The sequence below is a fragment of the Antechinus flavipes genome, chromosome 2, assembly GCF_016432865.1.
Source record: "Antechinus flavipes isolate AdamAnt ecotype Samford, QLD, Australia chromosome 2, AdamAnt_v2, whole genome shotgun sequence".
NCBI lineage: Eukaryota > Metazoa > Chordata > Mammalia > Dasyuromorphia > Dasyuridae > Antechinus > Antechinus flavipes.
In genome coordinates this window covers 285,862,839-285,928,955 of record NC_067399.1, presented here as the reverse complement: position 1 = coordinate 285,928,955, position 66,117 = coordinate 285,862,839, and the positions used below count along the sequence as shown (strand labels likewise).

The 66,117-nt window shown below is 35.0% G+C and overlaps 1 protein-coding gene and 1 long non-coding RNA gene across 2 annotated transcripts; both read left to right on the top strand.

The window, feature by feature from the left end:
- The first annotated feature begins 1,008 nt into the window (after positions 1-1,008).
- On the top strand, positions 1,009-3,806 carry FOXG1 (forkhead box G1). Its single transcript, XM_051977318.1, has one exon. The coding sequence runs from the start codon at positions 1,349-1,351 to the stop codon at positions 2,858-2,860; it is 1,512 nt and encodes a 503-aa protein (XP_051833278.1). The 5' UTR covers positions 1,009-1,348; the 3' UTR covers positions 2,861-3,806.
- A 2,653-nt stretch (positions 3,807-6,459) lies between these two features.
- LOC127549365 (uncharacterized) lies at positions 6,460-33,720 on the top strand. Its single transcript, XR_007950565.1, has 4 exons — positions 6,460-7,395; positions 7,872-7,948; positions 27,521-27,690; positions 28,730-33,720. It is a non-coding gene; the product is annotated as an uncharacterized LOC127549365 (long non-coding RNA).
- The last annotated feature ends 32,397 nt before the right edge of the window (positions 33,721-66,117 follow it).

Genomic DNA, 66,117 nt, shown 5'->3' with positions numbered 1-66,117 from the left:
AGGAGCTAAGGAAGTAACCTTTCCCTTGCCCCTGTCTGTCCTTCTTCACTTCCTCCTCCCCCTCTCCTTCTTCAAAACTTCACTCAGACCCCCAGTCACACACAGGCTACAGGTCTACCCCTCTCCTAAATCACCATGGTCTCTTTATAGTGTTACCTACAGCAGGGGAGGGGGGTGTTAGGAGGGAGAATGCTAGGGTCTCAGAAATATATGACACCGTCAGGCAGGGCTGTCTTTGGAAAGTAGTGCCTCGCCTCTTCCTCCATTTCCTGCCTTCCTCTAGTATCCACTCGCTCCACTTTCACTCTCCACTCCCCTCCCTTTTTTAAAATGTTGGGGGAAAAAAGGTACAAACTTTAATCAAGACGAGAAAATATTGACGTGCAAAATGAACATGATCCAATACAGTGCGAAGGGAACCGGAAACGTGATATATTTACTTTAAGAGGGGAATTTGGGATAAAAAGAGCTGGTGGGTTGGGAGGGGGCGTGAGAGGTGGTAGGAAGAATAAGGTGCCGCGGTGATGCGTCCTCCTGTTTGTATCCCTGCGCAGGCAATAGCACTGGGTGGAGTGGGGGAGGAGAAGGGAGCAAGAAGGGGGAGGAAAGGAGGAAAGAAGGGAGGGTGAGAGGTGTGGGTGAAGAGAGAGGGGAAGGAATCTCGGGATTGGACGACCGAGAGAGAGACGCTCCCGCACGCCGCCGGCTCTGATTGGCCGACCGGTAGGAAAGGTTAAACCAAAAATTTTTTTACAGCCCTAGTGTGCGCCTGTAGCTCGGAAAATTAATTGTGACTATAGCCGCCTCGATCGCTGTCTCCCCAGCCTCACCGCCGCCGTTCCGGGACGCGCCCGCCTGGTCTCCCCCCCTTTGGGCTGCTGCTGCTGCTGTTACTGCTGCTGCTGCTGCAGCAGGAGGAGGAGGAGAAGGAGGAGGAGGAAGAGGAGGAGGAAGAAGCAAAGGGGGGGGCGGGGTGGGGGGAAGACCATGAAGTAGAGTTGGGAGCGAGAGAGCTTCACCCCCGGGGCGGTGGTTGTTTCTCTTTTCTTTCTTTCTTTCCTTTTTTTTTTTTTTTTTTTTTTTTTTTTTAAATTTCCTGAGGGGTGGTTGCTGCTTTTGCTACATGACTTGCCAGCGCCCGAGATTGCGGTCCAACTGCGCTGCTGCCGGTGCGCTCAGTGCTACTGCCGCTGCCGCCGCAAGTGCCACCCGCGCCCCACTCGGCACCTTTCCGTCGCTGCTGCCGCCGTCGCCCGTCCTCTCCAGCGCCCCCGCCGCTACTGCTACCACCGCTACTGGTCCCGCGGGCGCAGCCGCCGCCGCCGCTTCCCCCCCAGAGTAGTGGGTGATGTTGGACATGGGAGATAGGAAAGAGGTGAAAATGATCCCAAAGTCCTCCTTCAGCATTAACAGCTTGGTGCCTGAGGCAGTGCAGAGCGACAACCACCATGCGGGCCACGGCCACCACAACAGCCACCACCCTCCGCCCCACCATCACCACCACCACGGCCACCACCACCATCATCACCCGCCGCCTCCACCTCCTCCCCAGCAGCAACAGCCTCCTCAGCAACAGCAACAGCAGCAGCACCCCCCGCCACCCCAACCCCCTCAAGCCCCCCAACCGCGCAGCACCCCAGCCGATGACGATGAGGATAAGGGACCCCAACAGCTCCTACTTCCTCCACCCCCTCAGGGGGCCACCTCGGCTGCTACCGCTTCGGCAGCCCTAGACGGGGCCAAAGCTGATGGCCTTGGGGGCAAGGGTGAGCCAGGCGGCGGAGGTGGAGGTGGGACCGGAGACCTAGCCCCCGTTGGGCAAGAAGAGAAAGAAAAAGGGTCCGGGGGGGAGGAGAAGAAGGGGGCGGGCGAGGGCGGCAAGGACGGGGAGGGGGGCAAGGAAGGGGAGAAGAAGAACGGCAAGTATGAAAAGCCGCCCTTCAGTTATAATGCCCTCATCATGATGGCCATCCGCCAGAGCCCAGAGAAGCGCCTAACCCTCAATGGCATCTACGAGTTTATCATGAAGAACTTTCCTTACTACCGGGAGAACAAGCAGGGCTGGCAAAACTCCATCCGCCACAATCTGTCCCTGAACAAGTGCTTCGTCAAGGTACCCCGCCACTACGACGACCCGGGCAAAGGGAACTATTGGATGCTGGACCCCTCAAGCGACGACGTGTTCATCGGGGGCACGACTGGCAAATTGCGCCGGAGATCTACGACGTCCCGGGCTAAGCTGGCCTTCAAACGTGGCGCTAGGCTTACGTCCACCGGACTGACCTTCATGGATCGGGCGGGCTCTTTGTATTGGCCCATGTCTCCCTTCCTGTCCCTGCACCACCCCCGAGCTAGCAGCACTTTGAGTTACAATGGAACCACGTCCGCTTACCCCAGCCATCCCATGCCCTACAGCTCGGTGTTGACTCAGAACTCGCTGGGCAACAACCACTCCTTTTCCACTTCCAATGGGTTAAGTGTTGATAGACTCGTCAACGGAGAGATCCCTTATGCCACGCATCACCTTACGGCCGCTGCCTTGGCAGCCTCTGTACCCTGCGGGCTGTCTGTCCCCTGCTCCGGGACCTATTCCCTAAACCCTTGCTCCGTCAATCTGCTGGCGGGACAGACAAGTTACTTTTTCCCCCATGTCCCTCACCCTTCAATGACTTCTCAAAGCAGCACTTCAATGACCGCCCGGGCCGCTTCCTCCTCCACGTCTCCGCAGGCGCCCTCCACCCTCCCCTGTGAGTCTTTAAGACCCTCTTTGCCAAGTTTTACCACGGGACTGTCTGGAGGACTTTCTGATTATTTCACACATCAAAATCAGGGGTCTTCTTCCAACCCTTTAATACATTAACATCCCTGGGACCAGACTGTAAGTGAACATTTTACACACATTTGCATTGTAAATGATAATTAAAAAATAAGTCCAGGTATTTTTTATTAAGTCCCCCATTTTCTGTACGTTTGTTCAGTCTTTAGGGTTGTTTATTATTCTAACAAGGTGTGGAGTGTCAGCGAGGTGCAATGTGGGGAGAATACATTGTAGACTATGAAGTTTGGAAGTCAAAATTATAGTAGAATGTGTATCTAAATAGTGACTGCTTTGCAATTTTTATTCAGACATGACAAGTCTATCACTAATTACCACCAAGATTTCCATGTTTGCAGTATTATAAGTTATCATGGATATACATGGTGGATGGAGACCTGGGGGAAAAAAAACACTAAATTATGGGAAAAGTGGGGGAAAAAGTTTAAACTGTAATTTGTATTTTAAAAGAATTAATAGTAAAGATACCCAAGAAACGACATTTGGGCCATTTATTGTTTTGTCCTTTTCCTTAAGAAACTGGTTTTTGTTTACTTTTAGACCAAAGATTGGGTTTTAGAAAATGCACTCGGTGAACTAAGTATTTCAAAGAGAAGCAAAAACAAAACGTAACAAAACAAACAAAAAAGCACGTTTCAGTTCGCAGCACTGCCCGTTCAAATGAGTCAGAAGGGGACAAAATTAATGATTGCCTTCAGTTTGTGTTGTGTATATTTTGATGTATGTGGTCACTAACAGGTCACTTTTATTTTTCCTAAATGTAGTGAAATGTTAATACCTATTGTACTTATAGGTAAACCTTGCAAATATGTAACCTGTGTTGCGCCAATGCCGCATAAATTTGAGTGATTGTTAATGTCGTCTTAAAATTTCTTGATTGTGATACTGTGGTCATATGCCCGTGTTTGTCACTTACAAAAATGTTTACTATGAACACACAGAAATAAAAAATAGGCTAAATTCATATATACCTTGATAGTTTTGTCTCTTTTATTATGTAGAGCTAATCTACAAAAGATTAAAATTATAAATAAATCAAAAGGATGGCTCTAAAGGCCAACCTTGGATTTAAATAGCTCCTTAGATTTAAATGGAAATTTTTTATACAAAAAAATAAAAAAATAAAAAAAAGTATTTTCTCCAAATGGAATTAAGCTTTTAAAAAAAAAAAGGAGCAGCAGGTTATTTGATTAATGCTAGTTATTTTTACTATAGACTTTTTCAGCGGATCTCTTTAAATTTCTATGTATACACAACAGTTAATTTATCTAGTGATAATGTGTGCATAGATATTTACTGTTTATTTTCCATTCAATTGACAGAATGCTTACTTTTCTATTCACCTTGTTTCAGGCTTCAAAAAATATTTATGGCCTCTGGCTGACTATATATATATATATATATATGTATATGGCTAGATAGCAATGACTATAATACACATACATTATACATATGCATATGTAGGTATATGTATATGTGTGTGTGTGTGTGTGTGTGTGTGTGTGTGTGTGTGTACACAAAGAGATCCCTACAGTTCAGGGAGTATTTGCGCTTTTGATGCTGCAAACATTTTGTTTAATAATATTTGTATTTATAGTTTCTAAGTCAGCATTTATTTTTGTGGTTGTTTACCCACAGTGAGAGTTCTAATAAAGATGTGCTAAAGTTGAAATACAATTTTGCTGGAAGTGATCGCCTGATGTAATGACTTTACAGATCAATGCTTATATTTTCTTTCCAAATTCTAAGTTTTAATTTCTACTTGTTCAGGTGCAGAAAGATGCCTCTCTTTTTATACCCTTAAAACAAATATTTATTAGTTGACTCTCTATAAATATATTGGCAATTTTCAGCTGGAAGTTTGTCCTACTTGCTTACATGGAGCCATATTTCTGTTTTAATTTGTTATGGAACCAAAAACAAACAAACAAAAAAGTTTCTTGATGAATGTCACACCTCCCAAAAACAATTAGAAAACTTGAGCAAGAGGTTTACTATAACTAATTGGATCCCATGTTGATTCTGTGGAGGACAAGTTGTTCATTTGTTACAATTGTATAGTTTGAAATGAATTCTACAGTAATGCAATAAGCCAGCTATTTCTTACAATAGGCCCAATGAAAAATAATCTGTTCTAGAGATCTTATCTGGAAACACTTAAAAGAGTTGAACTAACACAAAAAGGGGGGGGGGGAGGCCTTTGAAAAATTCAAATTTGAAATGCAGACTACTTGAATATTTAATATTGTTTGTGGAATGGAGAGAAACAGAGGGGGAGAGAGAGAGAGAGAGAGAGAGAGAGAGAGAGAGAGAGAGAGAGAGAGAGAGAGAGAGAGAGAGAGAGAGAGAGAGAGAGAGAATTTTTTTTCTATTGAAAATAACGCCTCTTCCCCAGAAGATCTGAGAAATATTTTGTTTTGTTTTATTTTGAATTTAACGAAGGCTTGAAATAGTGACGTAGAAATTCAAATCAAATAGTTTAGGGGGGGAAAGTGTTTTATTTTAAATCTAGATAAATCTAAATTCCTGTTTTTAGGGATTCTGTTTTTTAATGAGTTGATCATTGGTAAATACTATTCTATTCTATAAATACCCCAGAAAATAATGTGATAGGAGTACATGTAAATATGTAATAAAACAATAGTTTTATTGATATATCAACAATAAAACATTAAATATATTAAAATTTGCGATTTTACTTTAAAGTACTAACAAAACCCCAAATTCTAGAGATAGGCAATAAGGGAGTCTCATTTACATGTTTGTGACCTAAACAAACTTAAAGAATTGCTTCTGCTTTTTTATAGGATTGGCATAATGGGTTATTTAGCACTTTGCAATGGGTTTTATTGTTGAGAACCCTAGATGCATAAAGAAAATGTGTTCGGGCTGGGAAACATTTCAACAATGAAACTGAGGTCTTGTACTTAAGTAAAGGGATCTTAATATGATGAGAAAGGTTTTATCATCACTGATGGCATTTTTTTGTTTTGTTTTGATAAATACTTCCTTATTTAAGAAAAAAAATGATATCGCTGGGGTTTTGTATTGTTTTATGTTCCTTTTCAAATGCAATTAGTGAATGAGATTTCAATGCCAAACACTGTGCTTTGAGATCGGTAGTAAACTGCTATCTAAGAAATTCAGGTGTTATTGACTTCTTTATACTAATGGGAATTGAGGGCTGGGTGAGTGTTGATCCATACATATATCCTAGGCATCTCTATGGATATTTCATTCGAAACAATTTGTGATTTTCAAATAGAAATTGAGGAAAATAAACACACATATATGTAAATACATATATGTATTTATATACATATAAACAATATAAATAGAAGGTTTTATAGGAGGCTTATTAAGGCCTTAATGCAAATTTCACTTACCTCAGTCTTTCCCTCTATTTCTTAGAGCTTTTGTTCTTTAGATATCTTTTCACACATAGGCAAGACAGTCTGGTGGGGAATTTAAGACGCTTTTTACTTCAAACAATTCACAATATAATAATGCTGATCTTTATTTCCATCAACTTTTGTTGAGTAAAAGCTTCAAGAAAAATTTTGGGAATTGTTATTTAGCTATTTTTAAATTAATGTGTTAGAGAAAAAAATTAAAATGTTTCTTAGTTTTAATCCTGTTTTGTATTTATTTAGAATTTTAAAAGAAATGAGATGCATTCAAAATATGGACTCAATAAATTCATTCAGATACTAGTTTCATAAATTTTAATATGGAAATATAAAATGCAAAATTGTATTTTTGAGTTAAAATATTTAATTGGTCTTAACTTAAGATTGATAGGTTAAAATAGCACAATTGTTAACTAAATATTAGTTTAATCAAGCCCAATTTTTACATTTAAAAATAGTTTAGAGACTCTGAGGTGGATTCTCCCAAATAATCTTTCATGTATCATGATGGGAATGATATAAAAATGAATATAAAAGCCTTTATTCTTCACTGCATTCAATTGCTTTATGGAGAATTGTTTTTTTTTTTACAGTTATGAGCATCTTATAGAAAACCAAGAGGAAGATAAAAATGATTGTTTTGGGCAATTCTTTGTTGTTAATTCTACATTTTAAAATTATTTTTTGCTGATTGATATTACTTCCCTGAGCTGGTTGTCTAATCTTTAATAAATAAAATTCTAGAGATATATATGCATATATATGTGTGTGTGAACATATATACATGCATATATATGTATAGAACTATGCAAAAATGGTGTTTTCCCCAGCATAATTAGAGAAAAATGTATAAATCGAAATGCTTCAGAAGAAAACTATTGCATGGAAGCTGCATGGTCTAAGTACTAGGTTCTTGGGACTCAAGAACGGTTGATGATGAACTGGAAGAGCAAAGGGTGAAGGTGAAGATCATTAGAGGTTCCAGCGCTGGCGGAGACTGTTGGGGTTGTATAACTGTGCCTGGAGGGCGGGGTTCCTGTGCATTCCTACCCAGCTGAATAACCTGCGCTCAACTGTACTCCACCTTACTTCCAGACAGACTGGACCGTTCAACAAGAAAACGAACCCAGCATCTCACCTGGCAGCAGGGTAGGTGAAATATAAAAGAAAACCATCTCTTTTTCGTACCCTATTTTTGACGTGGAAAGAAAATAAGACAGCCACGTCGCACTCACACACAACACTTTTATTCCCCTTCTCTCATAATTCTCTATATAGCAAGGTGTGAATGTCTTCACCGCCCTAGCTTTCTATTATTTTCGCGTATGATAAATGATTTCCCTTTTTCCAGAGCCCCACTCCTTGTTCCACAGTCCTCGTAGCCTTCAATCCCTGGTATATTAATGTAGCCCTTTCTTATTCTTCCATAAAATCTACTTTTCACTACATTGACGATCATTTCTAGCTTTTGATATAGTGGGTGAACTTTGTGGGCTCCCGGGAAAGAAGGGAGTGTAACTCGAATTGAGTGTGTGTGTGTGTGTGTGTGTGTGTGTGTGTGTGTGTACGCGCGCGGGCGCGTCTGTTATTTTCCCACCCTTCCCATTTCTATTTATCTTTCCAAGACGCTGAGAAATATGGACCGTAAATCACTGGCGTAAAAGTTCCTGGCGCAGATTGTGTCCCCCATCCACCAGAATTGGTAAGTGGAAGGGCTTTTTTAGAAGGGGAGGGCTACTTTAAAATTTGAGTATGATATTTGCGTTATAAGCTAATATTTTGTGACCTGGGGTGGATCTGTTGAATACCAGGACAAATTCAGGATAGCAGCAACGAGCAGAAAGATACCTGCAATCCACCATCCCCTTTATTTTCTTCTCCTTTGTGAAAAAAATCATTGCGCGTTTTTAAAAGAATATATTTCTAACCTAATAAGGAGGGGAAATCGAGACCGAAGTAGGTGACTTTTGATCAAATGGTGCTTGAATCATTACTTTATCTATGTAAAGAAGTGTGCTTAGTGTGAAAAATTTAGTTGTCTCGGATCTCAGGTCTCCAATTATCCTTCCATTACCCTGGAGTAATTGCTGTTAGCCCCAAGAATTACCCCACTCCTCAACACACCATTAAAAAACAACAACAACAACAATAAAATGCGTACAAGTTTTCTATTCCACCCTCTTATCCACTTATATACACTAATTAGCAGCAGCTGACCCACAACTATTTCTAACCTTCCCAATCCCGCCGCTTCTTCATCTGCTACATCAGAAAAGTGAACTTTTCATTTGAAGCCGAGATAGATTTTATTGGCTATTGTATACATTATGTGTGTGTCTTGGAGGGGAGGCGGGGAAGGATATGGTTTGCGGATAGTCTCTACGTAGAAACATTTATTCTTTGCCTTCGAAGTACTAGGAAAATGAGCACCAGGAGATTTGAGTTTGACTTTGTCCCTGTTGGGAATATTCCTGGTCTCGGCTTTGGGAATCTCAAGCAAATAATTGATTCTTAATACATTCTTAGGAAGCAGCTGCGCATACTCGAGGCCTTGGAGTTAAAGAGAGAGACTGGGATGTAAAGAAATAGAGCCGAAAAAGGTATAAAAAGAAGAGAGTTGGGGGAGCGATTAATGTATTGGAAACTTAGACCAAAATTTGATTTTTGCTTCAGATCCAGGTATTGAATAAAATCACAGATAGATTTAGAGAGAGGCAGGTTGGGGTCATCTCGATTAAGGACCCCGCCGTATCTCCTTTGCGTAAGAGAGTGGAAAAGATTGGTCGAGTAAACTGAGACTGTTTCTTTAGCTTCCGAGTCTGGTGTTAGACTGCGCTCTTCCTCGAATCTAAATTATCAGGGGGCAGGATTGCACAGGACCGCTGCGCTGGGAGCAGCAAGGTGAGGGCGCTCTTGCCCAGGAGAAGCCAAGTTCTGTGGTTTGGTCATTCGCACAGGCTCGATTTTCAGGTGGCAAAAAAAAAAAAAAAAAAAAAAATGACTATAGAGAGCTGTGTAGGTTGGTTTTTTTTTTTTTTTTTTTTTAAATCTATCTTCATTGTTTACACGGTGCCTATTTCAGATCTCTGCACTTATCTGCCAGTTGATAAAACTGTTTTCTCTGTGATAGACATCTACTTCTCTCCTCCCCACTCCCCACCTTTTCTGCCTTTTCGATTTCCACCCCATTTCCCTTTTCTAAGCTAACCTCTAGCAGTTCCAGCCTGGGACCTTATGGAAAAGAGAAGTTTCCCGGGGTTGCCCTGGGGTGTAGATTTCGTTCGTGACGGGGATGGGGGATGGGTGTGGATTGGATTCGGGGGGGTGCTGGAGTTGGGGGGGTGGGGTTGCATTAAGAAGCTCCGCATCAGAAAATACTGAGATAAGCAAAAAGCACTCCACTCGTTGCGTCTCCTGTTCGTCCCCCACCCTCTCAGTTTTTAAGATTTGCTTTCACAGATTCGGCATCAATCAATAACCCATATGAGCTAGGGAAAGGAAACTAGAGCACCCTTAGTAAATTTCAAAAACTCGTTTTGTAGACAAGTCCCCAGATTATAATGCGGGAGAAATCAGAAACTAGGGATGGTAGCAATGGACGGGTTTTTAGAAGAGAAGCATAACAATGATTATTATTAAAAACAACAATAAAGCACTGATAATATTTCGAAGGGTGCAGTTTTTTGGGGGAAAGAGGAGTTCTTTGTTTTGGTTTGTTACTACTTTTATTTTTAAATCCTTTCCGCTGCCTTTTGCTGAATGCGGGTCAGTGATATCCTTTTTGTCTTGCCTGTGGCCTTACTCAGTGATCCTTCCAGGTTGGAGGAAAAGTCACGACGTGTAGAAAGTATGCGGTGAGAACTGGTTTTTTGCTATATCTGATTGCTCCGAAGCTCAGTTACAGGACCAAATAAAATTTTGATTTTGGCTTAGGTTTGATTTTCAGTTTTACCTGGCATGAACTTGCAGTGTTTATAAGAAGTAAATTTCCTTGGGTCTGTGCGGTTGATGCTTCCAATGCCTTTAATTCTATTTCTTACATCTTTGAAATTGAGAGTACTTTTCCGATGCCCGCGTACCTTTCTGGGATCTAGTGTCTGGGCGGAGCATATTTTCCATCCTTTTGACCGATCTGGATACTGGGAAGCTTAGTAACATTAGGGAGAGATTTCTTGGGGTTGTTTGATTTCACTCACTCTGGGGTGAACTTTAATGATGTGATAGTTTGCATTGGAAGTTAAATTAGCTGTTACATTAACGGCAGACAATGACTAATCATATTCTCCTTTGGGCCTCGCTCCTCCCTCCTCCTCAAATCCTTCACTGTTTGGAAAATAGAGGAACCATGGGAGCTTGACTCTTCGGTTCCCCAATATGAGTGGGATTATCCCAATAAATATATAGGTGAGGCATTCAGAAAAATTCTGTTTATTTAAATAGCAACTATACTTTTAGTAACTTTAGGTCTGGGTTCCTAAGGGATAATGGTGTAAAATAGTATTGTTATGAACCAACATCTTCATTTGGAGTCGCTCAAATTGATACAAAATGTTATTTTGCAGTGATCTGAGTTAAACAAGATTCATGCCTTTTCTCTCTTGTGCATACACACACGTTATTTATGTTGAAGAACCGGAAAGAATTTTGCACAGAAACATCTAATGTTCAATTCAAAAAAAAAAAAAAAAAAAAAAAAAGGCCTGTAAATTCAACTTGAATTTTACTTCCTCGAGCCTGACACTTATGTTGCGTCCAGAAAAGGAATGATTTGCAGTATATTTAAAATGCTTTGGAGTGGGGGGGAGAGAGACCTTTTCTAAATGTAGATTGTCTATTCGTTACATGTCTAGAAGCAAAACGTTCTTTAGTAAGGAGGAAATTATATTTCTCTCATTTGTGTGAACAAAAGCCCCAAAGAAGCTTTAAATCTGATGATACTACAGTAGTTGCAAATCGTATAAAATACTGAGCACTATTTTTAGAAGGTCAATTATGTGTTTTATTTTTTTCTACGTAAAGCACACTGAATGAATAATTATGGGCTTCAGTGAAGGCTGAAAATTTTCTAGGCAAAGAAAAAGGTGCTAATTTTATTATTTGATAATTTTATTATTTTTATCATTAGTAATGTAGCTTGGCAAGCCTTTCTTGAGGAAAAAAGTAGAATACCCAATTTTACTCTTTGGAAATGCTGGAGAATGAATACTTTATAATCAACTAGAAGTGACATCAAGGGTATTTTTAAGGGAATAATATTTAGTGGAGTTGAAAATATCTTAAAATTATGTAGAGACAGCTTTGATTGTAGACTGGAGTGCTAGTATCGATCATTTCCTCATCAATAGTGTTGTCTATCTCTTCATTGATTTGTGTCTTTATTTATGCAGCGCTTTGAGTATTTACTTACATATTTTGGTATTTTTATCTTGATGATTATACCAGGTGGAATTTTGCGGAAAATATACACTAGGAAACATCTTTGACAGATGCATTTTGCCTAAACCTGAGAGCAAATTAATGACAATACAATGCGTTTGTCACTATAATTAAACTGGAGATCTAAAAGATCAATTAATAGACTTTCTAATTAGGAGCTCATATCACAAATATCTTCTAAATGCATTTTAACCAGTTTATTTGTGATCTTCTCTAGGAATTAAAAAGTGATATAATTTTACGAATAGCTATGTTCTTGTTGGAGGGGCATAGATTTGTAGGATAAGCTATGCATTTTTCCCATTTCCTTTCCTAACAATACAGGAGTCTCTGAAATGTATTAGTATTGGAAGTGGAAAGGATCCAAAATGACAGGAATATAGGGGGGGGGGGAAGACATCGAAATGCCTTTATACAATTCATAAAGATATTCCTGCACTACTTATTTCAAGCAAGAAGTTTCAATGTCTTAGTTGAAGTGAATGGGTACATATATGATGCTTAAAAAGGAAGAATATATAACTAATTTTAAAAGTGTAAATATAAATTTCCTGTTGCTCTATTTTTAAAAACCCAGTTGGACTATCAAATGCTTCTATCTATGAGTGTTAGAGAGTAATGGTAACACCATATCCGTGTAAAGCCCTTTACAGCTTACAGAGCACTTTCACACGCATAATCTCATTTGGTCTTCACAACAACCCTGTGAAGCAGGCAAAAAGAGATGTGTTTGTGTTGTTTTGTTTTTGTAAGATGACTTGAAAATTAAATAGCAGCCTTTTAATTTATTAGTGGTTTTTCTTTTTTAATATATCAGAATATTTCACTCCCCGGGATAGATTCTTCCCTTTCTAATATTTTGGAAGAAATTTGCTAAATAAGGTAACATATTCATAGCCTCTCCTCTTCTATGCAAGTAATTTTTATTAGAGTAGTCCTCCCTGCACTGAATTCTTAGGAATGAAAGAATCAAGGGGAGAAGAAAGTGACTTTAAGTCTCTTTCCACCAACACCTAGGAGCTAAGAAGCTTTGCTTAAGCCTCCCAGTGGTTGTTGGTGAAAGGGAGGAGAGCCGGAGAGCACAAAGTCAAGCTGTTAATAAGGTTGAGAGAATGTGCTAACGGACAAGGTTTATTTATAAGTCCGGAGCGATTTCGAGGTCCGGAGAAAGTTCAAATCGGAAGTCTTGCGTGGGCCAAGCGTTTCTTTGCAACCTGTAGATGTTGAGATTCCAGAGCATCGAATGAGCAGCTAGAGAAGTCTTCTTTAACCTCTCTCTCTTCCTTACACACACACACACACACACACACACACCCTTCACCCTCTGCCTTATGTCTTATGTTCTGTGGTAGTGGACCGTCTGAGGTTGATTCACTTTCCCTCCAAGTCTTTCCTGTGAATGAACCCGAAAACACTCGACAGATCGTAAATAATCGTTTTAATGAGTGTGCAAAGCGTGCGACGGGGTGTACCGAGCTGTCGGGTTAAACAAACAACTTGTACCCTGACAAAATCCGATTGTTAAAGTGCAAAGTGGTGTCAGTACAATTTTTATCACCGTTTGGGAAACCACAGATCTGACACCCTGGAGTCCAATTTTTCCCATTAAAGAAAAATAACAATATTTTCTGAGCGTGAATGTGATCTTCTTTAATGTTAGCCATGGCTCGACTGAAACCGGTATTTTCTAACTAGGAAGGTACTAGTGTTAGGTTCCTCCCCCTCTCTTTCCCCCTCCCCCCATATATTCCCTTGAGGGGAAAAAAAGTAAAGACTCTTGTAGGAACAATTTTTTTTTTAAATATATCTTGATATTTTCAAAAGTATTTTACCCTTATGTATTTGTTCATAAATCACCGGAAATCAGTCTTGATTTAACTGCATGTGATAAAAGGTTGGTAATGTCTCCTAGATCGAATGCATGAATCTTTACAGTGTTTTGCAATTTAGAAATTATTTCCTAGCTAAGCTCTTCCCATTAAAATATTCAGCTACGGAGAGAAAAGATTGAAATGTAGGATTGGTGTGACATTGAACATTCATTAATCTAGGTGGTTTGTAAGAAATCATTTTAGCCTCTATACTATCAAGGAAAATAATGTTAAGAAACTGATGAAGAAAAAAATCTGAGGAGAAAAAAAAATCTTGATTTCTCTAAGAAAACATGGTTTAATTCTTCAGTTCTTTAAAAAAAAATCACTACCCAATTTATTTTCAGATACATTGGAGAAATTGTTTTGCTCTTTTTTCTTTTCTTTTCATCCAGTGACACAATTTGCTTGAAATAAGAAATAGGGACTCTAGAACTCTGTCTCAATCGCCCACCCCAAACTCTAAAACAGGAAGAAGAAATGAGCAAAAATTATATTTTAAAGTCCATTTACATATCTTCATTTAACACTTTGAAATAGAAATATGCAAAATGATGTGCAGGAATACATAGAGCCCATATATAAACCACTCAAAAGTTTATGTGTATATAGTAACAGTTTGGTGAGGACCCTAGTAAATAAGTTATTCTCTTGTTAATATCATCAGCAAAATAGAATCAGAAGTTCTGAGTGCAAAGTATGTTTTCTCTCCCTAAAATAAATAACACAGATTTCACTTTTCTGAAGTAGGGTGGAAAAAAACTTTACAAATCATTGCTCCTATCTTGGAGACTCCAGTTCCTGTTTTCTATCTAGTTGGGTAAGAGAAAAGAAATGTTAGGTATCTGATAGTCCATGTTATGGAATAAAATCACTATTACACTCTACTAGGCTATACCATGATTTCCTTCTTTCCTTCCTTCTTCCCTCTCTACCTCTTTCTCTCCTTCCCTGTCTCCCTCCTTTCTTTTTTTTCTTCCATCATTCTAGCCTCTCTCCCTTTCCTCCTTTTTTTCCTTCTTCCTCCTTTTCTGCCCTCCTACATTCCTCCTTCATTTCCTCCTTTCTTTTCTTCATTCTTTTTCTTTGTGTCTTTTTCTTTCTGTCTTTTTTTCTTTCCCATTGACCTTTCCTGCCTATATACCTACAAAAAAAAAAAAAAAAACAAAAAAAAAAAACACCTGTAGACATCTTCCTAGTCTCAGAAGAAACAAATTTTCAAATATTAATATTCAAACCTTCAACCCCAGAAGGGATTCAGGAGAGATGCTCTAGAATCTGGAATCTACTTTTCTTGATTTAGGGTATAAACTGATGTAAATGTAGCCAAATGGAGATAGAAAGAGGCATAAGTTTTTATTAAATGTAACTCCTGTATGCAATGTATGCAATAAGAAAAAACAATATTCCTTTCTTACTGACTTAAAATATCCTTCTGCATACTGCAAGCTACATTGTTAGGACTTAAATAGATTTGACTCTTTTGCCCTAATTTAGTTGTAAAGTTGTTAAAATCGTTGAAAATCTTCATCCCCTTTCCTTTTAGATGCACAAACATCAATGCTAAGAGGGTGCATCTGTTTTTATGTGTATATGTACTTAAATAAATTCACTATCAAAACATTAATTATATTTGAAAGTGAGCAGAACGCTTGTTGCTGAAAGAACTGCATTATTGAATTTATATTCCACAGAAATCTGTCGGTAGAAAGGGTTGAAATTGTAGACCTGTCTCCACTGATATATCCTATGCAATGAGGTATGCAACATTTTAGAGGAAGAGAGATAGGGGAGTTAAATTTGCCTGGAAGTGATCTCAAATGTTTGAATGTTCATCCGTGGATGGAATACACATAAAAATGTGAAGAACATACATGGCATCTTTGTTCTCTGACAACAGAAACAAACAGCAACCCCCCCCATCCCCACCCAACCCCCAGAAAATAAATCATAGAATGAATTATCTTAGCTGAATGTTTGGCCTTGTGATTGACTCACTAAGAACATTTCAATTATGATTTCTTCCTCTTTGCTCCTAAGTCCTGTTTATTACACAGCTGCCACATTTTGAATCCAAAATTTAATGTTTTTCCCTCACTGGTGCTCAGACTCCCGATGCTTGTATGAATCATCACTGATCATTTTTAGTTTTTAGTGTAATTACTGGGTTTGCCTTTAAATTACCAATAAACTAATTAAACCGACTTACTAATCTTCTCAAACTTTTGTTGATGGCGATAATAGCTATAGCTGCAATACCAACAATAATAAAATAGAAGTAGCAATAACAACACCATCACCAATAATAATATAAAATCTTCCAAAAGAGTTTCTCGGGGAGGTAGGATTCCCTTAAAATCTCTTTCCCCTCTTAAATCTCTTTTGAGGCAGTCTGCCATTTTTCATCTGATTCCTCTCCCCACTTTCCAGGAGCTTAGGCCGAAGGTCTTCAGTATGTCCCCGACACGTTGTAATTTAGAACTTCCAGAAATATAGGACGCTGTACATAAACTGCAGTATATGGTACAAGAATGAAAAGACATCCCCGTTTTGAGAAGTTTCTTTTGTCTGAATATTGCAAATCTCAGACTACCTCTCTCCTCCCCACCCCCCACATAAAAATCAAAGCTTAGCTTTTTCTCTTGTTCATTTAAACATGCATACACACACACACACACACACACACACACACACACACACACACACACTTAACCTCCTTCCCTCTCCCTCTCCCCCTGCTCCCCGGCTTCCTTTTGCCCAAATTAATTGATGGGATGTTAACAGATTTGAACTACGAACAGAAGAGAAGTTAAGGAAGTGGGTAGGAGAGATCTCCAGGTGGGAGGTGCTGGTGCTAAGGTAGATGGAGATACTGGTGGTATTGAATACGTGGAGAATTATTATGGCTACAATTTGTGTGGGATTGGGTGTCCTAGAAGGAAGTGAAAGATCCAGGGGTTCCTTGCAGCCAAAGTAGGTGAGTGGAGAAGAGGGGGTGGGGAGAAGAACGCGCGCGCGCGCACGCACGCGAGCGGAGGACCGGTTGGATAAATGAACAGGAGTCCTTCCTTACCTCTTTTCCGTCATTGGTCAAGGCAGAGAGGGTTGGGACAAGAGGACCCAAGAGTTTGGGATTCTAAGGGAAGATGGACTAGAAAGGAGGTATTAAAAGAAAGGAGGGGATAGTTTTCTGGGGGTGGGTGGTAAGGCGCATGTTCTGGGAGAAAATAGTTGGTGGTAGTCTACATAATAAAGAGGAGTCTATCTCCCCGGGAGAAAGGAGAGATGCTTTTTGTCAACTGTCAAACCTACAGGGCGTATTGTTCTAAGTGATAGAAAAGCAACCAGTTCCCTAGACTAGTCCGCAATGAATTTGCTTGTTTTTGGAACTGAAGGGATTCAAAGGGCTTCTCTTCCACAAGCCCTCCCCCCTTCCAGGGGGAAAAAAAAAAGGTGGAGGATAGAGAATGGGAATTAGACCTAACGTCTTCCAGGCAGATGTCCGGGGTTAAAACAGGTTGTTTGATAATTGCCTTCCTTTTGTGGGAGAAAACCTGTTGTTGGGGGAGTGTGTGGAGGAAAAAAGAACACGACAGAACAGAAGAAGAAGAAGAGGAGGATGAAAAAAGAAGGGAGAGAGGAAGAGGAGGGGGAGGAGGAAAAGAAAGAGGAGAAAGAGAAGAAAAAGAGGAGGAAAAAAAAATTCCTTTGCTGTTCAGTTGCTATGGGGCAACCTCTCAGTGTGGAAAAGACAGGAGTGAGATAGCGAAAGAGAAAGGAGGTGAAGTGAAAACAGTGAAAACAACTATCTTTTCCCCTTACATATTTCTGGTGGACACGGGCTCACTGTGAGTGAATAAATGTCTTGCTTCATGCAAGTTCCAAAAGGAAATCTAGACAGGTGGTTTGTTTAATATAAAACTTGATTACAAATAATTTTTGCTTTCTGAAAACATTGGCTCTAAATAATGGTTTCTAACTCCTCTTATTTTTATTAGTATTGTTGTTATTATTGACAACAACAAATCGACTGATAAAAAGTGGTACCCACCAAGTAAACAAACAAACAAACAAACAAAAAAACCTCTCCTCTGTAGTCACTACAGACTCCTAGCATTTTGGTACCCCACCGACTGATGAATGTGTAACGATTATTATTGTTTTTGTATAAAAATTGTGTTCTTTCATCAAAGGCAAGCAAGGAGAGAACTCTGCAACCTATTGTAGTAAATACAAGGAGTTTGTACAGTAAGAATCTTATCTCTCTCCCTATCGCTACTGTTCAGCAGCTCCAGAAAATCGCAGCTCAGGCTCCAATTGTATCATTCAGCTATTCAAATTCCCTTCTCCTCCTCCCCCCAAGTTTCTCTTGCACAGATATCTGCTAGTAGTTTTTTCTTTCTTTCTTTCTTTCTTTCTTTTTTTTTTTTTTTTTTTTTGGTGGAAAAATCTTTAGCTCCTTGTCATCATACAGTGACCTCCCCCCCTTCTGATTTTCTTCTTTTGAATGGAAAAATCATTTCCCCATAATTCTCTGGCCTTTTCCCATTTGTCTAAATTAAGCAGAGATTTTTAAAAGGTTGCGGGAGAAAAACATTTCTGCTTATTGGTCTTTTCTCATATGCACATACTTGTTACTTTAAATCCTATTTCCAAACAGCGTAGAACTCAAGCAGAAAACTCCAGAGTTAAACAGGAAAGTAATATTTCTTAAATATCTAACTAGAAAAATGTAATTATGATGACAAAGCATAAATAAGACAACAGTCACATATTCTAAACCTCTAAATACCTGAATATTTGTAAAAGTTTCATTCCTTTCTCATTTTCAATTCAGTAGACTTCCCGAGAGGCAGGGATAATGAAGTATAACATGAAATATTTTGCCAAGGAAAATATACTCATACACATACATATACATATGTATGTCAATGTGGCCAAAAGATTCGCATGAGGCTATAGACACTTTTATATTTATACATAACTTTATGCAGCATCAGAATACATGTAGGTTTATAATATGGTCATAATATAAGTAAAAAGAAAGAAAAATGCTTAAAACCTATATAAATTCCCTTAAATTTTCAAAAAAAAGTTTGCATATACTTGTAATCTAAGTAGAAATTAAGAAAAAGAATTAAAAACCCAAATTGACATACTTTTCAAAATTGCTTGAAACCTTCTTCCGTCTCTTTTCTATGAATAATGGGAGTGAGGAGCCACATTTTTTTTTTAATTGTAGATCTTATCGTATGTTTAGGGTCTTTTTCCAAGCCCCCAATATATTGAGATTTGATAAATTCATCCCTTCAAATTCATCTCCAAGTTACAATAAAAAATGAAATATAATTATAAATAGAAAGAGCACAGTGGATTTTTATGTTCCCGTTTCTCAAGAAAAAAACTTAGAGAACTTTTCAAAGTAACACTGACGGTTTCTCCATGCAAATATGGCAAAGACGAAAAAAAAGTTGCACTAATCCTATCTTATGATGCTAGTGGTAATGTGAAGAGTCTTAGAAGACAAATACCCCAAAGAGGAGACGGGAAAACGCCACGTAAAGTTAGAATTGTATTTACTATGTTCAACAACTAAGCCTCCTTTAAAAGGGATTAGTGTTCCTCCACCCACCCACCCACCCAATTTGTTTTAGAATAGGAGAGTTTGAGGAAAGTATAACCAAAAGAGTGACAGAGGAGGAGAGGAGGAGATGGGGGAGTGAGAGAGTGGCATTTCTTGTATATCTGTAAGAGCCTATGATTAACTTGTACCCTAGAGTATTACTACCTAAGTTTACTTATGAAATGTCTATTTCAAAAGCAAATGGGAATCTTACTGTTGTAGTTCCCATACAATTAAACATAACCTTAAACCACAGCTCCAAGAATTAATTCAGGTTTACAAACAAAATGTGAACGGGAGGGGGGGGAGGGGAGAGGGAGGAGTTAGAAGGCGGGAAGAGGAGTCCTGGTGAGGTTGAATGATATTTCTACTGGAGTCTTCCTCCTGGAGGTTTGTGCAGAGCAGAGCTCTGAAAATAGGAAAGAAAAAAAAGCCATAATCTTTGTTGAGTCATGGGAAATTCGATTCAAATTTAACAAACTTCTATTGAGTGCTTACTATGTGCTATGCATGGTCATGGGGAGAGAGGGTTAGATAAAATTATGCTCAGGGGTTGGGACTAAAGGATTAGTTTCAAAACAAATCTGCCGGAAATCGAGCTTCCTACGAATGAAAATGAAGGAATTTATGCATATTCTAATCTCTCCTCTTCTACTGCTATTTTGGAGGAAGAGACTTCTTTTGCTGATGGTGGCACTTTTTTGTTCCACACAGGAAACATGTACATGAACACAACTGAGTTTTATTTATTTGTTTCTTTTCCTACCCTCACCCCCAACCTGGTTCCCTAAATCTAGTCTAAATTCAGATTTGATTCTTAATGTTTTCAGGTTGCTTTGGTGTTTATTTTGTGAATGTGGGTGTTTAGGGGGGAGGACTAGGATTTGCGTGGGTGAAGCTATCCTAGATTAAACCCTAGAAAATTGCACTGGAGTCTTTATTCCATCATTAGTTCCTTATAGGGGAATCTGTATCTGTGAGTGCTGTGCTGGGAGAGGGTGGGGAGAACGGGAATAAACTCACGAATTCCTTTCCTTGATACATAGAGGCTCATTTCTTCTTGGTGCCACAGCCCAATCTCCATCCCTCCCCAGCCCCAGCAACGATCAACGATCTGGTGGAGGAGAAGGGAGATTAAAATGATCATACAAAATATGTTGTCAAGATCTATTTACTGTCAGCGCCAAACCCAAACACTTTTCCTCCCACGCCTTTCGGAGCAAATCTGAGCAAGAGGGATGTTTTAAAATTTTATTTTAAAATCAGCAAGAAATTCTGTTTCTTTCACCCCTTAAATTAAACCTTTTTCCTCTTAACATTCCTCCTCCTTCCCTCCTCTTCCCCTCCCCTTCTCTCCCCCAACTCCTTCCCCTCCCCCTCCCCCCAATATAACCTAAAGGGGAAGATGGCTTTGATGCTGGGATTCTTAATCAGTTTACTTCAGGAATTTGGGAAGGAGAGGGAAAGGAAGGAAAGAGTAGGCCAGAAGTGTGAATGTGTGTGTGTGGGTGGGGGCGAGTTACTGGAGGAAGAGAGACAGAGAAAGATAGAGACACAGAATCAGACTTTTCTTTAAACTTACTAGTCCTGCCCCACCTAAGATTTGTATCTCCTTTTCACAGAAGTGAAAATTGTGGACACTTTCCCTTCTCCAGTCGCCTTCTGAATGCAGGATTCCCGCTGCAACCACCCTTCAGCCCCATGCTCCTCCCCACCCTCCCCGGCCCTCCCGGCTCCCATATATTCTGGATTCTCTGTGACTGATAACATGCATGCTGAACCCTGGGTGTCTCTGAAAGAACCAGATCCAAACAAGAATTTTTAATTCAAGTCCAAAGGCTTGGCGCTCCGGACTGTCAGGACAAATGTCTTTAATGATCTCCTAGGGAATAAGAAGGATACTAGGGTAGTCCTGGCATAAAGAGCTGTACCCACAGAAACACGTCTAACAAGAAACAGGCTGCTATTAAAGAGTGGCTCCCTATTCGCATAGCTGATCCCCACCCAAAAAAAACAAAAACAAAAACAAAAAAACACCCAAAACATAACAAAAGCAAAAACCTTCAAATAAGCAATAACAAGAAAGGATACATTTTAGACCTCCTTAGTTCTCAAACTTTTTGATGTCCAGCTTGCACTACATCTTCTTACGATCCCCTCTCGGCTTTATGTCAACGGTATGTGTCAGTGTGTGTATGTATCCGGGCACTCTGTAAGTATGTTTGAGGAAGGGTTGGGGCCAGTGGAGAGATACAGGTAAAATAAAACTAATCAACATAAGAATATACCTTCTAGGTCCCATCAGGGAATGGCTGGCCTTGATTTTCTCTCCAGGCAAAAAGCCTGAGACAGATCTGGAAGGCTAAAGTGGAGGGAAAGGAAACCCAAAAGTTAAAGCTAGGAGTTGATCTATCAACTGATCAGTTCATTAGGGTCACTCCAAAGTCTGTAGGCAATCTTTTTATCTTGGGCTGGCAGCCCCTCCTTTCATATATCCACTAAAGGAATGTGTTTTTATAAATTTTGTAAAAAGTAGTTTGCTTGAGCAGCTCTCAAACCTGGGAGAATTTGGACTTCATTACCCAATTTCTCAGCATCCTTGGTGCTTCTTTTCCTGAAGAATTAAACTTCTTATTTAATGGATATCTTTATGTATAAAAATGCCAGTGTGTTATGGGGTAAAGAATGTAAGCCCCAGAATTTTAAATTTGGAGCTTGCCATTTGTATAATCATGGAAAACCCTGAATTCTCTAAACATGAATTTCCTCATTTTAAAAAATGGAAATAATAATAGCACTGGTACCTATCTCAGGATAGCTATAAGGGTCAAATGAGATAAGGTATAAATACTTTTTATAGCACTTCATAAATCTTAAAAATGCTATAGGTGTATTGGTTGTTATTTTTGTCTTTATGTTGCCTATTCCATCTTGGCTGTGCCTTCCTATGAATGAGTACTTTGAATGGAGAGATCACTAGCTAGAGAATGTTTTAATATGGTGTTTTTACAAACAAACAAAAATGTCCTGGGCCTCCAATCTTGCTATTTGTCCATCAAAGGGGAGGAGGAGTGGAAGAATACTATTTTGGAACTGTTCATTTTCTGAGGTTCAGGATACAATTTGAAAGAACGACTTCAACAAAAATGGCCTCCTTGTAATCAATCAGCTGGGCCATTGCAGAAGTCACTACAGACCAACATCACATAGTCTTTTGGTGCAAGGTACTAGAGATAGGTATTAGCCAGAGGCAAATCTGTACTTTTTTGTTTATGAGAGGATTTTTTCAGTTGATACTTTAATTATTTTCTTGTTCTAGGGAATTCAGAGGGGGAAAAATGAAGACATTTGACATTTTGATGATTTAATCATAGGATTGAGAATTTAGAAACCTTAGAGACCATCTTAGACCAACTCCCTCTTTTTTTTCTACTGATAAGGAAAATGAAACCTAGTTGAAGATCACACAGTAGAACAACTGAAATTCCAACCCACATACCCTAATTCCAAATGCCCAAATCTTCCATTATATCTTTTAGTAAAATGTTCATAGATTGGAACCTGGGAAGTTATCATCAAGTTGTAGTCCCTGGGATGCCTTTTTATGCTTCGTTCTATTTAAATACCCTGATTTATTATACCGCTAGTTTGGTATATTTGTTCTGAAATGTCCTTATCCAGAGGCCAATTAGTCCAAGAAAGAGCTGACCAGTTCTCACTTTCCTCTCTCTTTTTTTCACCTTCCTTATTCTAAATTCATCTACACAACTCATTCATTATAATTAAACATTTATATTTTCATTGGAACTTTCTAACAGCTAGGAAATTTCTGACAAATGCATATACATATACATATTTACATATACACACATATATGTGAATATGTATATGTGCTAGATTTAGTGAGTCAGCATTACAGCATACTGAGTAAGTATAGCACATGTTAACTGTAGTAAATTAAACTTGGTCTTTTCTTTTTCTCATAGTAAAGTGACAATAATAAAGCAGTCTATATGCCTCCTAGGATTGTTGTATGAAGACAAAATGAGGTACTAGATTGATTAATTGACCAACAAGTGTAAAAACAGTTTGAATTTCATAAAAGATGTTGAAATGGAAAGTATATTATTATTGTTGTTATTCTTTTTCTTCTTCATAGTAGTAATAGGTAGTATTAGGGAGAGAAAACAAATTTACACAGCCTCTTATCTTCTTAAAGCTAGCTGTGATCTAGCAGGCATATATAAAAGACAAATACTTTTTGGAAATGGATGGGAAAGTGACTAAAAATTAAAATATCGAGTGAATATAATAGTTCTGAGGTAATTTCAAGTATATAATTGATCAAGGAAGAGGATGAACTTAATTATCGTGGGCTTATGTTTTTGTTGTGGGTTTTGAAGGAAGAGACATATGGGCAGGACGTGAGGAATTGTGAGAATGGTTATTGGTAACTTTGGGTCATGAGAACCTTGAATATCAGCTAGAGAATAACTTATTAAGTAGAATGTTGAATTAGAACCATAGATTTAGAACCCAAAGGGACCTTAGAGATTATTTAACCCCTTCATTTTGCAGATAAAGAAACTTTAATATGAAAGGTTAAAGAATTTTTTCAGTGTCATAAGCCCTACTAAATAGAAGAACCCTGAGCCCTTCTCTTTAAACTCAAATTCCTCAATCTTTCTGTTACATGATAATATTTATAACGATTCTAAAAGTTTTGATGGTGGCTCTAATAATGGCAAAGGAGATGAATTGGAACAGAGACTGGATCCTGACTGGAATCTCTGACTGGAAAATAGAAGATTATATGGTCTAAAGATGAGACAGTGAGACTCTGTATTAGAGAATTAGCTGCTGTTTGAGCCATCCCTAGGAAGTATAGAATTCTGAGTTAAATCATACTTTTTTTTTCTTTTCCCCATATATTTTTATATGGATGAACTTAAACATAAAATAAAAATAAATGACATCTTTAAATGGGAAAAGATATTACAAAAAGGTAGACTGAAACATGTGTTTTAGAAATAGGATAGGAAGTATCAAAAGAATAATGGTGACTGTGGTTATGGGGATGAATAGCGGACTTATGGATTGGTTGTATGACTATGAACCTTAGTACATTTTTTCCCTCATCATTTGACACTGATACCTCATTTTCCCTTGTCTGTTACTTTTGTGAACAACTATTGTGTAAGAATTGCAAAGCTGTCCAAATAGGGTTTATAAGAATTTCCTTGATTTACTTCATCATAGAGAATACTATGACTACAGAAATGCAAAAAGAAAGGGTAAAATTTAAAGATATTTCAGAGAAATAATGGGATGTTAAATTTTGGACTGGAGATGAGAGACATAATAAGAGAAAAATGGGAAAAAAAAGATTCCAAAAAATTTAGCCTAGGGAATTGGGATATATTAGTAGTATTTATAATACTGGGAAATGATGAAGGTGTTTTGGATAGATATTTCCCTCAATTTTTGGACATATTAAATTTCATATGATGTCTTATTGGTGAGAAATATGCCACCAGAAGCATAGGGGGAAAGGTGCTTTGGCTGAGCAAATCATTTTGTTAAATGAAAATATGTATTTCAGGGAAACATTTTCTTATTGTAGGCATCTTTGGGAAGTTTTCTGTGGGTAGTTCCATAGAAAATTTCCCTAAGATTGTGGAAGACTGTTCAGTAGAACTCTGGTGTGGCATGTTAATGGTTGCCTGTTTTCCATGAGAATTATGGATATATATATCAAAAAGAGAAAGGTGAAAAGTAGTATGAGTGACTGCAAATTATTATAAACAATACCATAGCATTATTTTTGAAATGACAACATTTTTCTGTTAGTATTATGACCATGAAGTTTAGAAATAGAAGAGACTTTTGAAAAAATCTAATTTAACACCCTAATTTCAGAGATGAAGAAACTGAGAACTAGAAAGTTTAACTTTTCCAAAGCCACACAGGTAGTAACAGATACATCATTAAAATATGGACTCTCTGGATGCAAAACCAACATTCTTCCAATGTACCATGCTATCTTATACTTGAACAGAGATGATCCAAGGTAGTTCTGATCTTTATATGGTACAGGAGTTAATTCTCTAAATAAAAAAAGAGAGGGACAAGTAAAATTTTTGATTATATTGAAGTTTTCTTAATTTAATCTTTACTTTTATCTTTATCTCTAGGATGCCAAGTAGTGAAATGAAAAAAAAAATCCTCATGTTAAGTTATTTTATTTCTAACTGTACTATTTTCCAAATCTTTTGGGATTGTAGAATCATGTCTTATTTTGTTTTCTGCCTGGCACTGTATTCTGTGCTTGCCAGCTGTATCAAACCAGAAAGCTGATGACCAAACACAACTTAAAAATTTCTTCCTTCCACAACTGCCCACCTCAACCCCCATGAATATTTAGAGATAACATATAGAATTCTTAGGTTCCATGGAACAGATGAAGAAACACTGATTTAGAGTGCTAGGAATTCAGAAAATAGAATTTTTAGATAACGAGAACATGAACATTTTTATTGTTAACAAAACACAAGGATTTGGGCAAAATGGGTTAGAGGAAAATTATACATAGATAATGTAGTAATAACTTTTCAAGTAGTTTAAGAACCAATCACAATTTTCACCATTATCATCTATGCCTAAGGGCATCCTATATAAACTCCATTGGTTATTGTAATTGAAGAATATTTGAACAAATAATTGTATATTACAGTAATGGAATGCAATTATGCCATAAGAAATTGAGTATAATTCAGTGAACTAAAGGAAGAATGATATGAACTGATCCAGAGAAAAGTAAGAAGAATCAAAAGAACAATATCCACAATGATTACAATAATGTAAAGTAAAACAATGGTAAAGGGAAGTCAAACTTTGATTAATCAAAATAATGATTTTTGGTGGCTGGATGAAACATTGCCTATGATGTTAATGAAATTATTGCTTTAGCTGATTTTGAATTTTTTTTCATTACAAGAAAAGGTTCAATGGTGAGATACTAAGGGAGAGAATATGTTTAAAAATCACTATAATTATTTTTTAAAAGACAGCTATAAAATTTTGAATCGAGGTATATATAAATATGTGTGGTTTTTTGTGAGAAAATGTGGCTATGTGGCTACTGTTCACATTTAAAGTTTTCCGATTTTATATATTGAATTTACCTGTCAGATGGTTATGTGACTAAGGGTTTAAGAATAGCCTAAGCTCAATGATAATAACTGTATAATCTGAAACCGTGAATGGAACATGTTAAAGTTAAAGTTAAGAGAACTGGAGTCTACAATGGCAAATTCATTCATTCATCCTCCAAGAGGTCTGGAATAATAAATCATTGGCTCAGTAGGATCAATATATAATTGAAAGTGGTAGTAACTCTTTTTGGCTTTTAAAACCTCATAAAAAGTGAAATTTCATATGAGAGTAATACTACTGATAATTCTTTTCATTTGATAGGTCTGTTTCCATTAGGCATTTTCTAGAGAACTCCTTATCATCTAAGCACTATTTCTTAATGTAATAAATTGTGCCTTCAGAGTTGCTAAGCAACTTATGGAAGGCTTGCTTTGTAAAGTTCATTTGTTTGTTTAAAATCAGGGTAGGTTGCATATTATTAGCTGTATTACATAAATCAACAAAGAAATGTACACTGAAGATGGAATAAGATGTTTCAACACATTTTCTGCTCTCTGTGTTTGGCAATTAAAACACTCTAATTGTCTGGTGGAATTTCATCAAGTATTCGACAAACGTTATTTATGTATAAAACTTCAACATATTATTGAGAATGTAAGAGAACGAAAGGCGAAAAATTAAGCAGGTTTGTCATATGGTATGTGTTTATCTTAACCTCTCTTCTTCAAAAATCTTATCTACTAAGTACTTTTATCAGACACTAATTATACTCTTTCTGAAAAGAATTTCTCCAACACCCTTCAGTGCCTGCACCCTTTAATCATATCTCATTACATCTACCTAATCCATCTCTTTTTCACATTGCCAGGGCTCATTAACAGTTTTAAAAGCCAGTCCTGGACGTTATCATCCCTAGCAATGGAAATGAAAATAATGCCAATAATATTTTATCTCTGAAATGTAATGGATTATTGAAACTTGTTCTGAAAGTATTTCTTTAAATATTAATGAGAAATTAACTTTCAAACATGCATTAAGCCAGCAGGAATGGTGAGATATATTTGAAAACTGTGTAGCACCTTTTCTAAAGAGAAGTTATTTTTATAAGCTGTTTTAGCAGTGGATCATCAATCACTTTGAAGGGAAATGATCCTTGACTAACAGTTGGCTGATACTGTGTGCTTCACAGATGTTTTGCAGGAAATACAGGTGCTACCTGGCACACTGGATGGGGAGTCCACAAGAGTTCCTTGATTGGAAGCACCAAAGGCAAGACATGGAAAAGCTTTTAATTTTTTGCTTTAATTCATACCATTGCTCCTGAAAAGACAAACCAGTGCGCTATTGCAGCAATGAAAAGTAGGTATCATATTTTTACATCTTCTTTAAGGTCAGTGGATAATGACTATGTACCTTATTTCCCTGAGTTTCTAACTATTAAAAATGAAAAGTCTTCCAAATTTTAAATTTGTTCAAACTTAAATTTTTTTCTCCCTACAAATTAATAAAAACTACAAACATGATAGAAACCATGTTTTTCCCTCTGATGCAGAACTTCTTTAAAAAAATTTTAAGAATTGTTGTGCAGTCATTTTTCAGTCATGTCTGAATCTTCATGATCAAAAATTCCTCTTATTAGCCAAAGTTATCAACAGAAAGGAGCTCCAAAATCACATCAGTTCCTTTTCCTGAAATATAAATCATGGGCCAATCTTTGATCATACAAAATTTACCTTTGCACTGTGTTCAGTTTTATTTTTGCTTCATTATTTTAATCTTATCCACTCTTTTGTTTTCTTTCTTGATCTGAGCTGCTCTTTTGCTGTGACAGTAGGGAAGAGGCAACTAAACCAAGATATGACAGAACTAACCACTTGGGTTTTCTATGGCCTATCCATTTTAAGTGACCCAGATGATTCATTAAGAAACCCAAGTGGAAGAGAATTATTTTTTCAGCTTTAAGAAATTTCCCCCATAACATTTGCTTTTCTCCTTCCCTTTAATTCTTACTATTTCTAACATATTGGTTTTTATGACTTTAAGTATTTTCATAGGACAATTTAGAAATAATTTCATATATGTTTACTTCTTTAAAATACTGCAGATTTTGAGATAGTATTGCTTTCCAATAGTCACTAATTCAGTTCTTATTGTAGTGATCTTTTCATTTACATTATTTATTCTTATTTCATGTAATTATAGTTATGACAATAAAACAAAAGTTATTATTTTAATTAATATCATTTATTGACAATATGACTACATATTATGCATCCTTTTATTCTAGTTTTTCTTTTTGCCTAATTTTAACAAATTATTTCCATTTTAATGATGTTTTAGTAAATCTCCTTTGTATTGATTTGCACATTCTTTTTTTTTTTTTCTTTGTTATTCTCAGAGATTCTCCATTGGTCAGAACTGTAATGGTTGATGGTATGATCATTCACTTCCATCAAAGGATACGTCTTCTTCACATTGGTTCTTTTCATGAGTCAAAGGTATCAACAGATAGGAATTTCAACACAGAAGAAATTACTTGGATGGAGACAGAAAGTTCAATCAGGGAATAAAAAACAACTTCCTCCATTCCTGTTGCACATGCACCTAAGAAAACCTATTCAACATTATTTTACTAGGTGGCCTGAATGTTTTTCTCTGAATAATTTTCTGCCTTGATCATTTTTCAGAGTCATGATTCTCTTCATTAAACTGTGTGGTCCACTACTATCATTGTTTGAATTTGTTGTATGTCATAAATTCATTGTACTTTCCTTACTGTTTTCAAAGATAAGGAGATAATTAAAAAAAAAAAAAAGCAAAAGGTGCTTGTTTCTGTCTCTCTGAACTTGGGTTTTGGAACATCTTTCAAAGTTATTATAGTTATGGAATCTTTCCTCTATAGCTTTACTTTACACTCATTATTGCATTTGGTAACTCCCATGCTGCATGCAGTTGGTCTTCTTGATTTTGTCTAGAAGAAAGAAATTACTTTTGGGCTCTTGTCCCAGACCCTATTCTGTCTTTAGAATAGTATATGAATGATGAAAAATCTTGAGAGAGCCCATATTGATCTTGAAGTGAGCTTAAATAGTTTATTTGGTGGTAGCCTCTTCCTTAATGATCTTACTATAGTTATATCTTGGGGCCCATGTGTTTTGATGAACTATGTGTTAATACTAAGCATCATGTCTAATAATTTTATACAGAGATTGGCCTTTGGGAGTATTAAGACCATCACTCTCTGTTGAAGGATAGGGTAAGATATATTACTCAGAAATGTGGCTATCCTATTCCCATTTCATATTTAATTCAAAGAAATTTTGATTTCACTTGTATGGTTACTCCCTTCAATGATATAGGTCATGGCTCTATCGTACATGAGTATACAATTCTTTACTTATGCATGTCAGAAAAGATCAGAAAAGAGAATCACTTAGTAGTCTATTTTCTGAAAATGAACCCTTTCTGAATTGAACTAATCTGGATAACAGATACATAGTCCAACTCTATCTGAGTCCAAAGTTAACACCTTTCCAGCTTGCTAGAATATGTACTCTAATTGTATAATCTTTAAAATTCAGAATCACCCAATTTCAAGTCAGGCATTAGAGTAGAACTTAATCTTCTCCACATTTGCTTCCCTCCTTCCCTCTCATATGAGGAAAGAATAATAAACATAATTTTATTTGTCAGCAGCCATTTCTAGGAAGTAATATTGGGGCAACAACATGTAAATAGAATGATCAGGTAAAATATTACAATAGTCAATAATAGAGTCTGTTATAGAATTCAGTTTCTTGAAATCATTCTGGTATTTCACTTTAATAACTGGGATACTGGATGTAAATGGGGAGTACTGCTTGCCTTCCATAACAGCAGGAATTCTGTATTCAGCCATTATATTGTTTTCTATTCATTAGGACTAAATTGCCTAACCTATATTTCACTTCTCTTCAATTCCCCTTTAAAAAACAAAACAAAACAAAAAATAAAAACTTAACATTTTGTTTTTTTCAAAAAGAGTTTTTAAAAAATAAAATTTAAGAGAATAGTTGACTGGGTTAAATGAACCATGAATCCCTCTAATTCTTATAGAGCTGTGGATTGAGTCAAATAACATTTAAAACATAGTTGTTTTTATGTTTTCTTCAATTAGACTTATAGTAATAAAGGGACAACTCATTAAACCTACATGAGCCTCAGTTTTCTTATATATTACATAGGTGCTATTGCAGTTTTGAGGAACATATTTTCTAAACCATATAAATATAAAACCATCAGGAGAAAATCACATGAAACCACAAAATACATATGTATAGGAGAGAGAACATTTGCAAATTGGAGATATACAGATATTTGGCATAGAATTCTCTTCAGGGAATCATATCTAGGAAAGAACATGCATACACACACACACACACACACACACATTCTTTTTTATGACACTTCCTTGATTGTTTCTTTCTGTAAGCCAAAAGATGGAGTTGTGTTGATTTGCCTTAAAAATCCTACTTCATTTCTCCTCAAATTTAGTTTCTGTGTCAACAATTTGACACAGGAAAGGAAAAAATATGATCCATATCATTATCTACTCTCTTCTAAGATAAGTCTGAACTGTTTCTGCACTATTTAGATAGATGCTAACATTTTAATAATATCTCATAATTAAATCACTTATGTAAAATTAGCATCGTTGGTTTTTGTATCTTTTATTAAAATAAAAATATTGCATTTAAAATAAATTTATGTTGAAAGAATTCTATTTGGTATATGATACTCATTAAAATGCGTTTTAAGTGACCATTTTAATGCACAGATGAAATTAAATGCTGGCATTCTGGGAATAATATATTCAAATACGTTCTCATTTTAGCTGTTATAAAACTAATTAATAATCTTTGAAAAATCTCATGTTTTCAAACTACTTCTTTGTTCAGTATATGGCTGCACCTTTTGTTTATATGATGGTCTTCCTGAAAATTAGAAGATATTAAAAAGTTCAAAATAATGCATATTTGAATAATTTTGTTTTCTATGATTAGACAAATCAAGTTTTCTACTTAATAAGGAAACAAGTAAGGCACAAAAGAAAGATTAAAGATAAATGATTGTAAATATTGTCTTTTCTTTAAAAAAACAAGTTTAGCTGATATTTTCTGTTACATCTCCATGCTATTCCATGTATTCCTTCATCTCTTCCTCCCTGAGGGTTATTCCATATGATAAATAGTATATTTTTGAAGAAGGGAAAAATCGGCACAACTGAGCAAAATATTGAGAGAGTCTGAAAAATATGCAATGTATAATGTCTGTGAACTTCCCACCATCACAAAGAGGTAAGTTAGGATAGTCTTCCCTTATCTCTTCATTTGAATCCCACATGGCCTTTATAACATTTGATTTTTTTTGGGGGGGGGGAGGGGTGTCATTGATTGCAAATATTTTTGCAAATAATTATTCTATAGCACAATATAAAATTGCATATAAAGAAAAAAGTGCATAGGAAATCACTTTTCTTATATACTTTTTTAAATTGCAATGAACAGGTAATTATTATCTAAAATATAATGAAATGTCTTAATGATGATAGATGGAAACGGTATTATTTTGTTGCTGTGTAAATATTTATGTATCTTCATATAGCTATTGTCATTGTCTTTTTCTGTCATCACCTTTATTTATAACATTTTGGTCAGTGCCATGTTTGCCATGAGAACTTGCTAAATATTTATATATGTTGATTCTTTTTGATGCAATTGTATTTTTTTTATTTACTCTCAAGAATTAAATAATAGAATTATTATACTTGCTGATTAAAAAAAAATAGCCTTTTTGAAATGCAATTTCAGTGAAGTTGATTATTAAGTAACAATTCTAAAATATCCATTTTACAGCTACTCCTCTAAAAATAAACCTCTATAAGAATTTCTAAGTTTTTATTTATTTAGTCATATAGGTTATTAATTAGTATATCAGTATTACTAAAATGTGATTTCATTTATATATGAATTTAAAATAGTGGGTTAGTTATTCAAAGTTCTAAGTGCTTGTGATATTCTTGAATGACCATTTTTGTTTCTGCTGTTCATTCATTTTAATAGGTATGTAAATCCCATATTTTTCTTCTTAAATTTTCCCCCCACATAAAGTAGACAGTATATCTACATTTTGGAATAAGATTTTGTGTCAATGCCGAAATAACTTGTTTTTAACCATTGGTAATATACTAGTCAAAACAGAAAACTTTTCCCTAAGCATTTGAAATCAGGTGATAGTACAACTTACATACTAATTAAGATTCATTGGCAAGTCATTGAAGATTTTGTGTAGGTTGACATTAAGACATTTGCTTCCAAAACAGTTGTTGCATTTTCCCATGTTTGCTGCATGGTGGATTTTGTGCTTCACATCTGACATGTTTTCTCAACTACTGGTTTATAATGAAAACATGAAAGTACTCAGGGGAATGTGATAAAAGCAAAAATCCTATGATCCTTGCAAGGTAAATGACAGCACTGAAATTGTCACATCTGGATCAGAAGTATTTCATCTGTTTACCTAAATAAACAAATATAAACACAGGTAATTGGGATCATAACAATTCAGGTTTCTTAAAATAACTCCCTGTTCTGCCTAGGTCAGAAACTCATTTTAAAATATACATTGTTCTTACAAGTTATTAAAAGTGAGTTGAGATAAAATGCAGATTCTTTGTGGTAAATAGCAAAATGATGTCTTCATATATGAAACTTTGCAAAATAAAATTTGTTTTTTATTTCTTAATTGACTAATGAGTTTTAAAGGATAACAGAACTTTGTTTTCATTTAATTTTAACAGTAATTCTACCATGCAAGAATAACATAGTAATTCTACTTTGTTCAATATTTTATCTGCTGAATTTGTCTCAGAATATTGTCTTATTTCAGAAAATAGGACTAATAAAGCATTTCAAGTCTGTTAACCTGTAGCTATGAAAAGCAGTCAATGAAATATGCAAAATGGATGGTTTGACAAGATTACAATTGTTTATCTGAAATAAATTTCCAACATTATAGTAAACTCCTAATGACTTTTTAATGTTGCTTTGCTTGTCAATTAGTAATTTGGAGAAGATATTTTAATGTGAAGTAATATTCTGTATATCATATTAATTTTAAACTTATAAAAATTTATTTTTATATTTGTGAAGATAGAGACTTAAAATATTTTGTTTAAATTCTGATCACATGTCTTGCTTTTAAATTAATATAATCATACCTTCTTGTTGAGTTGAAAATGTTTTCTTTAAAACCTGGTCACATGTCTTGCTATTAAATTAATATAATCATACCCTCTTGTTCAGTTGGGAATAAAGTAGTTGTTTAATTAAACATGCCAGTTGTTTATAATATAGTGTTTCAGAAATACTTGTTTGAAACAAAGGATAAAGATTTATATCAAACATTTCAATCTGACAAGTAAATTACATTTCCTCTATCATAAAAAGGGAAGCAGAGGGAAAAATGGTTACAATATAAGTTTAACTTCAGAAGGAACAGTGAAGAAAACACTCTTGTTCTTATTACTCAGAGATATGATATGCATCAGTCTACAAAAGGTGACCTTTTCCACTTTGGAGATAAAGCAGAATATTTTACCGCCTTTAAAATAAAGATTTGGAGAAATTTTCAATTGTGAATGTTAAACTATAATTGCCACTGGGTTTTTTAAGTGGTTTTGTTTAATTTTTTATTTTTTTTACTAATCAGTTTAGAATTGGAAACAATAGGAATTTTTTTTTAAAGAAAGTATGACTAGAATGAAATATACATGAAATAAGGACTTACAATGAAGATTATATTAGTTTCAGTAAAACAAAGCTAGAAGAAACTCCTACTAAAGCTTACAAACCAGAATTAGCAATATAGCCTACATCTTTTTTTCTTGGGTAATCTCAGCTGAATTAACATTTGGTGTAATTGTGCCCTTAAATCAATTTATTTGGTAAAATAATACTGCTGCTTCAATAAGTGTTGGGTACCCAATATTACCCTTAAAACTAGGAAGTGGAATAAATGATTTTATAAAATTGACATTTTTTAAATGGAGCTCCCTACCCATGAAATTGTCTATAAGAAAGTTTCTGCAGTCTCTGCTGTTCATTTTTGATTAACAGTTTAATGCATTTAAAGATTTTACTGAAATTTAAAACAAAACATACACAATTTTTTTTTTCTGAGTTAAAATATTTTTATTTCTCTCTTTAGAATTAAAACTTTTTTTTCAAGGAAAAAAGGTAATTTAAAGTAAGGTATAAGATTGCAGTTTATAAGAACATGACAACTTGATCACACAAACTTCAACTTCCAGTTTTTATGTCATCTGTTAAATCTATAGCTTAATTTAAAGGATAATCTGGCATTATGTTAGCTCTACATTTGTAAATCTCATAAATGCCATTTTTCAATCTTCTGGTACATGATGGATCTACATGTATTAAATATTATGTGTGCATATGTATATATTTACACACACATACATATATATGTACTCTCAATCCATTTTCTTCTCTATCCTTTCATAGATGCACACATGTAAGTGTGGTAGATATAATTTTACACATCTGTGTGTGTATACATATATATATGTATATATATATGTATATAATGAGAGAGAGAGAGAGAATATGTGGAAATACACAAACATGTGTACCCTTGTGCACATACATACCATCCCTCTAGCCCATTGAATGGATTGAAAACCAGATTTGGTGGCTGCTCTACCATAATTAATATACTAAATCAAGGAGGTTGAAGCCTGATGCCATTTTCCTTGCATAATCAGATGTTATTTTATGTTGGCATTTATACATTTTCTCCCCCAGTGAGCCACAAAGAATGAAGATGGGTATGATTTTTGCAGGGGTGAAATAGGTTGTCTGTCAGTTGGATTTAGGCGACAGTCTGTCTGCACGTCGTAAGATGATCTGCATAGTGCCAGAGGAAAGCAGGCAGGATTTCTGGCTTGCAAGAATAGATATTGATCTACCTTAGCCACCTAGACAATGCCTCACCTGTTTGCCTTGTCCATACCTTATTTTACGCAGTCTAATGCTTGTTTTGTTTGACTTTTCTTTTATTTCTGGGGATCTGAGCTTTGATACACTTTGGGGAGTACATAAACACAGTGTTGTACTTGAACATCACCATACCTCAGAATACTCTGGTGGCTTAAGACCACCCCTCCCTCTGCATGAATAGCACTGTTATTGAAAATTATGAGTAAGAGCTAAATTACATACAAAAGTGGTTGATCCATCAAACTCGTGTCTAATAACACCAAATGTGAGATGGTGTTAATTACTACACTATGTACTTCAGTTAAAATTTCTTCTCTTAGAACTACTAAAAGACTTTATTATTACTATTTTTTTGTCTTCATTTCATAGTTGAAAAATAAGTTACTGTAGTGTTTAGAATTCTATCCACTCATTTTGGAGCACAAATATGTTACTATGTACTGCCTCAAGCAGTAATGAAATAGAAAACTGCATTCAGCTCCCTAGTAAACTATAATATAAATATTTTACCACCACTTATTATTAGTTTGCCATTTCCTGCTGACAGCTATTCCAACTTTGCCAGCAGGCACTGGTCTCACAATTGTATTATGTTTTGAACAAATAGAGACAAACAAAATTTGTAGCAAAAAATAAATGAACAAGACTTCCCGAGAGGAAAAAAAAAACCTCTTCTAATGTTAAATGAATATTTCTTTCAAATATTGACATGTAGTATTTAATTTGCATGGTGCGCATTTCATTTTTTTCTGGAAAAATGAAGAATTAAATTATGTATAGTCAGAGATAATTTCATATTCCTGGTTGCTGGATTTTTAGCTCCTCAAACTTTCTGCTGTTTTGGAAGTCTACATCATAATATACCTATCTATAATGAGAAACTTTAGATCTCAAGCAACCAAGTATAACTAACAATAACTTTTCTGGAATTAATATAGTGGAAAGGTTCACATAAAGCTCTTTTCATTCTTGTTTGTTTTTTAGGAATTTGTAGTGAATAAAAATGATTTCACAGAAGTCTTAAAAAGTGACTTGAGCTTAGAGTTTCATATCTTTGCCAATTTTATAGATTTGAAATACATTTTCCCCCATCTTTAAGAATGCTCTAGGATTCTTAAATTAAAGAAACAATAAGGAACCACATGAATGAAAGAATGAAGGATTCCTTAGGGATTAGTAAAACATAACAATTATAGGAATTTCAAATTTTATAGTTGATATATAGACTGTATAATCTTTCATTTATTAGAGAAACATTATATTCCAAAAATTATTTTCCTTCCTTCCTTCCTTCTTTCCTTTCTTCCTCCTCCTTTCCTTTCTTTTTTTTTCCTTTCTTTTTTCCTCCTCCTCTTTTTCTCTGCATCTCTCCCTTCCTTCCACTCAATCACTTTATTGGTCACAAATGGGTAAGTTTAGAGAATACCATATAGGAAATCACTGCATAGTAGTATCTCTGCAACTTAATCTTCCTAATCTTATGTATCTTTTTTATATCTCAATAGAACTAAATTAAATGAATGGCAATTGATGTATTTGATTCTGAAAAATGATTGTAAGTTTTAATTATGTCAACACAATTACACACACACACACACACACACACACACAGAGAGACTGTACTTCAGGACTTAATTGTGCTCATTGACTTTGAGTCCCTTGAAGGATGAGAGTTCTTATGCCCAAAGGACTATAAAACTGTCCATTTCCTTTGATCTAGCACTCTCACTACTGGGTCTGTATTCCAAAGAGATAATAAAAAGGCAGAAAGGACCCATATGTGCAAAAAAAATGCTGCTCTTTTTGTAGTGGCAAGGAACTGGAAATTGAGTGGATGCCTAGCAATTGGGGAATGGCTGAATAAATTATGGTATATGAAGGTAATGGAATATTATTATTCTATAAGAAATGATGAGCAGAATTCCTTCAGAAAAGTCTGGAAAGACCAACATGAACTAATGCTGAGTGAAGTAAGCAGAACTAGTACATAGTAACAAGAAGATTATTTGATAATTACCTGTAATGTACTTGACTCTTCGCAACAATGTGGTGATACAAAGCAATACCTTTGGTAATAGAAAATTCCAATCACATCGAGAGAAAGAATTATGGGACTGAATGTGGATTGAAGCATAGTATTTTCACCTTTTTGTTTGTGTTTGTGTTTTTTTGCTCATGTTTTTTCCCCATTGATCTGTTCTTGTACAATATGATAAATGTGGACATTTAAGGTTTAAATTTAAAAAGCTACTATTGAGAAAAATACTCATAGCAATTAAAATCAAACTTTTAATTAAAAAAAGATGATAGTTCTCCATGTTATTGTACATTTGAGTATTGAGATGACCTGGTACATTGGCTGCTGTTGAACTTGAAGTCAGCAAACCTTGGTTTCAAACTCTGCCTTAGATACTCTCTAGCTGTGTGACTGGGAAATTCACTTAATTTTTTGAGGCCTCATATTATTTAATCTACAAATGCAAGGACTGGATTCTAATTTACCTTTCAGGTCCAGCTCTGATCTATGCTCTGTAATTCTCTATGTGTGTGTGTGTGTGTGTGTGTGTGTGTGTGTGTATACATATACATATATATATACACAAAATGTGAATAATTATGTTTACTGTCTGCTTGGGGGTAACCAGATAGCTCAGTAGATGGAGCATCAAATCTGCAGCCATGAATACTTGAGTTTAAAGCTAGCCTCACACACTAATTGTATGATCTTAGATAAGTCACTTAATCCACTAAAGAAAGAAACAGCAAATCATTTTAAGTATCTTTGTCAAAAAAATTTTATGAACAGAATTGGTGTGCTATAGTCTACAAGGTCGCAAAGAGACAGTCACAACTGAATAACAACCTCCTATCAGAAATGCCCACTTCATACAGATCATTAAAAATACCCTGAAAAGTTCATTTTGTTTAACTTTATCAAGCCTGACATCAGGCCTATCTATTCCCATTGTCTTTCTCAACTAAGTATCTGAGTGCCATTCTTAGTATTTTCTTTCCTTTCCAAATACTACTGCTATTCCTTATAGCAGATAGTCTGGACTGGACATGACTCAAGCCAGTTCTCTTGTATTTTATGATCAATGTTGAAATGAGATGAGATACCTATAGGTCTCAGTTAACAAAAGGAGATTTACTGAGTTATGTAGGAAAAGAAAGATATTCATCAGATATGGATAGTGGAACCCTGAGTTGATTCATCTGAGTGAAGCTTCCCTACACCTGAGTTGCCTATCCTGGAGCCAAGTACTGGAGAGTTCTTGGAACTATTTGTGGCTGTTTTTAACTCAGAGAATTATTCTGTCATTGTTATTCAGTAGCCTGAATCATTAGTTCCTTAGTCAATCAAGTCTTGAGGTTAGTTTCAATATCTTTAAAGGATTAATCGGCCTAATTTGCATTGTATAAGAGGTTAGGGTATCACTCCCACCATAGCAGGGTCATAGACTTTGCCCTTTAGTTTAAACTCAATAATTGGCTTTGCCTTCTTCATTGACAAAGGTGTCACTGAAAGGAAGAATCTATATTTGCCTTTTTTTTTTTTTTTTTTTGCTTCCAATGTTCTGCAACATTCGTATGAAAATTCATTTTTGTAAGATAGATAGAAACAAGCTATTTGGTTGATTACAATTCACCTAGTGGGTGATTAGTGATTTTTTCCCCTGTCTCTTTGGATCCTATTTAATTGTACTGGACACATATAAGCAAATAACTTGTCAGTATCTCAGTTGTTGAAGACAACCAGAGAGCACTTGTCACTTGACATAGTATTTGCCCAAAAGTTGGATTTCAATTCTTTTAACTCTCAAGTACTTCCCTCATTAGGAAAATACCACTGGGCTGCTATCATAATAACTGGATTTCAGCAGAAAAGATTTGAGGAACCAAGATGAGAATAAATACTATAATAATAAACACTATAGTCATGTGCTATAATGATTAAAAGAAATATAAATCAATCTCTGTCCTCTAGGTGTTGACAATATAGTTGGAGAGATAATAAAATGTGGAGATAGGGATTAAGATTGGATCTATGTTTTTTATTGGTACAGGAAATTCTTGGATGGGAAATTTCCCCTTTTAAAGCGAGTCAGAACCTTTTCTACAAATTCTAATTTTAGTGATTTGGTTAGAGCACTGAAAGGTTATTTGCCTAGAGTCAGACAGCAGTATGCATCACAGACAACATTTTGAATGCAAGATTTCCTAACCTTTATGTAAGGAACTTTAAGAATAAGATAAATATAAAGGATAAGAGGCAGAACCAAGACGGAGGAGTAAAGACAGAAATTTGTCCAACCTCTTCCTTTAACTACTCCAAATTCCTTTAAATAAAGACTCTAAACAAATTTTAGAGCATCAAAATACCCCCAAATTTGGCATACAACATTTTGTAGCTGAAAGCAACTTAGAAGGTCAGCAGAAAAGATCTGTGACAACAGGGTGAGAGTCCAGCATACAGTCCTGCAAGCCATGTCAGCACTGTCCTGACACTGTCCCCACACTAGTAAAGCAGGAATGGGACTAGCAACCTTTGAATCAGCATTAGTATTGGTGGCTTTTAGACCTCTCAGCCCAGAGATATCAAAGAGGACTTGAAAGATCAGCAGAAAAGGTTTGAGGAACCAAGATGAGAATCCAGTGCATAATCTCAGTGCAGGTTCTGTCAGTACTGCCCTAACCTCAGCCCCATTCCCAGAGACAGCAAAGCAGGACTCTTGCTTTAGCACAATAGATCTTATAGCTACAGTGGGGTGGGGGCGCTCCTAACAGCATCAGGTCAGACAAAAGTGCTTGTGGTTAAGTCACTAGAAGGATCTCTGAAAACAGCTGCACAAACCTCCTGAAGTTTGAGACAGTGCACCCTTACTCTGGAACAGAGCCCTATTTTAAACAAAAAAGCCAAATAATAGGCTAGGGAAATGAGCAAACAACAAAGTTTCTGACCATAAAATATTATTATGGTGAACAAGGAAGAAGAAGATACACACTCAGAAGAAGATAACAAAGTCAAAGCTTCTTCATCCAAAGCCTCCAAAAAACGTAAGACTTGGGTTCAGACCAAGGAAGAGCTCAAAAGGGATTTTGAGAATAAAATGAGAGAAAAGGAAAAGAATTGAGAGTGGTGCAAAAGGAAATACAAAAAGGTAATGAGGAGAAAAATGCCTTAAAAAGCAAAATTGACAAATTGGGGAAAAAATGTATAAAACTCACTGACAAAAATAATCCCTTAAAAAATAAAACTAAGCAAATGGAAGCTAATGACTTTATGAGAAATCAAGATACAACAAAGTAAAAAAAAAAAAGTGAAATGTCTCATTGAAAAAAAAAACAACTGACCTAGAAAGTAGATTCAAGAAAGATAATTTAAAATTCTTGATCTACCTGAAAGTCATGATTAAAAAGAGACTCTGGACATCAAGAAATTATTAAGGAAATCTGTCTTGATATTCTAGAACCAGAAGGTAAAATAGAAATTGAAAAAATCCATCCAAAATTTCCTAAAAGAGATCCCAAAATGAAAACTCCCAGGAATATTATTACCAAATTTCAGAACTCCAGAGTCAAGGAAAAAATATTACAAGGATCCAGAAAGAAACAAGTCAAGTGTAGTGAAGCCACAGTCAGTATAACACAAGATTTAGCAGCTTTTACATTAAAAAGGGCTTGGAATATGATATTTAGGAGAGCAATGGAGCTAGAATTACAACCAAAAGTCACTTACCCAGCAACACTGAGTATAATCCTTCAGAAGAAAAGGTGGATATTCAATGAAATAAAGGATTTTCAGACATTTGTGAGGAAAAGATCAGACAATTTGGTTTTCAAATAAAGGCTGCAGGAGAAGCATAAGATGATAATTAGTGATATCATAAGGAAATTGAGCAGATTTATCTGTTTACATTTCTACATGGGAGGATGATATTTGTAACTTATTAGAACTTTCTCATTATTATGGCAGTTTGAGGGAATATACATACATACACACACATACATACATACATACACACAGAGGCCACAGGTGCGAGTTGAATATGAAGGGATAATATCTTTTAAAATGATGAAATTAAGGGGAGAGAGACGAATGTACTAGGAGAAAGGAAAAGGGAGAAGAGGAATAGGGTAAATTATCTGCCACAAAAAAGAGGCAAGAAAAAGATTTTACAAAGCAGGAGGAAAAAAGGGAGGTAATGAATGAGTGAACCTTAGTCCCATCAGAATTGGCACAAAGAAGAAATAATACATACACTCAATATAGACATAGACACCTAACTTACCCTGCAGGAATAGGAGGGGAATGTGGGGAGAGGATGAGGGCATATTGGAGGAAGGAGTGATCAGTAGCAAAACACTTTTGAGGAAGGACAAGGTGACAGGAAACAGAGAATAGAATACATGAGGAGAGGAGAAATAGAGTTAACAAAAGTAATTGTAAAAAAAGAATTTTAAAGCACATTTCTTTGATAATCAAGCCTTATTTCTCAAATATAGAGAGAACTGAGTCAAATTTATAAAAAAATTAAGAATCATGCCCCAATTGATAAATCATCAAAAGACATGATTTACCTCCAAAGAACTATAAATTCATCCATATTCTTTGGATGCAACCCCACCACTAGGCATGAACATTACAAGAGGTTTTTTAAAAAAGAAAAGAACCTATATGTACAAAAATATTTGTAGCAATTATTATCTCAGAGCAAAAAAAAAATGGAAATTGAGGGGATGCCCAATTGGGGAATGGCTGAATAAATTGTGACCTGTGATTGTCATGTAATGCTTAATTTTATGGGAAATGATAAGCAGGATGCTCTCAGAAAAAAACCAAAACAAAGCAAAAAAAAAAAAAAAAAAAAAAAAAAAAAAAACCCTGAACTCAAGTAAAGTGGAATGTACTATACAAAGTAATAGCAATGTTCTGGGATGACCAGCTGTAAGTGACTTTGCTATCCCTAGCAGTACAACAATCCACAACTATTCTGAAGGATTTATGATGACAAATTCTATATTTACCTAGAGAAGAAACTGTGTCTGAATATACTCTTTCTCTCTCAATCTCTCTCTCTCTTTCTCTCTTTCTCTCTCTCTTTCTCTCTCTCTCTCTCTCTCTCTCTCTCTCTCTCTCTCTCTCTCTCAACTTTATTTTTCTTAAGGGTTTTTTTATAATGGGGGAGATTTATGTTTTCTTTCACAACATGAATTTTATGGAATTTTTTTGCATAACTTCACATGTTGTTTCTTAATAAGAGCTGGGGGTGGGGATAAGGGAGAGAACCTGGAACTCAAAAGTTTCAAAAGTAAATGTTAAAAAATTGTTTTAAATGTAGCTGGGGGAAATATTAAATAAATACATTTTTAAAAATACATTGTTCTTTGCTTTAAAGAAAAAAGGATAAATGGACATACTGAAAGTGCAATAGGGATTTAAAAGAGAGATATTCTGGCTGAGAGTACTTCTGAAGGCTCAGTAGAAGAGATGGACACATGAGCTGGGTTTTGCAGGAAGAGTAAATTTTTGATAAGTGGAGAGAGGGGACATTTTAATTGGAGCACATGGTATGTGCAAAGACACAAAAAAGAATAGTCATATACTATCCTCAAATCAGTCTGACTATAATAGAAATTTTGTGTTTGGCAGCAATGGCAAATAATTTTGCAGAGTTAGATTGGGACCAAATTGGGTAGTCCTGAGTGAATGCAATAGCACTCTGTGGCTTATTAGAGAATGAGTAGCTACAGAATATAGTGAATAGGCTGCCAGGCATTGATTCAGGAAGTGTCATCTTGAGTTCAAACCTCACCACACACACACACACACACACACACACACACTTAGTAGCTGTGTGACCCTGGGCAAGTCATTTTATTCTATTTGCCTTTGTTTCTTCATCAAAATGAGTTGGAAAAGTAAATGGTAAACTATTCCAGTATCTTTGTCAAGAAAACCTTAAAGGGGGTCACAAAGAGTTGACCATGACTAATGATAATGAAAACAATAATTAGAGAATTCCTGAAAGTCATAGAAATAAGGCATACCACTTTTTTTTCAAATATAAAGTCTAATTTTTTTTCTATTTAAGAACAAGCATTATCTGAAAATATCAGCTATCATTGATCATTGTAAATGATTTCCTATACTAAAATTCCTGTGGATGGAAGAAAAAAAGAAAGGTAGCTGAGTTGCTTTTGGGAAATCATATAGTGTTAGAGTTCAAATGTTGGAGTTTGTTCTTCTCAAAGCACAGCCGGTTTAGAGGCTTGGAGCCCTTCGGATGTCTCCAAATCCAAAGGTTCTGTCCTTCAGCCTCTGACTCTGCTTTCTTCTGCCTCCAACCAAGACAGAGATGGAAGGTCTCTCTTATCTCCTCCTGGGGAGCCCAGCCACCAACTTGCCGCGGAGAGAGGGCTTCTGGCGTAGCTCCACTGAAATCCGTCAAAGTATTCTCTGCACCAGAGTCGTTCCTCTCGAGTCCAGCGCGATCAGCCAGCCAAGAGGAAAAAATGTATTCTGCCATAGATCCCTCATCGCTGGCCTTTTATCTGCCTCTTCTGAGAGAATGGGATTATGGGTTTTCTCCCATAGTGCTCTCTGGCCCAGTGACTTTAAGGGAGGTGTGAACTCTCTTGAAGTTAGAAAGTGTACTTTGTGAAGCTAGCATACTTGTGGACTCCAATGAGTAAAGGTGTGAACACAAGCCTTGTCTTAATTAGTTCTACTTAGTACCTTGTTTCAGGTTCTGGCCAAAACATCTTCTTGTAAGATTAGATCAACTCTAATTACTTAGCAGTTAGTAAGGATTCCAACAATATAGTATTTTTAATTTCTCTAAACTTTTCCCCTAAAACAAATCTCATTTTTAAAAAAAGTTATTCTTTCATTGATAAAACAAGACTGAATTTTATATGTCTATCTTTCTCTCTGTCTCTCTTTTTTGGCAAGGGGTTTAAGTGAGTTGCCCAGGATCACACAGCTAATAAATCTGAGGCCAAATTTGAATACATATCCTTCTGATTCCAGGGCTGGTGCTGTATCCACTGTACCATCTCACTGCCCCATACCACACTGCATTTCATGAAGAAAATAGTATCCAAAGAATTAAAATTTAATGCCATCCAAGTGCCAATGGTAGGCAGGAATAAGCAGCATTGGAGGAAGACCTACATCAATGAGATCAAAAATCATCAAAAGGACTGAAGAGACTATACATGTATTTTTATTGCCTATTTTTCAAAACTCCCCTGAACAACGGTTTTAAAACGTTTTCTGTAATATAAAACCATTATGAAGTTTAGGAAAGTAAGACAATTAATCATTAGGCTCAAGTTTTTATTCCACTATTTACTTTATGAGGCCATTCAGGGCTGACTGGTAATCAGAAGGCATGAACTCATTCTTAGATCACTTTATCCTTGCTTATTTTTAAATACCTCAAGTTACTTATCTACTTCTGGTGAGGCAACATCTCAGGTGATTTTTGGCTTCCAGGAAAGGTTTTATACATACATATAAAAATATACATACACACACACACACACACACACACACACACACACACATATATATATATTCAGGTAAAAAGTAGGGGGAATGTGCCTCAATTATTTATATGTTATATATATATATATATATATTATTTATAAATATTTATAAAGTTCCCAGTTTCATTTTATCTATGGTACTGTGTCCTACTTAGATGTAGAATAATGACATTTTAGATCTAGAACTGACTTAAGAGCCTTTTATTTTACAAAATAGTCCCAGAAAGTGATGGATCTTGTCAAAGTATCTTACCCAAGGTACTGAGTATCAGGGCCAACATTCAAACCCAGGTCCTCTGACTCCAATACTTTCTACATTATACCATGTATCAGTTAAGTGACTTGTCCAAAGTTGTGAACATTGCCAACATCAAAAGACTAAGCATAGCCAGATCCCCTCAACTTTAAACTAATGTGCTCTCTATGACATAATACTATCTTATTTCTTGACACCAAATTATATTAATAAAGTAAATAAATAGTTGTATGATGCTGTTTTCATTCACAATTGATTAATATTTGATGGATTTACATTTCTGATTAAGGATTTTAGGGTTTCTGAATTAGTAGACATGGACAAATGGACCAAAATAATCAGATACAAGAGATGGAAAATTTTGGAATCTTTAAGCTAAGGGTCTTTTATGTATTTATTGAAGAAGATTCTTAGAATGGAAGGGAGATATTACTGACAATAAGTGAGTTAGCAGATATTAGCTGGTAAGGGAAGTAAATTTCTAAAACAGCATTGTTCCTCAAAGCTGCCTGAAAAGAGACAAAGAAAATGACAGTTTGCCATGGCAGTTTATAGGGGGAATTTTGAAAGGTAGTCACAAAGGATGATAGTTCATGCTGAGATCCAGGAGACACAGACAATATGGGAACCAATATAGTAAAGTTCAAGATATGTCCTGTATTTGTTGTGTCTTATTTGAGGCAATCACCAATTATATTGCTGTAATGTTAATTATTTTTCTACTAAAAAGAAAAGATAGAAGTGTTTTCAAGATTGCTCTTTTATGTTCATGTTTGTTGCTGAAGATAAGGGCAAAAACTTTCTATGCAGGATGGCAGAAACAACCCATAAAGGAAGTGGGAAAAATATATTTCAAGAAAGAAGGTATTTAAAACCAATGTTAAAAGGTTGGTGATTAGGTGGTACAGTGGATAGAATACTCAACCTGGACTTAAGAAGACCTGAATTCAAATCCTGTCTCAGATACTTACTAGCAGCTGTGACTTTAGGAAAGTTACTTGATCTCTGTCTCAATTTGTTCATTTGTAAAATGCCATATACCTTTGCGATGGAATCAGGAAGACTCATATTTCTGAGTTCAAATCTGGCCTCAGACATAGTGTGACACTGGAAAAGTCACTTTAATCTTTTTTTGCCTGAATTTCCTCATTTGTAAAATGAATTGGAAAAGGAATGGTAAACCACTTTAGTATCTTTGCCAAGAAAACCCCAAAAGAAGTTACAAAGAGTCAGATGTGATTGAAAAATGACTAAGCAAAAGCAAATGTGTTATGTAAATACTTGCTATTATTATAATAATAATTATAACACAGGAAATTAAAAAAAATAAGGAAGTCTGTGTTATCAGATCTACTACATGTAATAAACATGCATGCCTTAGGGAATACTGATGACTATTTAGGTAGGGGGTTGCTATCTTTCTAATACATGTAACTTTGACATAATGAAAGTTAATGATTGATTTCAAATCCTTCTATTTTCTGTAGAAATGAGTGAAACCAGGAGAAATCCAGAATGTATCTTTAGTGACTTCTAATTTCTAGGTACTTAAAACTATGGACACAAAGACATTATTTTTATTTTTATGGAGTAAGTCACCAAAATCCAGCATAAATGATATCCAATTCTGCCTCTACCTATATGACACTGTTCAAATTCTTTAAGTGTCTATAAATTTCTTTTTTTTATATTATAAGGAAAATTGGACTCAATAATTCATATGCTCTTCTAGTTCTAAAATTATTGGATCCCAAGATAAATATTTCTTGTCAAAGGCTATATTTTTATGTGACAAAGAGAATATAGAGAATAAGCATCTAGCTACATAGATGATATTGAAAAGGATTTTATTTTTGTACTATGGATTTTGATTCCAGCACAACAATAATAATTTATATTCATATATCACTCAAAGAATCACAAAACAGTTTCTTCACAACTTAGGGAGGTATTTAATGATGATATTACCACAATCACCTCCCATTTTACAAATGATCAAATTGAAGTCAGGTGAAGTTGTGACTGAATTAACAAGTGCATTACATTGCCAGAATTGAAACCTGTATTTTTTAAGTCCAAGAAGAATTATCTTTCTAGTATTACATTCTGTTCTTGGTGAGGAATACAGAACATCCCATAAGGACTGGGAAGAATGGGTATAAGAGACTGACCAATCTCATCAAACGATCATTGTGCTGAAGTCTGTTGTAGAAAGATAACTTCTTTGGAAATGTTAAATCCAGATATGATGGGGGATAACAAGAGTGTCAGGAAAAGAACTATGTAGAAAATGCTCATTATTTGTCAAGATAAAATAATAAGGAAGAGTATGACAATTAATATTGAGGGTCATTGTGATCTGGTGGAAAGAATAATAGCCTGACTGTTAGGCAAACTGGGTTAGCATCCGGACTTTGCTCTTACTTTGTACATAATTATGAGTAATTCACAAAGTCTAAAGTTTCTTACCAACAAAAAACACATTATAAAATGTGCAGCAACATAGTGAATATACAGTTCTATAAATTTAAAAGACCTAGGCTCAAGTTCCTGCTTTGACACATATACTGACCGTGTGATCTTGTACAAGTCAATTAATCTTTTAGTGCTCCAGACACAAAGACTAAGTCAATTACAGAACATTTGCTAAACTTCATTGGTAGAGATAGTTTCTTTACTTGAATTTCTATATGCTAAAATCATAGCTCTAACTCAAAAAAAAAAAGGAATATCTATGTTATATGTACATATATAATATGTATGAAAATGTGCGAATGCATACACATAACATTTATATTAAAAGCATATGTTATATGCACATATGTAAATATATACATATATATTCATATTACCTGCCAGTAATTACCAGTAATAATTAAAATTATTACCATAATTTTAACAAAATAAGGATTTTTATGAATTTGATAGATCCAATTAGATATGTCCAATGATAAAGTGGTTTACCTTGTCACGTGGCATATTTCCTGTCACTGGAAGTTTTTAAGTACTAGCCTGACTATCAATAGCAGAGATCATTTATAAATAGGATAAATAATTAAAACGCTGTAATGGAAAGAAAGGCAATAGGATACAGTTGAAAGGGTTCTGAAAATGGAATTAAGAAGAATGGGTTCATATACTAGATGGGATGCTTATTAATATGTAAAGTGGGAATAATAATACTTGCAACTTACTGTGGTTGTAGTGAGGAAACTGTTGTGCAAACTAAAAGCAACATATAAAATGAATTATTGTTGTTGTGGTTATTATTATTATTATTAACCAGAGTAGATCAATTCTTTGTTTTCTTTGGTTGTAATATTTTACAATTCTAATTCTTCACCCTCTCTAGTTGTCTATTTTAAATTTTTCTTATCACTTCAAACCCTTAAATAATGGAAAAGAGCTCAGAGCATGAGCTGATTTACTGAGTAATAAATAGCAACGCATTTTGTTAGAATGTGCATCAGAAATCCTGGGTTCAAGTATTTTGCCTGACGCTTTCTTAATGTGTGACCTTAAGCAAGTCACATTTAACTGAAGCTGTCTGCCTGACTCCCATTCATTTTTCTTTCCACTTCAGCACACTGATTTGAATATTACTTACTCTTTGTCATTTCATTTTGGCAAACATGGAGCAATTCTATTCTTTCTTTATTATCCCATGTTGTTCTCCATCCAATCTGGATCTAATTTTGCTAGTGTAATTATCTTCCTCCATCTCATGATTCAGTGTAAAACACTTCTGCTGGGATTGATCAACCTCTTGCTTACACCTATTTTTTGAGTTTTTGAATGATAACTTGTATTTCTTGCTACAAGCAGCTTGGTATAGTGGGAAGATTCCTCTTAAGCATAGAAAACCCAGGTTTATGTTCTGACTACTTACTTGCACTACTTATTCAACTAATTGAGTCTCGGTTTCCTTAGCATCCATTGAGGGGATTGGATTACATGACTTTTGAACTCCCATCTATTCCTAAAATTGTGATCCTCTAATTCTGGAAAAATCACACCAGAACAAATGAGACATAAGTAATTCCTGTTGCCTTGTATACTATTGGAATTGTACCAAGTTTGCTTTCAGTGAGCCTACAGAGAATAAGATTACATAGTAATACTTTTATGCAATCTTTAAAAAAATAGTCCTTTTATTCACTTGTATAATAGTCTACAGACCATTAAATATAAAAGAATATCAAACATTTTAGTAGCTACCATTTATGGAAAGCTTTAATTTTTGTAAAAATGTGTTACAAGTATTATCTCATTTGCATCCTAACAGAAAACCTCACAAAAATCTGTTATTATCTTCATTTTACAGATGTGGAAGTTGGGGCAGACATAGGTTTAGTAACTTGTGCAGTCAAACAATTACTACATGTCTGAGGCTGGATTTGGAATAAGGTCTTTCTGTGCTTTATTGTCCTATATGGATCCCATTAAAAAAGAAGAAAATAATAATAATAATAATAATAATATGATGATGATGATGATGATGATTAGTATTTCCATGATGCTTTATGGTTCAGAAATTCCTTTATCCACATTATCTCATTTGAATGTCTGTCACTCTTTCTCCTGCATGGTGAAAAAGTGTTAATCTTTTCATAGTTGCCTTAGAGTTTCTGGGCTGGTGTTTCATAAATGTTGTATTGATTTCTATCAGGATACTTTTAAAATCTTTTATGGTATTATGATGACTATGACTCATCTTAATAATACTTTAAACTTTCTCTTTGCTGGTCAAACATGGAAACATTTGACTGTACAACATTCATTCTTACCTCTGCCCCCTTTTCCCTATTTCAAAATAAAGAAGAGCAACCTGATTGTAGTAAAATTAAAAATCCTGTATTCACAAGAATACAGCTTTAAAATACCTTTAAAACATTTCAATAAGCAATACAATTAGCTAAACACTTATATTTTATTAGCAATAGCAAGCAAAATTAATAAGTAAATTCATCTAAAAATGATTATGTGTCAGAGAGTATGGTTTTTACATTGACATTTCACACAATCTGACTTTGCTTAGAAGAGAAATCACTCGTCTGTTAAAATTACTTTTTAAGAGCTGTCAAAATTGGAAAACCTGCTGTCAAAAATATGATGAGAAAAGTTTAAAAATGGTAAAGTATGTTGACTTAGACAAAAAATATTACCTTTTTGGGGGAAAACTTGAATATTTAATCATTATCTTTGAGAGGTATGATTTTTCCCCACCCTAATCGGACATCTTAACTTTGTTTCAAGGAGAGGCAGTATGGTATTGTAGAAACAATACTAGAGAGGAAGTCAGGAGATTGAGTCAGAAGACCTGGAATTATATCTGACCTTTTATAATTACTAATTAGGTGACTTTGAGAAAATCGTTTATTCTCAGTGGCCTTCAGTTTCCTCACTTGGAAAGTGTGATTGAACTAGATAGCTTGTTGTCCACCTCCAGTATTATGGTCCAGGATTGTCATTTACAACTTGTGTGGCAAATCATTTCCCATCATTGGGCCTCATATTTCTCCTTATATATAAAATGAAAGTACTGGATTAGATGATCTCTGAAGCTCTTCTAGGACTAAATCTATGTCTTATGATTATTATTCAAGCACTCCATGAAGGTATGTTATGGCTTTAAAATCGTATAATTTGCATTCTTGATAGATTTAATTTTCACTTGATTATCATTTACATGAATAAATCACTCATTGTCATACTATAGGAAATGTTGATGGTAAAGGGAAAACTTACTTGAGAATGACAAACAAACTTATTATATTTGTTCTTATTATTCAATGTATGTCATAATCCTCTTTCAGGTGTTCTGACTTATTATGTCTCTATACTTTGGACAAAAATTTCCATACTTAAGGATTGTACTTAAAGCTAAGTCTTGTGGAAAGTTTGGTTAAGACTTTTCTCTTGCTTCACCTGAGCCTAAAAAACTGGTGTTTTCCCATATATTAACGGCTTATTCACATACCATCTGATGACGTGATAATTCCAAAATGGCTTAGTTTTGAAACTTCACACTTACCCTGACTTAAAAGTTGATCCTTCTGTCCCTTCTGGAATATAATTCCAATGGAGATAAACATTTGAGAACGTTGACCTTGTAAAAGGGATGAGTAAACCTGAAAGCTCCTTTAAATCTCTTGGCTGAGTACAAAGAAGTGTGTTTTGTCAAATGTCAATTACTTAAACCTCCAAAGAGTCAAGTTGCATTGGAAGTGCATAACCTCTGGGATTCTGAGGAATTTGTAAAAATCCTTCCTTCAATTTCCAACAAGATAAATACGGTTACTTTTCTATTTTAGCATCTCTAGATAAAAATATATATAAAATACATAAAATATGTATATCTACATGAGAGTACATATGTAATTTATATACAATATATAATGAACATATGAAATTTATTTAACACATGTAATTTAATGTATATTAGTTATTTATACATTTTATAATTTCTAAAATTATACACATAAATACATATACACAGATGTGTTTTGTGTACTTACACATACATGTGTGAATTATTTATACACACATGAATACACAACACATGCTGCATATATACAAATATAGATAGATGATGGAATGGATTGTTAGTGCTCAAACCCTAGCATAACAAATTATTCATTATGACTATCTAATTAAGCACTAATTACTATAAGACATTGTATCCTGTTGCCTACTTATTTGAAATAAATCTAAATTAAATATATAACAACTGAACAGACTTTGAATTTTCCATCTTTTCTATTCCCTTAAATTTTAAGGGATTAGATTTTATCTACTTTACACTAATATTCAATTGTATTTGTGATCTCACATAGGTATTGCTTTCAGTATTGCAGATCCCAATTTGATCAACCCTGTAAGGACTCTTAAACATGTTGTCTCATAAATTTATCCTATGGAATGTCCCATTTTCCATCTTTTCTATTCCCTTAAATTTTAAGGGATTATATTTTATCTATACTACACTAATATTCAATTATATTTGTGATCTCACATAGGTATTGCTTTCAGTATTGCAGATCCCAATTTGATCAACCCTGTAAGGACTCTTAAACATGTTGTCTCATAAATTAATCCTATGGAATGTCCCAAATGCTCTCAAAATTGGGAATGCCCCCAAATTTATACACACACACACACACACACACATATATATACATAGCTAAAAATACAATATATTTTACAATTGTATGTTGCTAGATTCATGACCTTATTAATGTGGACATTTCTGTTACTGGTACAGCTTGCCATCCTCTAATCCTCTGTGATTCCTATCTTGGTCTTTAGAAAACATTCCATAAAGTGTTTACTCAATGTACCTTCTTTTTTAATCTTTAAAAATCTATGAGAGAAACATATAGAGCTTGAGCATCTTATCTGTTGTCTCTCACTCTTGATTCATGGATGGACTGATGCTTTCTCAGTCATACAATTGTTGATACCATAACACTATTTTTAATGTTAATAATAGACTGTATCTTACCTGGACTTGGCAGGATATTGCTCATTCATCAAAATTCAATTAGAATTGCTAGTCTTGTGAGATCCTGGTCTTTAATGATTTTATTTTTCTATCACTCAGACAATATTATAATTTTAAAATGAGTTTTTGTGGCAGAAAGAAGTTTAGAATTATTATATATACTAGACTATTTCTCTAGCCAAAATTACTCTGCCTAATTAATTCTAAGCCTAGTTCATTGTCAAAACTCTATACACCACAGACACACACCCCAACTCAATAGACTACCAATCTAAACATGTTATAATCTTAGCAAAATGCATTTTTTCACATTTTTTCAGCATAGACAATTAAAGATCCATTTCTTCTCTCTCTCTCTCTCTTTCTCTCTCTCTTCCCCCCTCTTTCTTTCTCTTTCTCTCTCTCTCTGTTTTTGCTGAGGCAATTGGAATTAAGTGACTTGACCCAGGGTCACATAGTCCCGAAGTGTTAAGTGTCTGAGGTCAGATTTGAACTCAGGTCCTCCTGATTTCAGGGCCATCTCTTTCTAACAGATACAGGTTTCATCAAAGTGGTTGTGTAGTATTCCAGAAGTTGATTCAGTCAACTGAATGTCACTTGCAAGTTAGCATCATTGCATTGGGAAGATCAATTGTGGAAAACCCTCTTTCTACTCTGGGCAGGACATTTTCTGTTAACATTTAAGAGATCATGCATCTTTTGTGAAATATAAAACCTCAAATAACAAAGGTGGATACAAACATGTTCATTAGGAAGATAAATATGCATTGATATCAGAGACACAATTTTTAGTTTGGGACCTTTTAAGATGAAGTGTTGTCAATTATTCAGTGTTGCAATGGCAGTTTGAAGTCCATGAATGTCTAGATTACATACTTTACATTGTTCTCAAATCAATGTCAATTAATTTTTATTGTACATGTGTATAACAAAATGTATATTTAGAAGCTTAACTGGTGATCAGAAGTACTATGTGTGTGCACTAGGGAAAAGTTTGTGTTGCCATGGGAACTTTGGCTTTTGTTTACAGTATGTTGCAAACTATATTATGAGTCTCAGTTCACCTTAATGACTACCTTTATATATTGCTAATCATTCTATTTTCACTCATTCACTATGATGATTAACTCCTTAAGGTTAATGTTGTTTGTCCTTGTTGAATTAGTTAATATTTTTCTTGAATATAGAAATATGAACTTATATTTTGCTTCAGTTATGACTATTATATGATGTATACCTATTTATTCCATTGAATAAGGATTGTTAATTTTTATATAATTAGAAAAATGTATCTAATACATTTGTTAAAAAAAACCTAAATTAATTATTTAATTAATAATAGTTTACTAAGTGTTTGTTATGTGGTAGATGGGGTGGTAAGATGGCACGGTGAATAGAGCAGTGGAATCAGGAAGACTTGTTTTCCTGAGTTCAAATCTGGTTTCAGATACTTATCAGCCATATAATCCTGAGTCAGTCATTTAACTCTCTTTTCCTCAGTATCCTTATCTGCAAGATGAGCTGAAGAAGAAAATAGCAAGTTATTCCAGTATCTTTGCCAAAAAACAAAACAAAACAAAACACCAACACAAATGGAGTCATGAAAAGTCAGGCATAAGTGAAAACAATTGAGCAATAATGTGTCAGACATTGTGCATAAAAAGACAAGAGATATATGGCCCCTGTCTCCAAAGCAACTAATGGAAGAAGCAACATATATATACTTACATATATATGAAGAATATATATACCAAATAAATACAATGTCATTTGGGGAGCGATTCTCCTAATATCTGGGAGAATTGGAAACCCTTTATTTAGAAGGAAGAACTTGAGCTGATTTTTGAAAGACTTTTATCATGGGGTAGAGTTGAGGAGGGAAAGTATTCCAGGCATTAATGGCAGTGCTGTGGCTGAGAAAGAAAGAGTAGAGTAGCATCTCTGGGTCATAGAAATTAGACTGTATTAGATATGTGTCAAAGAAGTTTATGTTTGCCCCTAAAGGCAATGGAGAGTATGAATTTTATAGAATGGGGGGGCACAACTAGACTAAGGATATTGCAAAATCATTTTGGTAGCTAAGAGGAGAATGGAATGGAATGAAGGGAGACTTGAGGCAAGGATTCAAAATAAGAGTCTATTGGAATAATCCAACTGAGAGGTGATGAAAGCCTGATTTAGAATTTTTTCTGTGTGACTGGAAAGGAGAAAGATGTTGTAGACATTAGTGGTTATTGTTGAATCAATTCAATCATGTTTTAATCTTTGTGACCCCATTTGGAATTTTCTTGGCAAAAATACTACAATCAATGATTTGACATTTTCTTTTTTAGCTCATTTTATAGATGAGGAAACTGAAGAAAACAAAATTCAATGGCTTGTTCTGAGTCACACAGATGGTAAGTATCTGAGGCCAGTTTTGAACTCAGGAAGATGAATCTTCTTCATGTCAAGCTCTATTCACTCAATCCATTGTGTCACTTATCTGTCTGTTGTACACATAGAAATAACATACAGCAAGTGATTAGATACTAACTCTTTATTCCCAGTTCCACAATTCTAATTGTGGAAATAGAGTTGAAAAGACGTTAAGAATTAAATCTTGGTGACTGGAAGGGTGGTGATGCCCTCAGTATTAGGGCAGTTTGGAATAGGTGTGTGTTTTGAGAGAAGCATATTGAATTCTGTTTTGTACATATTGTGTATGATGTCTATTGTGATCCAATATGAAATATCTAAAAGACTGTTCATAATGTAAAACTAGAGCTTAGGAGAAAGACCAGGGTTGATTATTATTGATTTTGTAGTTATCTGCATACAGATAGTTATCAAACCCATGAGAACTGATAGGCTCATCAGGAGGGATAGTAGAAAGATAAAAAGGAAGGCCCAGAATACAACGTTGGGGATATACTTATCATTAACAGATGCATCACTGATGATAAATTAGCAAAAGAGACTGAAATGGAGATGTGGTAGAATATAGGAGTAGAACCAAGAGAAAAAAATTGTCACCAAAATCCAGAGAAGAGAAAGTATCTAGGAGAAGGTTTGAAGAGGTCAAAGAGAATAATGATTTAACAATAAATCATAAAATTGGCTAATTTAGATTAATTGGGAAATTTAGATTTTATTAATTTTGGAGAGAACAAGATGCAGATCAGTGAAAAGATTGGAAGTCAGATTGCAAGAGTTAAAATGCGAGTGAGAAAAGAACTATAAATGACTTTTTCCAGAAATTTAATTGAGAAAGGTAAGGGCTATATTATGAGGGTATGCCTTATTGCAGGGAAGGACCAATTGAGATCAGATAGATATAAATTTATTGTGTAGCCGGTTACCATGATTTTGAGACTTCTTCCAGCCCAGTTCAGCTGTGTGTTAATAGGAATGGAAGAGAAAAATTGTGATAGCATTGGCTGGGGTTTATTGAGACTTAATTTGTGAACTGCAAAGGGAGCAAAGTAGAATAGTAGGCAATATAGAATTGAACCGGTTCAAAGAATTAAGATTTTACAGGGAGAATAGCATAGCCATAGTAAGAGTGATAGTCAATAAAAATACTAAGTGGTAGAGAAATTGCAGGCCATGTGAAGATAAGGACAAAGAATAGGTTTGGGATAAGTCAGACAGAGAGAAAGATAGATTATTAAGAAATTATGAAAAGATAAAAGAATTTTAGAGTCGTTTATCATAAAAATGAAGTGTCTGTGAGTGATGGCAAAATTGAGGATATGACAAACTGTGTCATTGAGGTGGAGTGGAAAATTATCCTATAGGAGTTGAATAGATTGAGAAAATGAGAAGTTAGCATATTTGGAAGAGTTTTGGAAAAGTTTTCAATTACAAAAACCTGGAATTTGTAACTATATTTTTTTGTAGTTGACTTAAGAAATAGTACCTGTGTTTTTTTTTTTTTTTTTTTTTTTTTTGGTATTGGTAAAGAAATGCTCTCTATTACTGCATATCAACACCTGTTCAAGATTTAGTCTTTAAGAGTTGTATGGGAGCACTGAGAAATTAAGTGATTTCCCTAATATCACACAATCAGTAGCTACACTAATTCATAATTTCATATAACAAAGTGTTATCTGTAGCACTTTTAGGAATAAACATTAAGCCTACAGAAATAAAAACAAATTCACCATATAGTTAAAAATTCACTACATAGTTACACAATAAAAGAAAATTGCTATGTAGTTATATAGTAAAAAGATACACAAGCCATATATGCCTCTATATAGTTAATTGCTAAGTACATGTACATATTTTGTAGCCTGTATTTGACAATTCCTAGATGTGTGAGGTACAGGATTTAAAATGTACTATATAAATATATATTATTTTAATTATAATTATTATTTTGTCCTATAAAATGTGTTTAGGACAAATATTAAGTTTCAAATATTTCATTATTTTTAAATTACAAAAAAAGAATTGATGTATTTGTAGGAATAAAAATAACTCTTCTCATAAACTCTATTAAATTATATTTACACATGTCAGATTCAGTCACCAAGTCAATCAATGTTTCCTAAAACTGTTTTCCATTAAGTTGTCAGGAAAATGGCATTCTGGACTAACCATTTCCATGTTTACTATACATCTAGCAAGGAATGTTAGATTATAAAAGTAGTTGAAACTAAGATGGAATGTTGTCTGGTATTGAAATGATTCCTTTGCTGTCCATTTGTCCTACTTGTTCTTTTCCTAATCTCTCAGTTCATGTCAACTGCCTCAATGTCCAATGTTTGTTGTGACATTTGACAACTCTGCTCCCTTTCTTCTATAACTCCTATCAATCTCTTTATTGTTGACTATTTTTAAAGATTACAGATTACCTAGCATGTTTATACTCTGATTTTTTTTTTTTTTTGATGTTCGCCTCTCTGTGAATTATGGTTCATTTATCAATGTTTAAACTCTTATTTGTGTGTGTGTGTGTATGTTTTGCTTCCCTCATCCCAACATACTATTTGCCTTCCTGTCCCCTGCACTTGCTGCCTACTACTTAACATTACAGAAAAAAAATTTTTACCTTTGATAAGATTACACAGGAACAGAGAGATTTTCATTTCTTTATTTCTCTGTCATTCATTCAAATTTTTTTAATGGCAATGATCCCAAAGTGATTTTTCAGTAACAATCTCACATTTATACCTTCTTCCCAATTTAATTTTCACATTTGGAGAGATACTTAGATATTTAATGGAATATTTCCCCCATAAAACAAATAGATTGTCTTTTGAGTAAATTTACTTAATCAACTTTCAAATTACACAAATTACAATTACTATTTAGAGACTAAGGCATGACTAAATTAAAAAAAATGTTTTGACCATAGTAAGTATACTTCAATGGCAATGTCAAAACATAATGCCTTTGTATTGAATACCACTAGCCTGGTGTAGCACCAAGATAGTATGGCTTCTAATGTTTATCTTCTGAATATATTTGAAAATTTGTTATTTTGGCTTTACAATTTAAAGATTTTTCTTTTATAGTTTTTATTTTTTATTCCATTTTTAGTTTCCTTTAAAAAAAGCTTTCTAGACAGCTAGGTATTTAAACTCAAAGAATTATATAATTGAAAAGGACTATAGATAGACTATTTTTGTTATTGTTGAGTTGTTTCAGTCAAGTTCCATTCTTTGTGACTCCATTTGAGATTTTCTAGTCAAAGATACGGCTTTGCCATTTTCTTCTCCAGTTCATTTTAAGAATGAGGAAACCAAGACAAACAGGACAAAGTGATTTGTCCATTATATTTGAATTGCTTTTTTAGAGCTGCTTGAAATATTTTCTCCTTGATCTGAGAATTCTGGGATTTGTATATATAATTCCTGGAAGTTTTCATTTTGGGATCTCTTTGATTCTTTTAATTCTATTTTACTCTTTGGTTCTAGAATAACAGGAAAGTTTTTCTGGATGATTTTGTGAAAGATGATTTCTAGGATTAAAGGAATTAGAGTAGGCAATGAGGAAACCAAACTATCACTCTTTGCAGATGATATGATGGTATACCTAGAGAACCCCAGAGATTCTACTAAAAAGCTATTAGAAATCATTCATAACTTTAGCAAAGTAGCAGGATACAAAATAAATCCCCATAAATCCTCATCATTTTTATACATCACCAACAAAATCCAACAGCAAGAAATACAAAGAGAAATTCCATTCAAAATAACTGTTGACAGCATAAAATATTTGGGAATCTATCTACCAAAGGAAAGTCAGGAATTATATGAGCAAAATTACAAAAAACTTTCCACACAAATAAAGTCAGACTTAAATAATTGGAAAAATATTAAGTGCTCTTGGATAGGCTGAGCGAATATAATAAAGATGACAATCCTCCCTAAAGTAATCTATTTATTTAATACTATACCAATCAGACTTCCAAGAAAATATTTTAATGATCTAGAAAAAATAACAACAAAATTCATATGGAACAATAAAAAGTCAAGAATCTCAAGGGAATTAATGAAAAAAAAATCAAATGAAGGTGGCCTAGCTGTACCTGATCTAAAATTATATTATAAAGCAGCCATCACCAAAATCATTTGGTATTGGCTAAGAAATAGATTAGTTGATCAGTGGAATAGGTTAGGTTCACAAGACAGAATAGTCAACTATAGCAATCTAGTGTTTGACAAACCCAAAGATCCTAACTTTTGGGATAAGAATTCATTATGTGATAAAAAAACTGCTGGAATAACTGGAAATTAGTATGGCAGAAATTAGGCATGGACCCACACTTAACACCATATACCAAGATAAGATCAAAATGGGTCCATGATCTAGGCATAAAGAACAAGATTATAAATAAATTAGAGGAACATAGGATAGTTTATCTCTCAGACTTGTGGAGGAGAAAGAAATTTGTGACCAAAGATGAACTAGAGACCATTACTGATCACAAAATAGAAAATTTTAATTATATCAAATTAAAAAGCCTTTGTGCAAACAAAACTAATGCAAACAAGATTAGAAGGGAAGCAACAAACTGGGAAAACATCTTTACAGTTAAAGGTTTTGATAAAGGCCTCATTTCCAAAATATATAGAGAATTGACTCACATTTATAAGAAATCAAGCCATTCTCCAATTGATAAATGGTCAAAGGATATGAACAGACAATTTTCAGATAATGAAATTGAAACTATTACCACTCATATGAAAGAGTGTTCCAAATCACTATTGATCAGAGAATTGCAAATTAAGACAACTCTGAGATACCACTACACACCATCAGATTGGCTAAGATGACAGGAAAAAATAATGATGAATGTTGGAGGGGATGCGAGAAAACTGGGACACTGATGCATTGTTGGAGTTGTGAACGAATCCAACCATTCTGGAGAGCAATCTGGAATTATGCCCAAAAAGTTATCAAATTGTGCATACCCTTTGATCCAGCAGTGTTACTTCTGGGCTTACATCCCAAAGAAATACTAAAGAAGGGAAAGGGACCTGTATGTGCCAAAATGTTTGTGGCAGCCCTGTTTGTAGTGGCTAGAAACTGGAAATTGAATGGATGCCCATCAATTGGAGAATGGCTGAATAAATTGTGGTATATGAATGTTATGGAATATTATTGTTCTGTAAGAAATGACCAGCAGGATGAATACAGAGAGGCTTGGAGAGACTTATTCGAACTGATGCTAAGTGAAATGAGCAGAACCAGGAGATCATTATACACTTCAACAACGATACTATATGAGGATGTATTCTGATGGAAGTGAATTTCTTTGACAAAGAGACCTAACTCAGTTTCAATTGATAAATGATGGACAGAAGCAGCTACACCCAAAGAAAGAACACTGGGAAATGAATGTAAACCATTTGCATTTTTGTTTTTCTTCCCGGGTTATTTTTACCTTCTGAATCCAATTCTCCCTGTGCAACAAGAGAACTGTTCGGTTCTGTAAACATATATTGTATCTAGGATATACTGCAACATATTTAACATATATAAGACTGCTTGCCATCTAGGGGAGGGGGTGGAGGGAGGGAGGGGGAAATTCGGAACAGAAGCGAGTGCAAGGGGTAATGTTAAAAAATTACCCTGGCTTGGGTCCTGTCAATAAAAAGTTATTATAAAATAAAAAATAAAAATAAAAAGATGATTTTTAGGTTCATTTTTTAATCATGGCTTCTGATCAGTGCAATAATTCTTAAACTATATCTTCTCAATCTATTTTCTGGGTCATTTCCCCCCCAAAGATACATTTCATATTTTTTTTTTATTTTTTCATTCTTTTAATTAAATTTTATTGTTTCTTAGTGTCTCATGGAATTATTGGCTTTTATTTGCCCAATTCTATTTTTTTCCATTAATAATAGCTTTTTTATTTTCAAAATAAATGCAAAAATAGTTTTCAACATTTGCCCTTTCAAAACCTTCTGTTCCAAAATTTTATCCCTTTCTTCTCTTATACCTCCTCCTTTAGACAGCAAGCAAATATATATGTTAAATATGTGCAATTCTTCTATACATATTTCCACATTTATCATGTTGCACAAGAAAAAGTCGAAACAAAAAGAAAAAAAATGAGAAAGAAAAAAAGCAAGTAAACCACAGCAAAAATAGTGAAAATACTATGTTGTGATCCACATTCAATCACCACAGTCCTCTCTCTGGATACAGATGACTCTCTTCATCAGAACTCTATTGGAATTGGCCCATCAGAGTTGATCATCACATAATCTTGTTGGCATGTATAATGTTCTTTTGTTCTGCTCATTTTACTTAGTATCAGTTCATGTAAGTCTCTCCAGGCCTCTCTGAAATCATCCTACTGTAGTTTCTTATATAATTATAATATCCCATAACATTCATAATCCATAACTTATTTAGCCATTTCCCAATTGATGGGCATCCACTCTAGTTCCTCGCCATTACAAAAAGAGCTGCCACAAACATTTTTGAACATGTGGGTCATTTTCCTTTTTTATGATCTCTTTGGAATCAAGGCCCAGCAGAAACAATGCTGGGATCAAAGATTATTAATTTCTTTATCTGAAAATTGTCTGTTCATATCCTTTGACCTTTTGTCAATTGGAAAATGGCTTGTCCAATTCTAACATTTAAGGAAATATTCAGTGAACTTTAGTATCTTCTTTTTCATTTGGCCAATTATACTTTTTAATAAGTTTTTTTTTTTTCAATGAATAGTTGTACATTTTTTCCTATATAGTCAATTTTACTTCTTATGACATTCTTCTTTTTAGTTGATTCTTGTGCTTCTTACCATTTATTCAATTCTGTTTTTAAAGATGTTATTTTCTTCAGTATTTTTTGTGCTTCCTTTACCAAGCTGTTGACTTTAAAAAATTTCTTGTATCACTGTCATTTCTTTTTCTAAATTTACTTTACCTCTCTTATTTGACTTATAAAATCACTTCTTGAGCTCTTTCAGGAATTCTTTTTTAGGATATGAGACCAATTTATATTTTTCTTTGGATCTTTGTATATACCACTTTTGATTTTGATATCTTCTTTTGAGTTTCTACTTTAATGAATCCTGTAATCATCATAGTTTTCATAGCCATGTTCTTTTTGTTGTTTGCTCATTTTTTTCTGGCATCTTTCTTAATTTTTGACCTTATGTTAAAATTGGGCTTTACTCCAGGGTTGATGGAGGCACTGTTCCAAGCTTCAGATTTTTTGTGCAGCTATTTTCAGAGCTAATTTTGTGGCCTACAAGTTTTCAGTTCTTCCAAAATTGTATGATTTAAGGATAGGTATATTTATCACTCTTTTGGCCTGTGTTTTGGTCTGTGAGCAACCACACGTACTCTTTCCCATCCTGGAACTTCGACCAAGGTCCCTGTTCCTCTGTGTTCAACAAACTCTGGTTTACTATTTTTTGCCCCGGGTTCAACTAGAAAGTTGATAAATGGCTATAGATATAAGGCAAGATGGTCTAGAGAAATGGGTGTGATACAAATGTAAAACAGTAAGCTATCTGAGAACAGTTAGATACAGTGGGCTAAGAACTAGTTAGCAATTTCACTCAATTAATAATCAAGACAGCTGGGATATTGTTGGCTGGGCCCAGAGTTGAAATTCTAAAGATGAAAGGATTTAGCTATTCCAAGTACTATAAGAATGAATTCTAGAGGTCTGGATTCAATCCAGAGAGTTTTAGTTAAGGTGGAATGAACCAAAATAACTTGTCATCCAGTAACAAGTTGACCTAGTTGTGCAACTAGGTGAAATGTGAATATAAAGCATGGTCTGGGATATCGGACCATTAGAAATAGTGGGCTAAGTAGGCTAGCTTATATGGCTTGGACTCATGGTGGGAATGACAAAGTTAAATGGGTTAATTTCCTCAAGGATGGAAGGGGCATGGATTCTACAGATCCATAGTGTAAAGATCCAGGTCCAATGTGGAGAATGTTGGTCTAAGTGGAGAGAAATGGGAAAAGGGAAGTAAGCAGATAACTAGATGTGAAGACAAATCAAGATAGAAAGCCTGGGTGGCACATTTACAACTCCTAAATACTAAACAAGCAAGAGAAAGGCCTTTAATGTGTTAGGTATATTCTACTTGAAAGATTTATAGGATAGTCTGGACAATAATTCTACCAAAAAAGAAGATGCTGGAGGTTGTGAGCTCTGAATCAATGAATCCATACTCATGAAATCATGGACTCATCAAAGTAAAGTATTAATATATGGTGCTAATGAGCTTGAATCTCCCATTTGCATAGCTTCAGTTAATTAACTGATTTTTGATGGATAATTTCCAGTCCAAGCCAACCATATCTGATTGTCACTGAAATGGTATCCAGTGCTGCCAACACAGCTGTTTCACAGAATCAAAAAATATGAAAAACTGAAAGACCATATAGAGATTTTCATCTTGTCCAAACCTCTTAGTTTTCAGATGAAGAAACTGAGGTTAATATAGTGACCCACCCAAACCTACATAAATAGCAAGAGGCAGGACCAAGAGTTGGACCCAGGTCTTCTGATTAATTCTAGAGCTCTTGTGTTTATATTCCCTTAAATTCCCTTAAAACCTCCTATGGTTTCTTTCTACAGTTTGTTTGTAAGAATGAGAAGGGCAGGATGGCCTTCAAAAATGGAACTTGAAAGGACACAATTAAATGTACCTTACCGAACATGATAAATTACATGTAAAGAATTTAAATCTTGCTAGACTCTCAATTTGTTGATTCTATCCTGACTAGTTTGTTTTTTGCCGATTTTTAAAATCTTGTTGCTATCAGCTTCTATGCTATCTATCTGGCATTATGTGTGTTCCACTCTGATAATTTAATTTTCTGTTCCATACAGCCTATCTTTTCCCTCTGATTCGTCCCAAACTTTTACCTCTCTTAATTTCTCCATATCTTTATTTTATTTTTTGGTGGGGTAACTGGTATTGACTTACCCAGAGTCACATGGCTAGTAAGTATCTGAGGGCAATTTTGAACTCAGGTTCTTCTGACTCCAGGGCTAGTGCTCTACATACTGTTCTATCTAGTTGCTCAACAAGACCACTTAGTATATCACCTCCATCCCCTTTAAAGTATTCATACCAGATTCCCAGAATTTGAACCTAATGTAAAAGTATCACTGATCTACCTCTCTCCTGCCTTTATTCCTTCATGTAGACCCAGAATAAGCATATATTCCCCCAGAAAGAACACAGAGATAAAAGATCTCCAAGGCTCCTACATTCAAGGAAAAGTGAATTCAATCTGATAGATTTCCTCAAGGTGTTGCAAGATGTGTGTCCATAATTCAGAAGACAATCAAAGCAGGAAATAAAGCCCTATAGTTTGAAGTTTGGAAGCTTCAGGAAGAAAGTCTCTAATTGCAGAGTGATTCCTTAATAATAGTAATTGAGGGGACAAGTTTACAGCTACCTTTAGACATGGTAAAAGAAGCTTACAATTGATCTCCTCCCAAGAGGTGGAGTTGAACAGAGTAGGGGCACCATGAGAAAGCTCTATGTTGTAACTTTGGTAAGCCCCAGGATTTTGTTATTGTTTTATTTTGGGGGGAAAAGTGGTTTTCCATGAAAATAGTGTGATGAATAGACAGCAAATATGTCAAGTAATTTGGGAAAATGGTAAAACAGGCTGTCCAATGGAAAATTGTGTGTGATGCAAATTGAAGCTAAGAAAATACAAATACAGTATGAGCCCACATACCAGGAAAGTTAACAAATGGAGAAAGGAAGCAGCAGGGGAAACCCCAGAGCATTTAATCTCACTTTGTGGTGGCATTCATGTACTGAAAGAAGTGAAGGAACAAGCCCCCACACTTCCAGAAATGAGTCAGTTTCATGCCTCAAGCTGATTATAAACTATTCAAGGGAGGCAGCCTCCCACAGCTAACTTTAGCTGTGATTAGAACAGAGGATGGTCTTTAGTTTGGGCATATAGCGTATCCTGAAGCCTGGATCCTATAAGGCTTCATCCTAAAGTGAGCTAAGGCTTCCCTAAAAGAAAAGAAGTTAATTATGAGATGAATTAATTTTTCTAGCATATATTTGAGAAGCTATTTTCTACATCTGAATTGCTAGTCAATGGGCTTTATGTATAGATAGACTTATTTTGTATGTATGGGCAGTATGTAGAGATAGATTTTTTTGTGTGTTTGGATCAAAACTGATGTAACGCATGAAGACAGCTATTCATGTGTAACTTCCTTTACCAAATGTAAGAGAGAGAGAGAGACATAGAGATGGAGAGAAACAGAGACAGAGAGATAAAGACAGACACAGAGACAGAGACAGAAAAAAATAGCGATGGAGTCAGAGAGACAGAGACAGAGACAGAGAGAGACAGTGACACAGAGAGACACAAAGAGGGAGACAGAGACAAAGAGACAGAGTCAGAGACAGAGAAAGCCAGAAGCAGTGAATCAAAGACAGAGAGAAAGAGACTTAAAGACAGAGAGACACAGAGAAATACAGAGAGAGCTAGAGGGGAAGAGAGACAGAGAGAATAATAATAATATCTCATTATGGCCTCCTTATACCCCTATATTAATGAAATCAGTTAGATTTAGGCTTAATATTTTACATATACATTTTATCAATATAAGGAACTCTCTGTGAAAAAACTGCCCTCTATCAATGCACATTTGCAAGTGCTCTCCAACACACATAGATAAGCACAAATACAAACACAAATACATAACAAACATATGAATACACACAAACACAAATATGCAAACACACACACACACACACACACACACACACACACACACACAATCTCAGAAAAGTTCCTGGGACAATGGGATGTTAAGTGATTTCAACCCAGGTCTTCCTACCTCTGAGCTTAACTCTCTATTCAGTATATCACATTGGAGGTAAAGCACAAATCTGAATACATACATATATTTGCTCTATCTTGCTTTCTTCCCTCTCTTCCTCTTTCCCT

Excerpts from the sequence above, each read along its gene's own strand:
- FOXG1 (XM_051977318.1), top strand. The coding sequence starts at position 1,349 with ATGTTGGACATGGGAGATAGGAAAGAGGTGAAAATGATCCCAAAGTCC.